The sequence below is a fragment of the Xylocopa sonorina genome, unplaced genomic scaffold (genome assembly GCF_050948175.1).
Source record: "Xylocopa sonorina isolate GNS202 unplaced genomic scaffold, iyXylSono1_principal scaffold0027, whole genome shotgun sequence".
Taxonomy (NCBI): Eukaryota; Metazoa; Arthropoda; class Insecta; order Hymenoptera; family Apidae; genus Xylocopa; species Xylocopa sonorina.
This window is the reverse complement of record NW_027490098.1, coordinates 2,288,180-2,358,689: the sequence shown is the minus strand read 5'-3', so window position 1 is coordinate 2,358,689 and position 70,510 is coordinate 2,288,180. Positions and strand designations below refer to the sequence as shown.

General features: G+C 57.3%; 1 non-coding gene and 9 pseudogenes across 1 annotated transcript; all 10 read left to right on the top strand.

The window, feature by feature from the left end:
- The first annotated feature begins 1,379 nt into the window (after positions 1-1,379).
- LOC143432115 (U2 spliceosomal RNA) lies at positions 1,380-1,586 on the top strand (annotated as a pseudogene).
- Positions 1,587-8,895: 7,309 nt separating this feature from the next.
- LOC143432121 (U2 spliceosomal RNA) lies at positions 8,896-9,071 on the top strand (annotated as a pseudogene).
- Positions 9,072-16,420: 7,349 nt separating this feature from the next.
- On the top strand, positions 16,421-16,598 carry LOC143432107 (U2 spliceosomal RNA; annotated as a pseudogene).
- Positions 16,599-23,610: 7,012 nt separating this feature from the next.
- Positions 23,611-23,788, top strand: LOC143432141 (U2 spliceosomal RNA; annotated as a pseudogene).
- A 7,012-nt stretch (positions 23,789-30,800) lies between these two features.
- Positions 30,801-30,978, top strand: LOC143432140 (U2 spliceosomal RNA; annotated as a pseudogene).
- A 7,131-nt stretch (positions 30,979-38,109) lies between these two features.
- LOC143432131 (U2 spliceosomal RNA) lies at positions 38,110-38,289 on the top strand (annotated as a pseudogene).
- A 7,305-nt stretch (positions 38,290-45,594) lies between these two features.
- On the top strand, positions 45,595-45,770 carry LOC143432123 (U2 spliceosomal RNA; annotated as a pseudogene).
- Positions 45,771-53,075: 7,305 nt separating this feature from the next.
- LOC143432122 (U2 spliceosomal RNA) lies at positions 53,076-53,251 on the top strand (annotated as a pseudogene).
- Positions 53,252-60,710: 7,459 nt separating this feature from the next.
- On the top strand, positions 60,711-60,896 carry LOC143432135 (U2 spliceosomal RNA). The gene has a single exon (XR_013102899.1). It is a non-coding gene; the product is annotated as a U2 spliceosomal RNA (small nuclear RNA).
- A 7,324-nt stretch (positions 60,897-68,220) lies between these two features.
- LOC143432129 (U2 spliceosomal RNA) lies at positions 68,221-68,397 on the top strand (annotated as a pseudogene).
- Positions 68,398-70,510: the final 2,113 nt, after the last annotated feature.

Genomic DNA, 70,510 nt, shown 5'->3' with positions numbered 1-70,510 from the left:
GAGGCAATTGAGGAGGCGAGGATGGGGAAGATACGCAAGTATCAACCCCTCGCCGAATCATTGCGGAGGCGCGGCTACCGAGTCCACGTAGATGCGTTCGTCGTCGGCGCCCTGGGCGCGTGGGACCCGGGGAACGAGTTTGTCCTGGACCTGCTGCGCGTCTCTCAGCGTTATGCAGCGCTGATGAGGCGTCTCATGATATCCGAGACAATAGCTTGGTCCAGGGATATTTACGTGGAGCACGTATCCGGGGTGCGTCAGTACCGGGCTCCACGGGGTACGTCCGAGGCGGGGTCGACATCGGCGGCGCTGAGCGGGAGCAGTGGAGGCGCCCGCGTCCCTGGGGTGGTGTCGCCTGCGGATCCTTAGTGCCTCCACATCTGCGGGCGGAGAGGACTAGCCGCGGGGGTCTGTAGTAAGCTCTCATTTGCTTTATCGTAAAGTATTTTATTTTAATTTATTTTATTTGTTTTGTTTGGCCTGTCTGGTCTGCGCTTCCATCGCCTCCACGCGAAATGAGAATTAAACTGATCCAGCCTAACTTATTTTACTCAACTTACCTTATTTTATGGTATCGGATTTAGTTTATTTTACCTCATTGGATTTTATCTCATTTTATTTTATTTTATTTACTGATTTACTTATTAACGTATTTTATTCTCCTGACTTACTCTATTCTTATTTTACCTACTCTATCGTGGATTGTTTCATCGTACCATAACGTATCCTTTCTCATTTCGCCTTTCAATGCCCTCTTCTTATTATTTTTATTATTGATATTAGTTCTATATTTCTTTATGCGCCCACCTGACTGTGCCATACTATATAGTACTTTAGTATTTTACTTGGTCTGACTGTATTATCTTGCCTATTCTATCGTACTATATTTATTTATTTGCCTATTCAATAGTTTCATTATTATTTTACTACAACTCGAGTACTAAGTGTTGCTTATATGGACCCCCTTGGTGGCTGCTGGGACCTCTCGGCCCTTCATGGATGACTACAGTAAGGCGTATATCCGCACATTGTCGCTCTCAATTCGCTGAGCCCATCGTGCTACGCGCCATATTATGTTAAAGATAATGTATTTGTTATACATAAATTATATACCTTTCTTTATGGTTTATACTTTATATTTATGTTATTATATTGATACTCTATCGAAAAGCTAATTGCTAAACCGTGCCTTGTGTCACGCTGTTATTGATATGTTATAATAATTTATTGAACGTTGCAAAGTTCACTCTACTGTAAATCTGTTATATTGACAATGGACGCTTTAGGGACTTGTCCCACAGCACTACCCTATGTAATATATTTCTACTTTATGATTGAATTTGTGCGGAAACAACACGAATGATCCTGTATACAAGTGTATACCCCTGGGGCTTCGGCCCCGGGGGAACATTAATTGCTAAAATAAACGTCTTATCTGTTCTTATCAGCTTAATATCTGATACACTCCTCATTAGGAGTCAGAATATTAACCTGATTTTTGGAAAAAGGCGGACCGCTGGGGCTTGCTCCACCTCCGCCGCGAGTCGACCCAGTATTGCAGTGCCTCTGGGACCGGCTCAATAAGAGTTTCCAAAGATCAGATATATTCTTTTAAACCAATAAACCCACACACTTGGTCTTTCCCATCAGTAGCTTAAGTATTTATTTAATCTGTGTTTTTCCGACTCGCTCACCGGAGTGTCGCGTTTTCATCCGCGTCGCGCGTGCTGTGTCCGTGAGTGGTGCAGTGTTCAGTGCGTTCGGCTTGCTGGTGGACTTCGGACTTGGTAAGTCTAGCACTTGGAATATCGGTGGAGGTCCCATTTCGCGTAGTTAGTTTAAAGTGCTCCCGAGGCGGTGGTGTTGAACGCATCGGGTAGACGTTAGACGTCCATACGTGACGTCCCTCCTCCTAGGTCGACCATTTCGACCTCCGAGGAGTTTGAATCCGAGTAGATTCGGTTTGTTCGACCTTATACCCGGTTATAAGTGTAAACTTTACACTTATAGCCGTTGGTTTTGAATTCGACCTCTCCGTGTTTTGGGTGTTAGACTTTGCACGTACGCCCGTAATTCGAGTTTTTTGCTCGATTTTACGGGTCGTCGCTGCGTAATAGCAGCTCTAGATTAATTAAATTCACCGATTTATTTGCTTTAATTAAGAGATCGGGGTACACGGAGGCCCTTTACACCCCGTGTAACTCGATACGTCGCGGTCCGGAGTTTTCCAGGCCGTGTGGAGTGTCGTGGAAAGTTAAACCGTCGCGGTTGCTGGTCACGTACGCGAAGCACGGTTCGTTCGTGCGGGGCTGTGTCCACCGGGCACAGCGGAATTGTTTTATATTATTTTATTTTATTTTATTTTATTCTATTAGATTCCGTTTCGCCGTTAATCCGTATTAAGATATTTATTTAATCGCGTTCGCGTTCGCGTTGTCCCTTGTCTTCTCTAGTGTATATACTTATTTATTATTGTCCCTTGTCTTACGTGTTCGTCTCGATCGACCGTTAACCGTCTGTGTTTGCTCCGGTGAGCGTATTGTTTTATTATTTTAACTCATAATTTTATTGAGACGAGCCGTGTGTTGCGTTGCGACACTATCGTAACGATGGCGGGTAATAGCAGCAAAAACGATAGTACAAATAGTAATAGTGAGCGCGTGGTGTTGCTGCATTACCCGTTCCCGGCAGAATTTCCTTGCCCGTTCTGCTACCTTGGCAGAACCGTGTGCAAAAAGGGAGCGTGTGTCTATCTGAGACACACGGATCTATTCAAACATTTAAAGATCCATCACCCCGGTGCGATCAAAAGGTGGGTGTGCGGTGAGTGCGGCTTCACCGACGAAAGTGCGTATGCACTGAAGCGTGTGAAGTCGCACCACCAAACAAAACACCCGTCCACCGGGGGTCCGTGTGTCTCCGTTAGACACAACTCCCTTGCAGGGAGTGCCGCCCGCGCAACGCCCGGCGACAGCGTTGCCGAGTCGCGACCCGTTGACGCGGTGGAGGCGTTCTCCACCGAGAACGAGGTCTCCTTTCCCCCCCTGGGTGCTTCCCCGGTGACCTGTGGGGGCACTACAACGTGTGCCTCCACCACAACAAAAACAATAACAACAACAACAACGACAACACCAATAACAACGGTAGTTAATAGAACAAATGTTTGTAGAGCATCGGGGACGGCTGCTTCCACTGCAGCCAAGACGACAACGAGAGGGGCCTCCTCCACATCGTCAACCAAAGGCACTACCACCACGCAACCCCGGCGAGGAACTCGTCCACCCACCGCCGGAAAAACGACAAGGACAGTGAGATCCACCACCACTACCACTACTACTACTACCACGGTGGGATCCAGCGCCGCGACGAGAAGCTCCGTCACCCTCGCGGCGCTATTCCAGCGAAGCCGGCGCTCCTCCGCGGACGAGGCGAGCCCCAACTCCACCAGGACCAGCAGCGGGTCGGGGCCCAAGGGGAGGATTTCAGGGGGCTCTACCACCACGCCCCCTGCCCCCGCAAGGGGGAAGAAGAGCCCGGCGGCGCCCGCAGCAGCTGGGAGGAAGAGGCGGGCGTCGACCGAGCCTCCCCAACCCGACCCGCCCCGACGCATCTTACCGGCGAGGAGGGTGACCCCCTCCACAACATTCGCGGAGGTCACCCGGGGCAGCCCGTCCGCCGTGGCTGGAGCGGCGGTGGTGTCAAGAAACACCAGAGCTACGTCTCTCCCGCCCGCGTTGCCCAGGATAACGCGGGCGGCAGCGAAGAGGATGGGGGGCGCGTCCACCACCTCCAGCGCCCCCCCAGCGACACCACCACTGCAGGGCCCACCACCCACGCCCTGCAGCGCTCCGGCCACACTTACCACCACGACGGTGACGACATCGGTCCGTGGCTCGCCGATAATGACGGTGGCCGTCTTAACACCTACGGCGGTCACCGTCGCGGCACGGACGCCGCCAGCCACGGGCCGCGCCTCCACCCCGCCAGCCAGGACGACTCGGGCGACGTCCCTCCCGCCCGGGTCGTCCGCGAAGAGGCCGATTCGGGGACGCCTGTCCCCTCCGGAGGTCAGAGGGGGCACCCAGACCACCGGGGTGTCCCTTCGGGTGGAGGCGCGTGGGGAGGGGACCGAGAAGAGGAGGTCCCTACCTTCGCCCAGGCCCCTCCCCACCATCCATGAGTCATCGTCGTCATCGTCGGACGACGAGAGAGCGCCGGCGGCCGTTCCCAAGGAGGGACCGGCCCGGACGAGACGGAGGCGCCGCTGCCTGGGAAGCAGCGGCAGCAGCAGCAGTAGTAGCAGTAGCAGCTCCAGCAGCAGCAATAACAACAGGAGCAACACGAGCGCCGCGAGGGGACGGTCTGGAGCAACACCAGGAGCGGCGAGAAGGCGGTGGGTGGACCGCACCATTACCTCCACCACGGATTCGTCGGGGGAAGAGGAGGCCCCAAGGCAGCCGTCCCCGCGGGTGGAGGGAACCGGTCCCTCCACTCGAAGGTCACCGAGGCTCCCCAGGGAGGAGGAGGGGGGCCTCAATTTAGACAATTTAATTCAAAATAATAGATTTTATTCATTGACCAACCGGGCTTCCAGTCCGGTCAATTTTAACAATTTGACTGACTCCCCCGGGCGAAACCGGGGGTGTACTTGTGTGTGCAGGTGTGGAGGCGCGCGGGACCCGCCCGCGTCATCATCCCGGGGCAGCGTCGTCGTGGAGGCTCCGGTGAGGACGGCCCCGTCGAGCATTCGGGAAAGCCACCCGGTGAGTGTGACACGTGGGTATCGTGCGGGTACCAGAGGCGGTCGTGCACCTGCAGCGACCGTGGGGCGGCGGCGCGGGACAGCGACATCGGGCCTCCCGGCTGCTTGCGAGCGGGTAGGCGGGGCGTCTCAGCCTCGGGCCCCGCGGCAATCTAGGGTGCCCCATCACCGAAGTGGAGGTCGCGACGCTGCGTCCGGCGCGCCACCAACCGGTAGACCCCGATCTAGGGGACGCCGGGAGGTGGACGTTGCCGCAAGGGCGCGGTTAGTGGCCTTCGCGGAGGGGGTGGGATCACCCGAGCAACTGGAGGCGCTCGCCACGAAGGTGGACGAGTACTTTCAGGGGCGGAGGGCCGCGGGACCCGGGGCTGGCGCACGGAGTGCCGCCTCCAACGGGGGGGCCGGTCGGCGCCGGCCGGTCGCGGGGAGTGAGGGGCGTCGGGGCGATGTGGCCAATTCGATGGTGAGCGATGGCCCTCCCAGCGTCCCGGATCGCGTAGGGGAGGCTACCCGAATCCAACGTCTTTTCAGGGCGGATCGGAAGCGCGCGGTGCGGGAGATTCTCGCCGGAGAATCTCCCCATTGCAGTGTGCCCCTGGAACGGGTCCAGGAGCACTTTACGAACGTTTATTCGCTCCGAGCCCGCCCTGGTAGCCTTCCCTCTCTCTATGGGGAGGACCCGACCACTGAGTCGAACGATGCCCTGGTTTCCCCCTTCACGGAAGCCGAGGTCAGCCGTCGGCTAAAGCGGATGAAGCTTGCTTCTTCCGCCGGACCCGACGGTCTGACCTATGGTGACCTACGGAGGGGGGACCCAGGAGCGGTCCTCCTTACGGCGGTATTCAACACCTGCCGCCGCATGGAGAAGATTCCGGGGCGCTGGAAGCAGTCCAACACCGTCCTCCTTTTCAAGAAGGGTGATCGCGAGGACCTATCGAATTGGAGGCCTATCGCCCTGGGTGATGTCACCCCCAAGCTCTTCGCGGCGGTCGTCGCCGATCGGCTCACTCGTTGGGCCGTAGTCAACAAGCGGCTCAGCCAAGCACAGAAGGGCTTCTTGCCCTTCGAAGGCTGTCTGGAGCACAACTTTGTGCTTCAGCAGGCCATGGCTGCCGCTCGTAAGCAGCGTAGGGAGGTGGTGGTGGCGTGGTTGGATCTGGCCAACGCTTTCGGTTCGGTTCCCCACGCCACCATCATCGATTCGCTGGCCGGCGCCGGCGCTCCCCGGCCGCTTATCAACATCGTCGCCAGCCTTTACGACGGCGTGGCGACGCGGGTCCGTACCGCTGAAGGGTACACGCCCTGGATCCCCATGAAGTCGGGGGTGAGGCAGGGCTGCCCACTTAGCCCGATCCTATTCGACCTTTCCATTGAGGCCATGGTTCGCGGGGCCGTGGACTCGGTGGAGGGTCTGAGTGTGAGAGGGCATAAGGTGACAGCCCTGGTGTACGCAGACGACGTGGCACTCGTCGCGTCATCCGTCGACGGAATGGGAAGGCTGTTGCAAGCAGCAGAGGGGACGGCTCGGCAGCTGGGGCTCTCCTTCAACCCCTCGAAGTGTGCAACCCTGCACATCAGAGGGGACGGGAGAGTCGCTAGCACCGAGTTCCGTCTAGTCGGGGGACTCGTTCCTGCCCTGTCGGAGGGGCAGAGTTACGAGCATCTGGGAGTGCCGACCGGGGTTCGGATCGACCAAACCCCGTATCCGACGATCCAAGCCTTATTAGTAGATCTTCGCGCGGTCGACGATTCCCTGCTCGCCCCCTGGCAAAAAATCGAGACCGTGGCGACATTCCTGTTGCCACGCCTCGATTTCGCGGTCAGGGGAGGCCACGTGCGAAGAACCGCTTTAGCCGATGCCGACAGGGTCATCAAACGCACGGTAAAGAGGTGGTTGCACCTCCCGCAGCGTGCCAGTGCGGAGCTGGTCTATATCCCCCCCGCTTGGGGTGGGTGCGGCCTTCTCCCGCTGGTGGATCTGGCCGACGTGGCGACCGTGTCGCACGCGTTCAGGTTATTGAATGCGAGCGATCCGGTCGTTGCGGACTTGGCCAGGTCAGCGCTGTGTGACGCCGTGCGGGAGAAGGCCGGTCGGACCCTTGGGAGCAGGGGCCTTGCCGACTATCTCTCCGGCTCTTTGTCGGGCGAGATGGCGAGGCCATCGGCGGGCCGGGCTTCGTTCTGGTCGCGAGTAAGGAACGTCGGGATTCGTTCTTGTGCGCGGCTTGGATTCAGTTGGAGATGGGACGAGGTTCGTGAAGAACTCTCGGTCGTTTGTCGCTCCCGGAATGGGCGTAGCGTTGTTGTGCCGCCTGCTGCCAAGGGCCAAGTCACGCGGAGGCTGAGGGCAGCAGTGGGAGAGTGCTACCTGGAAAGGCTTCTTCGGAAGCCCGACCAGGGGAAGGTTTTCGACGCGACCTCCCGTTGCGCGGTCAGTAACCACTTTCTGCGCACCGGGGGGTATGTCCGCTTCGCTGATTGGCGCTTCGTTCACCGGGCCCGCCTCGACGTGTTGCCGCTAAATGGAGCACGTCGGTGGGGGACCGGTGACAAGCGTTGCCGGCGTTGCGGGCATGAGTTCGAGGGCCTTCCCCACGTGCTCTCCCACTGCGGTCCTCACTCCGCTGCCCGGCAGCTGCGGCATGACGGCCTCGTTCATAGGCTCGTGGCGGCTGCCCGTCTGCCAGGGGAGATCCGGGTCAATAAGCGCGTCCCGGGAGTCGACGGCGAGCTGGCAGCCCTGCGTCCCGACATCGTCGTGGAGCACGGGCTGTCGAAAAACATCGTCGTGGTCGACGTGGCCGTGCCTTTCGAGAACACTCTCGAGGCAATTGAGGAGGCGAGGATGGGGAAGATACGCAAGTATCAACCCCTCGCCGAATCATTGCGGAGGCGCGGCTACCGAGTCCACGTAGATGCGTTCGTCGTCGGCGCCCTGGGCGCGTGGGACCCGGGGAATGAGTTTGTCCTGGACCTGCTGCGCGTCTCTCAGCGTTATGCAGCGCTGATGAGGCGTCTCATGATATCTGAGACAATAGCCTGGTCCAGAGATATCTACGTGGAGCATGTATCCGGGGTGCGTCAGTACCGGGCTCCACGGGGTACGTCCGAGGCGGGGTCGACATCGGCGGCGCTGAGCGGGAGCAGTGGAGGCGCCCGCGTCCCTGGGGTGGTGTCGCCCGCGGATCCTTAGGGCCTCCACATCTGCGGGTCGAGTGGCCTGCCGCTGAGTACATGGGTGGACATTGATTGCCTCCACTTTAAAATTAGAGGAAGGGTGAGACAAGGGTCGATTGGGTGATAACTGGAGTACCTGATTCTACTCAACTTTATCTTGTTTTATTCTATTATACTTATTCTACTTTAGTTATTCTATTCTGCTTTACTTGACTTTATTTTATTTTATTTTATCTTATTTTATCTTATTTTAGCTTATTTTATTGTATCTGACTTTATTCTATTTTACTTTAGTCTACTTCTTTCTATCGAGTTACTTACTCATTTTAATTTATTCAACTACTCTATACACCCATATACCTATTTATTGTCTACTTATGTATTTGTATATTTAGCTATTTATTTATCTATTTAACTACTTATTTATTTACCTGTCTACCCAGATACTTAGTTATTGTACTCAGCTTCAATATGCATATGATGGAATCCATGTCTGGTTGAGTGATGGAACTGACTCCTCAGTGGCTGGCACCTCTCGACGGGACTCGTTTGACTACAGTAAGGCGTGAATCCGCACACTGGCGTCGAAATTTCATCTAGTCCACTATGCTATGCATTACGCTTATATATTATAAGATTACTATGGCTGTTATGTATATATAAACCAGATTTTACCTTATTTTTTTACTTCTGTAGACTCTATGTTATTTTTATTTTATTGGAAAGTAATCTGTAATCTGCTAACACGTGGCCTATGACACGCTATCGTTTTGTATTAATTGCTGAATGATACTATGCGTACCTCATAGTGAGGTTATAGAATTAATGGACGCTGTGGGGATTTATCCCCTAGCCTGATTATAGAAAGATGATTTATAATTGAATTCGTGCGGAAATAATGCGAATCTATTGTATAAAACAAGTGTATACCCCTGGGGCCTCGGCCCCGGGGGAACATTAATTGCTAAATAAACGTCTTATCTGTTCTTATCAGCTTAATATCTGATACACTCCTCATTAGGAGTCAGAATATTAACCTGATTTTTGGAAAAAGGCGGACCGCTGGGGCTTGCTCCACCTCCGCCGCGAGTCGACCCAGTATTGCAGTGCCTCTGGGACCGGCTCAATAAGCCTTTTCCAAAGATCAGTTTCTTTTTATCTAGTCAAACACACACTTGATCTTCCCCATCAGTAGCTTTTAAGTATCATTTTACTTTGTGTCTTTCCGACTCGCTCACCGGAGTGTCGCGTTATCATCCGCGTCGCGCGTGCTGTGCTCGTGTGTGGTGCAGTGTTCAGTGCGTTCGGCTTAGCTGGTGGAACCCCGGACTTGGTAAGTCTAACACTTGGAATTTCGGTGGAGGTCCCTTCCGCGTAGTTAGTTTAAAGTGCTCCCGATGCGGTGGTGTTGAACGCATCGGGTAGACGTTAGACGTCCATACGTGACGTCCCTCCTCCTAGGTCGACCATTTCGACCTCCGAGGAGTTTGAATCCGAGTAGATTCGGTTTGTTCGTCCTTGTACCCGGTTATAAGTGTAAACTTTACACTTATAGCCGTTGGTTTTGAATTCGACCTCTCCGTGTTTTGGGTGCTAGACTGTTTGCACGTACGCCCGTAAATCGAATTTTTTGCTCGATTTTACGGGTCGTCGCTGCGTAATAGCAGCAATTAGTTTAATTAAATTCACCGTCTATTTGTTTAATTAAGAGATCGGGGTACACGGAGGCCCTTTACACCCCGTGTAACTCGATACTTCGCGTTTCCGGAGTTTTCCAGGCCGTGTGGAGTGTCGTGGAAAGTTAAACCGTCGCGGTTGCTAGTCACGTACGCGAAGCACGGTTCGTTCGTGCGGGGCTGTGTCCACCGGGCACAGCGGAATTGTTTTATATTATTTTATTCTATTTATTTTATTAGATTCCGCTTCGTCCGTTAATTCGTATTGTGTGATTTATTGATTTATTAATCGGGTTCGCGTTCGCGTTTGTCCGTTGTGTTCAACTGTATATAGTTTTATTTATTTAACTTTGTCCTTCGTCTTAAGTGTTCCGTTCGTTCCGAATTACCGTTAGTGTTTTGCTCCGGTGAGCGTATTGTTTTATTATCTCGACTATTTGTTTTATTAGACGAGCCGTGTGTTGCGTTGCGACACTATCTTCACGATGGCGGGTACAAGCAATAACAGTAATACTAGTGGAGGTGAATGCGTGGTGAAATTGCTGTACCCGTTCCCTGCCGAATTTCCCTGCCCCTTCTGCTTTGTAGGCAGAACGGTGTGCAGAAAGGGAGCGTGTGTCTATCTGAGACACACGGATTTATTCAAACATCTAAAATTACATCACCCCGGTGCGATTAAAAGGTGGGTGTGCGGTGAGTGCGGCTTCGCCGACGATAGCGCTTATGCGCTAAAGAAGGTGAAGGCGCACCACCAAACGAAACACCCGTCCACCGGGGGTCCGTGTGTCTCCGTTAGACACAACTCCCTTGCAGGGAGTGCCGCCCGCGCAACGCCCGGCGACAGCGTTGCCGAGTCGCGACCTCTTGACGTGACGGAGTTATCCGTCGAGAGCGAGGTCTCTTTCCCCCCCTTGGGTGTTTCCCCGGTGACCTGTGGGGGCGCAACGACGTGCGCCTCCACCAGACCACGAACCGTCACTGCTCGTTCCTCTGTTTCCAGAGCATCGGGGACGGCTGCCTCCACCGCAGCAACAACAACCACGACGACAACAACAACAACAACAACAACGACATCGTCGAGAGGGGCCTCCTCGATTACGTCAAAGAGGACAACAGCCAATACCACCACGCAACCCCGGCGAGGAACCCGTCCACCCACCGCCGGGACAACAAAAAGGACGACGAAATCCTCCACCACCCCAACAACAACAACAACAACAACCACGGTGGGCTCGAGTGCCGCTACCAGGAGCACCGTTACCCTCGCGGCGCTATTTCAACGTAGCCGGCGCTCCTCCGCGGGCGAGGCGAGCCCCAATACCACGAGGACCAGCAGCGGGTCGGGGGTCAAGGGGAGAAGTTCAGGGGGCACTTCCACCACGCCCCCTGCCCCCTCTAAGGGGAAGAAGAGGAGTCCGGCGGCGCCCGCAGCAGCTGGGAGGAAGAGGCGGGCGTCGACCGAGCCTCCCCAACCCGACCCGCCCCGACGCATCCTCCCATCGAGGAAGGTGACCCCCTCCACAACCTTCGCGGAGGTCACCCGGGGCAGCCCGTCCGCCGTGGCTGGAGCGGCGGTGGTGTCAAGAAACACCAGAGCTACGTCTCTCCCGCCCGCGTTGCCCAGGATAACGCGGGCGGCAGCGAAGAGGATGGGGGGCGCGTCCACCACCTCCAGCGCCCCCCCAGCGACACCACCACTGCAGGGCCCTCCACCAACGCCCTGCAGCGCTCCGGCCACGCTTACTACCACGACGATGACGACATCGGTCCGTGGCTCGCCTATAATGACGGTGGCCGTCGTGTCACCTGTGGCGGTCACCGTCGCGGCGCGGACGCCGCCAGCCACGGGCCGCGCCTCCACCCCGCCAGCCAGGACGACTCGGGCGACGTCCCTCCCGCCCGGGTCGTCCGCGAAGAGGCCCATTCGGGGACGCCTGTCCCCTCCGGGGGTCAGAGGGGGCACCCAGACCACCGGGGTGTCCCTTCGGGTGGAGGCGCGTGGGGAGGGGACCGAGAAGAGGAGGTCCCTACCTTCGCCCAGGCCCCTCCCCACCATCCATGAGTCATCGTCGTCATCGTCGGACGATGAGAGAGCGCCGGCGGCCGTCCCCAAGGAGGGACCGGCCCGGACAAGGCGGAGGCGCCGCTGCTTGGGGAGCAGCGGCAGCAGCAGCAGCAGTAGCAGTAGCAGCAGCAGCAGCAACAGGAACAGGAGCAATACGAGCGCCGCGAGGGGACGGTCTGGAACAACACCAGGAGCGGCGAGGAGAAGGCGGTGGGTGGACCGCACAATAACCACTACGGACACGTCGGGGGAAGAGGAGGCCCCAAGGCAGCCGTCCCCGCGGGTGGAGGGAACCGGTCCCTCCACTCGAAGGTCACCGAGGCTCCCCAGGGAGGGGGAAGGGGGCCTCAATCTAGATAATTTATTACTAGAAAATAGATTTTATTCGTTGACTGACCGGGCAACTAGTCCGGTCAATAATGACAATTGTACTGACTCCCCCGGGCGAAACCGGGGGTGTATTTGTGTGTGCAGGTGTGGAGGCGCGCGGGACCCGCCCGCGTCATCATCCCGGGGCAGCGTCGTCGTGGAGGCTCCGGTGAGGACGGCCCCGTCGAGCATTCGGGAAAGCCACCCGGTGAGTGTGACACGTGGGTATCGTGCGGGTACCAGAGGCGGTCGTGCACCTGCAGCGACCGTGGGGCGGCGGCGCGGGACAGCGACATCGGGCCTCCCGGCTGCTTGCGAGCGGGTAGGCGGGGCGTCTCAGCCTCGGGCCCCGCGGCAATCTAGGGTGCCCCATCACCGAAGTGGAGGTCGCGACGCTGCGTCCGGCGCGCCACCAACCGGTAGACCCCGATCTAGGGGACGCCGGGAGGTGGACGTTGCCGCAAGGGCGCGGTTAGTGGCCTTCGCGGAGGGGGTGGGATCACCCGAGCAACTGGAGGCGCTCGCCACGAAGGTGGACGAGTACTTTCAGGGGCGGAGGGCCGCGGGACCCGGGGCTGGCGCACGGAGTGCCGCCTCCAGCGGGGGGGCCGGTCGGCGCCGGCCAGTCGCGGGGAGTGAGGGGCGTCGGGGTGATGTGGCCAATTCGATGGTGAGCGATGGCCCTCCCAGCGTCCCGGATCGCGTAGGGGAGGCTACCCGAATCCAACGTCTCTTCAGGGCGGATCGGAAGCGCGCGGTGCGGGAGATTCTCGCCGGAGAATCTCCCCATTGCAGTGTGCCCCTGGAACGGGTCCAGGAGCACTTTACGAACGTTTACTCGCTCCGAGCCCGCCCTGGTAGCCTTCCCTCTCTCTATGGGGAGGACCCGACCACTGAGTCGAACGATGCCCTGGTTTCCCCCTTCACGGAAGCCGAGGTCAGCCGTCGGCTAAAGCGGATGAAGCTTGCTTCTTCCGCCGGACCCGACGGTCTGACCTATGGTGACCTACGGAGGGGGGACCCAGGAGCGGTCCTCCTTACGGCGGTATTCAACACCTGCCGCCGCATGGAGAAGATTCCGGGGCGCTGGAAGCAGTCCAACACCGTCCTCCTTTTCAAGAAGGGTGATCGCGAGGACCTATCGAATTGGAGGCCTATCGCCCTGGGTGATGTCACCCCCAAGCTCTTCGCGGCGGTCGTCGCCGATCGGCTCACTCGTTGGGCCGTAGTCAACAAGCGGCTCAGCCAAGCACAGAAGGGCTTCTTGCCCTTCGAAGGCTGTCTGGAGCACAACTTTGTGCTTCAGCAGGCCATGGCTGCCGCTCGTAAGCAGCGTAGGGAGGTGGTGGTGGCGTGGTTGGATCTGGCCAACGCTTTCGGTTCGGTTCCCCACGCCACCATCATCGATTCGCTGGCCGGTGCCGGCGCTCCCCGGCCGCTCATCAACATCGTCGCCAGCCTTTACGACGGCGTGGCGACGCGGGTCCGTACCGCTGAAGGGTACACGCCCTGGATCCCCATGAAGTCGGGGGTGAGGCAGGGCTGCCCACTTAGCCCGATCCTATTCGACCTTTCCATTGAGGCCATGGTTCGCGGGGCCGTGGACTCGGTGGAGGGTCTGAGTGTGAGAGGGCATAAGGTGACAGCCCTGGCGTACGCAGACGACGTGGCACTCGTCGCGTCATCCGTCGACGGAATGGGAAGGCTGTTGCAAGCAGCAGAGGGGACGGCTCGGCAGCTGGGGCTCTCCTTCAACCCCTCGAAGTGTGCAACCCTGCACATTAGAGGGGACGGGAGGGTCGCTAGCACCGAGTTCCGTCTAGTCGGGGGACTCGTGCCTGCCCTGTCGGAGGGGCAGGGTTACGAGCATCTGGGAGTGCCGACCGGGGTTCGGATCGACCAAACCCCGTATCCGACGATCCAAGCCTTACTAGTAGATCTTCGCGCGGTCGACGATTCCCTGCTCGCCCCCTGGCAAAAAATCGAGACCGTGGCGACATTCTTGTTGCCACGCCTCGATTTCGCGTTCAGGGGAGGCCACGTGCGAAGAACCGCTTTAGCCGATGCCGACAGGGTCATCAAACGCACGGTAAAGAGGTGGTTGCACCTCCCGCAGCGTGCCAGTGCGGAGCTGGTCTATATCCCCCCCGCTTGGGGTGGGTGCGGCCTTCTCCCGCTGGTGGATCTGGCTGACGTGGCGACCGTGTCGCACGCGTTCAGGTTATTGAATGCGAGCGATCCGGTCGTTGCGGACTTGGCCAGGTCAGCGCTGTGTGACGCCGTGCGGGAGAAGGCCGGTCGGACCCTTGGGAGCAGGGGCCTTGCCGACTATCTCTCCGGCTCTTTGTCGGGCGAGATGGCGAGGCCATCGGCGGGCCGGGCTTCGTTCTGGTCGCGAGTAAGGAACGTCGGGATTCGTTCATGTGCGCGGCTGGGATTCAGTTGGAGATGGGACGAGGTTCGTGAAGAACTCTCGGTCGTTTGTCGCTCCCGGAATGGGCGTAGCGTTGTTGTGCCGCCTGCTGCCAAGGGCCAAGTCACGCGGAGGCTGAGGGCAGCAGTGGGAGAGTGCTACCTGGAAAGGCTTCTTCGGAAGCCCGACCAGGGGAAGGTTTTCGACGCGACCTCCCGTTGCGCGGTCAGTAACCACTTTCTGCGCACCGGGGGGTTTGTCCGCTTCGCTGATTGGCGCTTCGTTCACCGGGCCCGCCTCGACGTGTTGCCGCTAAATGGAGCACGTCGGTGGGGGACCGGTGACAAGCGTTGCCGGCGTTGCGGGCATGAGTTCGAGGGCCTTCCCCACGTGCTCTCCCACTGCGGTCCTCACTCCGCTGCCCGGCAGCTGCGGCATGACAACCTCGTTCATAGGCTCGTGGCGGCTGCCCGTCTGCCAGGGGAGCTCCGGGTCAATAAGCGCGTCCCGGGAGTCGACGGCGAGCTGGCAGCCCTGCGTCCCGACATCGTCGTGGAGCACGGGCTGTCGAAAAACATCGTCGTGGTCGACGTGGCCGTGCCTTTCGAGAACACTCTCGAGGCAATTGAGGAGGCGAGGATGGCGAAGATACGTAAGTATCAGCCCCTCGCCGAATCATTGCGGAGGCGCGGCTACCGAGTCCACGTAGATGCGTTCGTCGTCGGCGCCCTGGGCGCGTGGGACCCGGGGAACGAGTTTGTCCTGGACCTGCTGCGCGTCTCTCAGCGTTATGCAGCGCTGATGAGGCGTCTCATGATATCTGAGACAATAGCCTGGTCCAGAGATATCTACGTGGAGCATGTATCCGGGGTGCGTCAGTACCGGGCTCCACGGGGTACGTCTGAGGCGGAGTCGACATCGGCGGCGCTGAGCGGGAGCAGTGGAGGCGCCCGCGTCCCTGGGGCGGTGTCGCCTGCGGATCCTTAGGGCCTCCACATCTGCGGGCGGAGAGGACTGGCCGCGAGGGTCTGGAGTAAGCTCGGGTTCATTTTAATTTACTATATTAATTTATTCTATTTTGTTCGGTTTTATTGTGATGGTTCGCGCTCTTATTGCCTCCACGCGAAATGGGAACTAAATTAACTTAACTTACCCTATTTATTTATCTATTTAACTTACCTTGTTCATTCTACTTTAGTTTATCTTATTTCATTGGACTCTATTATATTGTATTTTATTCTATCTATCTACTTATTTTACCTATCAGACTCTATTTTATTTTAGTTAGTTTACTCATTCTATGCTGTTTTATCTCATAATAATCTATTCTTTCTCATTTCGCCTTTCAATGCTTCCTTCTTATTTCTTATGCGCGTACCTTGCTCCACTGTACCAGGTACTATTTTATTCCATCTGACTCTATCACTCTATCTTATTTTACTGTATTTATTGTCTTATTTTATTCTATTACAACCTGAGCTCTAATTACTGTTTCTCGGGGCCTCTCGGCGGCGGCTAGTACCTCTTGACCCTACTCGAGTGACTGCAGTAAGGCGTATATCCGCACACTGATGCTCTGAATCCATTGAGTCCATCGTGCTACGCGTCATACTATGCTGAAGAGGATATATTATTTATACACTAATTATATATTTTTTTTTCCCTATATTCTATACTTTACATCTATGTTATTATATTGACATTTTATCGAAAAGTTGATTTGTTAAACCGTGCCTTGTGTCACGATGTTTGTTGATATATTGCGATAACTTATTGAACGATGCAATGTTCACCTAACTAAAAATCTGTTACATTCACATTGGACGCTTTAGGGACTTGTCCCACACAGCACTATCCTATGTAATATATATATATATTTTGTGATTGAATTTGTGCGGAAATAACACGAATTATCCTGTAAAACAAGTGTATACCCCTGGGGCTTCGGCCCCGGGGGAACATTAATTGTTAAATAAACGTCTTATCTGTTCTTATCAGCTTAATATCTGATACACTCCTCATTAGGAGTCAGAATATTAACCTGATTTTTGGAAAAAGGCGGACCGCTGGGGCTTGCTCCACCTCCGCCGCGAGTCGACCCAGTATTGCAGTGCCTCTGGGACCGGCTCAATAAGCCTTTTCCAAAGATCAGTTTCTTTTTATCTAGTCAAACACACACTTGATCTTCCCCATCAGTAGCTTTTAAGTATCATTTTACTTTGTGTCTTTCCGACTCGCTCACCGGAGTGTCGCGTTATCATCCGCGTCGCGCGTGCTGTGCTCGTGTGTGGTGCAGTGTTCAGTGCGTTCGGCTTAGCTGGTGGAACCCCGGACTTGGTAAGTCTAACACTTGGAATTTCGGTGGAGGTCCCTTCCGCGTAGTTAGTTTAAAGTGCTCCCGATGCGGTGGTGTTGAACGCATCGGGTAGACGTTAGACGTCCATACGTGACGTCCCTCCTCCTAGGTCGACCATTTCGACCTCCGAGGAGTTTGAATCCGAGTAGATTCGGTTTGTTCGTCCTTGTACCCGGTTATAAGTGTAAACTTTACACTTATAGCCGTTGGTTTTGAATTCGACCTCTCCGTGTTTTGGGTGCTAGACTGTTTGCACGTACGCCCGTAAATCGAATTTTTTGCTCGATTTTACGGGTCGTCGCTGCGTAATAGCAGCAATTAGTTTAATTAAATTCACCGTCTATTTGTTTAATTAAGAGATCGGGGTACACGGAGGCCCTTTACACCCCGTGTAACTCGATACTTCGCGTTTCCGGAGTTTTCCAGGCCGTGTGGAGTGTCGTGGAAAGTTAAACCGTCGCGGTTGCTAGTCACGTACGCGAAGCACGGTTCGTTCGTGCGGGGCTGTGTCCACCGGGCACAGCGGAATTGTTTTATATTATTTTATTCTATTTATTTTATTAGATTCCGCTTCGTCCGTTAATTCGTATTGTGTGATTTATTGATTTATTAATCGGGTTCGCGTTCGCGTTTGTCCGTTGTGTTCAACTGTATATAGTTTTATTTATTTAACTTTGTCCTTCGTCTTAAGTGTTCCGTTCGTTCCGAATTACCGTTAGTGTTTTGCTCCGGTGAGCGTATTGTTTTATTATCTCGACTATTTGTTTTATTAGACGAGCCGTGTGTTGCGTTGCGACACTATCTTCACGATGGCGGGTACAAGCAATAACAGTAATACTAGTGGAGGTGAATGCGTGGTGAAATTGCTGTACCCGTTCCCTGCCGAATTTCCCTGCCCCTTCTGCTTTGTAGGCAGAACGGTGTGCAGAAAGGGAGCGTGTGTCTATCTGAGACACACGGATTTATTCAAACATCTAAAATTACATCACCCCGGTGCGATTAAAAGGTGGGTGTGCGGTGAGTGCGGCTTCGCCGACGATAGCGCTTATGCGCTAAAGAAGGTGAAGGCGCACCACCAAACGAAACACCCGTCCACCGGGGGTCCGTGTGTCTCCGTTAGACACAACTCCCTTGCAGGGAGTGCCGCCCGCGCAACGCCCGGCGACAGCGTTGCCGAGTCGCGACCTCTTGACGTGACGGAGTTATCCGTCGAGAGCGAGGTCTCTTTCCCCCCCTTGGGTGTTTCCCCGGTGACCTGTGGGGGCGCAACGACGTGCGCCTCCACCAGACCACGAACCGTCACTGCTCGTTCCTCTGTTTCCAGAGCATCGGGGACGGCTGCCTCCACCGCAGCAACAACAACCACGACGACAACAACAACAACAACAACAACGACATCGTCGAGAGGGGCCTCCTCGATTACGTCAAAGAGGACAACAGCCAATACCACCACGCAACCCCGGCGAGGAACCCGTCCACCCACCGCCGGGACAACAAAAAGGACGACGAAATCCTCCACCACCCCAACAACAACAACAACAACAACCACGGTGGGCTCGAGTGCCGCTACCAGGAGCACCGTTACCCTCGCGGCGCTATTTCAACGTAGCCGGCGCTCCTCCGCGGGCGAGGCGAGCCCCAATACCACGAGGACCAGCAGCGGGTCGGGGGTCAAGGGGAGAAGTTCAGGGGGCACTTCCACCACGCCCCCTGCCCCCTCTAAGGGGAAGAAGAGGAGTCCGGCGGCGCCCGCAGCAGCTGGGAGGAAGAGGCGGGCGTCGACCGAGCCTCCCCAACCCGACCCGCCCCGACGCATCCTCCCATCGAGGAAGGTGACCCCCTCCACAACCTTCGCGGAGGTCACCCGGGGCAGCCCGTCCGCCGTGGCTGGAGCGGCGGTGGTGTCAAGAAACACCAGAGCTACGTCTCTCCCGCCCGCGTTGCCCAGGATAACGCGGGCGGCAGCGAAGAGGATGGGGGGCGCGTCCACCACCTCCAGCGCCCCCCCAGCGACACCACCACTGCAGGGCCCTCCACCAACGCCCTGCAGCGCTCCGGCCACGCTTACTACCACGACGATGACGACATCGGTCCGTGGCTCGCCTATAATGACGGTGGCCGTCGTGTCACCTGTGGCGGTCACCGTCGCGGCGCGGACGCCGCCAGCCACGGGCCGCGCCTCCACCCCGCCAGCCAGGACGACTCGGGCGACGTCCCTCCCGCCCGGGTCGTCCGCGAAGAGGCCCATTCGGGGACGCCTGTCCCCTCCGGGGGTCAGAGGGGGCACCCAGACCACCGGGGTGTCCCTTCGGGTGGAGGCGCGTGGGGAGGGGACCGAGAAGAGGAGGTCCCTACCTTCGCCCAGGCCCCTCCCCACCATCCATGAGTCATCGTCGTCATCGTCGGACGATGAGAGAGCGCCGGCGGCCGTCCCCAAGGAGGGACCGGCCCGGACAAGGCGGAGGCGCCGCTGCTTGGGGAGCAGCGGCAGCAGCAGCAGCAGTAGCAGTAGCAGCAGCAGCAGCAACAGGAACAGGAGCAATACGAGCGCCGCGAGGGGACGGTCTGGAACAACACCAGGAGCGGCGAGGAGAAGGCGGTGGGTGGACCGCACAATAACCACTACGGACACGTCGGGGGAAGAGGAGGCCCCAAGGCAGCCGTCCCCGCGGGTGGAGGGAACCGGTCCCTCCACTCGAAGGTCACCGAGGCTCCCCAGGGAGGGGGAAGGGGGCCTCAATCTAGATAATTTATTACTAGAAAATAGATTTTATTCGTTGACTGACCGGGCAACTAGTCCGGTCAATAATGACAATTGTACTGACTCCCCCGGGCGAAACCGGGGGTGTATTTGTGTGTGCAGGTGTGGAGGCGCGCGGGACCCGCCCGCGTCATCATCCCGGGGCAGCGTCGTCGTGGAGGCTCCGGTGAGGACGGCCCCGTCGAGCATTCGGGAAAGCCACCCGGTGAGTGTGACACGTGGGTATCGTGCGGGTACCAGAGGCGGTCGTGCACCTGCAGCGACCGTGGGGCGGCGGCGCGGGACAGCGACATCGGGCCTCCCGGCTGCTTGCGAGCGGGTAGGCGGGGCGTCTCAGCCTCGGGCCCCGCGGCAATCTAGGGTGCCCCATCACCGAAGTGGAGGTCGCGACGCTGCGTCCGGCGCGCCACCAACCGGTAGACCCCGATCTAGGGGACGCCGGGAGGTGGACGTTGCCGCAAGGGCGCGGTTAGTGGCCTTCGCGGAGGGGGTGGGATCACCCGAGCAACTGGAGGCGCTCGCCACGAAGGTGGACGAGTACTTTCAGGGGCGGAGGGCCGCGGGACCCGGGGCTGGCGCACGGAGTGCCGCCTCCAGCGGGGGGCCGCCTCCAGTCGCGGGAAGCTTGCTTCTTCCGCCGGACCCGACGGTCTGACCTATGGTGACCTACGGAGGGGGGACCCAGGAGCGGTCCTCCTTACGGCGGTATTCAACACCTGCCGCCGCATGGAGAAGATTCCGGGGCGCTGGAAGCAGTCCAACACCGTCCTCCTTTTCAAGAAGGGTGATCGCGAGGACCTATCGAATTGGAGGCCTATCGCCCTGGGTGATGTCACCCCCAAGCTCTTCGCGGCGGTCGTCGCCGATCGGCTCACTCGTTGGGCCGTAGTCAACAAGCGGCTCAGCCAAGCACAGAAGGGCTTCTTGCCCTTCGAAGGCTGTCTGGAGCACAACTTTGTGCTTCAGCAGGCCATGGCTGCCGCTCGTAAGCAGCGTAGGGAGGTGGTGGTGGCGTGGTTGGATCTGGCCAACGCTTTCGGTTCGGTTCCCCACGCCACCATCATCGATTCGCTGGCCGGTGCCGGCGCTCCCCGGCCGCTCATCAACATCGTCGCCAGCCTTTACGACGGCGTGGCGACGCGGGTCCGTACCGCTGAAGGGTACACGCCCTGGATCCCCATGAAGTCGGGGGTGAGGCAGGGCTGCCCACTTAGCCCGATCCTATTCGACCTTTCCATTGAGGCCATGGTTCGCGGGGCCGTGGACTCGGTGGAGGGTCTGAGTGTGAGAGGGCATAAGGTGACAGCCCTGGCGTACGCAGACGACGTGGCACTCGTCGCGTCATCCGTCGACGGAATGGGAAGGCTGTTGCAAGCAGCAGAGGGGACGGCTCGGCAGCTGGGGCTCTCCTTCAACCCCTCGAAGTGTGCAACCCTGCACATTAGAGGGGACGGGAGGGTCGCTAGCACCGAGTTCCGTCTAGTCGGGGGACTCGTGCCTGCCCTGTCGGAGGGGCAGGGTTACGAGCATCTGGGAGTGCCGACCGGGGTTCGGATCGACCAAACCCCGTATCCGACGATCCAAGCCTTACTAGTAGATCTTCGCGCGGTCGACGATTCCCTGCTCGCCCCCTGGCAAAAAATCGAGACCGTGGCGACATTCTTGTTGCCACGCCTCGATTTCGCGTTCAGGGGAGGCCACGTGCGAAGAACCGCTTTAGCCGATGCCGACAGGGTCATCAAACGCACGGTAAAGAGGTGGTTGCACCTCCCGCAGCGTGCCAGTGCGGAGCTGGTCTATATCCCCCCCGCTTGGGGTGGGTGCGGCCTTCTCCCGCTGGTGGATCTGGCTGACGTGGCGACCGTGTCGCACGCGTTCAGGTTATTGAATGCGAGCGATCCGGTCGTTGCGGACTTGGCCAGGTCAGCGCTGTGTGACGCCGTGCGGGAGAAGGCCGGTCGGACCCTTGGGAGCAGGGGCCTTGCCGACTATCTCTCCGGCTCTTTGTCGGGCGAGATGGCGAGGCCATCGGCGGGCCGGGCTTCGTTCTGGTCGCGAGTAAGGAACGTCGGGATTCGTTCATGTGCGCGGCTGGGATTCAGTTGGAGATGGGACGAGGTTCGTGAAGAACTCTCGGTCGTTTGTCGCTCCCGGAATGGGCGTAGCGTTGTTGTGCCGCCTGCTGCCAAGGGCCAAGTCACGCGGAGGCTGAGGGCAGCAGTGGGAGAGTGCTACCTGGAAAGGCTTCTTCGGAAGCCCGACCAGGGGAAGGTTTTCGACGCGACCTCCCGTTGCGCGGTCAGTAACCACTTTCTGCGCACCGGGGGGTTTGTCCGCTTCGCTGATTGGCGCTTCGTTCACCGGGCCCGCCTCGACGTGTTGCCGCTAAATGGAGCACGTCGGTGGGGGACCGGTGACAAGCGTTGCCGGCGTTGCGGGCATGAGTTCGAGGGCCTTCCCCACGTGCTCTCCCACTGCGGTCCTCACTCCGCTGCCCGGCAGCTGCGGCATGACAACCTCGTTCATAGGCTCGTGGCGGCTGCCCGTCTGCCAGGGGAGCTCCGGGTCAATAAGCGCGTCCCGGGAGTCGACGGCGAGCTGGCAGCCCTGCGTCCCGACATCGTCGTGGAGCACGGGCTGTCGAAAAACATCGTCGTGGTCGACGTGGCCGTGCCTTTCGAGAACACTCTCGAGGCAATTGAGGAGGCGAGGATGGCGAAGATACGTAAGTATCAGCCCCTCGCCGAATCATTGCGGAGGCGCGGCTACCGAGTCCACGTAGATGCGTTCGTCGTCGGCGCCCTGGGCGCGTGGGACCCGGGGAACGAGTTTGTCCTGGACCTGCTGCGCGTCTCTCAGCGTTATGCAGCGCTGATGAGGCGTCTCATGATATCTGAGACAATAGCCTGGTCCAGAGATATCTACGTGGAGCATGTATCCGGGGTGCGTCAGTACCGGGCTCCACGGGGTACGTCTGAGGCGGAGTCGACATCGGCGGCGCTGAGCGGGAGCAGTGGAGGCGCCCGCGTCCCTGGGGCGGTGTCGCCTGCGGATCCTTAGGGCCTCCACATCTGCGGGCGGAGAGGACTGGCCGCGAGGGTCTGGAGTAAGCTCGGGTTCATTTTAATTTACTATATTAATTTATTCTATTTTGTTCGGTTTTATTGTGATGGTTCGCGCTCTTATTGCCTCCACGCGAAATGGGAACTAAATTAACTTAACTTACCCTATTTATTTATCTATTTAACTTACCTTGTTCATTCTACTTTAGTTTATCTTATTTCATTGGACTCTATTATATTGTATTTTATTCTATCTATCTACTTATTTTACCTATCAGACTCTATTTTATTTTAGTTAGTTTACTCATTCTATGCTGTTTTATCTCATAATAATCTATTCTTTCTCATTTCGCCTTTCAATGCTTCCTTCTTATTTCTTATGCGCGTACCTTGCTCCACTGTACCAGGTACTATTTTATTCCATCTGACTCTATCACTCTATCTTATTTTACTGTATTTATTGTCTTATTTTATTCTATTACAACCTGAGCTCTAATTACTGTTTCTCGGGGCCTCTCGGCGGCGGCTAGTACCTCTTGACCCTACTCGAGTGACTGCAGTAAGGCGTATATCCGCACACTGATGCTCTGAATCCATTGAGTCCATCGTGCTACGCGTCATACTATGCTGAAGAGGATATATTATTTATACACTAATTATATATTTTTTTTTCCCTATATTCTATACTTTACATCTATGTTATTATATTGACATTTTATCGAAAAGTTGATTTGTTAAACCGTGCCTTGTGTCACGATGTTTGTTGATATATTGCGATAACTTATTGAACGATGCAATGTTCACCTAACTAAAAATCTGTTACATTCACATTGGACGCTTTAGGGACTTGTCCCACACAGCACTATCCTATGTAATATATATATATATTTTGTGATTGAATTTGTGCGGAAATAACACGAATTATCCTGTAAAACAAGTGTATACCCCTGGGGCTTCGGCCCCGGGGGAACATTAATTGTTAAATAAACGTCTTATCTGTTCTTATCAGCTTAATATCTGATACACTCCTCATTAGGAGTCAGAATATTAACCTGATTTTTGGAAAAAGGCGGACCGCTGGGGCTTGCTCCACCTCCGCCGCGAGTCGACCCAGTATTGCAGTGCCTCTGGGACCGGCTCAATAAGCCTTTTCCAAAGATCAGTTTCTTTTTATCTAGTCAAACACACACTTGATCTTCCCCATCAGTAGCTTTTAAGTATCATTTTACTTTGTGTCTTTCCGACTCGCTCACCGGAGTGTCGCGTTATCATCCGCGTCGCGCGTGCTGTGCTCGTGTGTGGTGCAGTGTTCAGTGCGTTCGGCTTAGCTGGTGGAACCCCGGACTTGGTAAGTCTAACACTTGGAATTTCGGTGGAGGTCCCTTCCGCGTAGTTAGTTTAAAGTGCTCCCGATGCGGTGGTGTTGAACGCATCGGGTAGACGTTAGACGTCCATACGTGACGTCCCTCCTCCTAGGTCGACCATTTCGACCTCCGAGGAGTTTGAATCCGAGTAGATTCGGTTTGTTCGTCCTTGTACCCGGTTATAAGTGTAAACTTTACACTTATAGCCGTTGGTTTTGAATTCGACCTCTCCGTGTTTTGGGTGCTAGACTGTTTGCACGTACGCCCGTAAATCGAATTTTTTGCTCGATTTTACGGGTCGTCGCTGCGTAATAGCAGCAATTAGTTTAATTAAATTCACCGTCTATTTGTTTAATTAAGAGATCGGGGTACACGGAGGCCCTTTACACCCCGTGTAACTCGATACTTCGCGTTTCCGGAGTTTTCCAGGCCGTGTGGAGTGTCGTGGAAAGTTAAACCGTCGCGGTTGCTAGTCACGTACGCGAAGCACGGTTCGTTCGTGCGGGGCTGTGTCCACCGGGCACAGCGGAATTGTTTTATATTATTTTATTCTATTTATTTTATTAGATTCCGCTTCGTCCGTTAATTCGTATTGTGTGATTTATTGATTTATTAATCGGGTTCGCGTTCGCGTTTGTCCGTTGTGTTCAACTGTATATAGTTTTATTTATTTAACTTTGTCCTTCGTCTTAAGTGTTCCGTTCGTTCCGAATTACCGTTAGTGTTTTGCTCCGGTGAGCGTATTGTTTTATTATCTCGACTATTTGTTTTATTAGACGAGCCGTGTGTTGCGTTGCGACACTATCTTCACGATGGCGGGTACAAGCAATAACAGTAATACTAGTGGAGGTGAATGCGTGGTGAAATTGCTGTACCCGTTCCCTGCCGAATTTCCCTGCCCCTTCTGCTTTGTAGGCAGAACGGTGTGCAGAAAGGGAGCGTGTGTCTATCTGAGACACACGGATTTATTCAAACATCTAAAATTACATCACCCCGGTGCGATTAAAAGGTGGGTGTGCGGTGAGTGCGGCTTCGCCGACGATAGCGCTTATGCGCTAAAGAAGGTGAAGGCGCACCACCAAACGAAACACCCGTCCACCGGGGGTCCGTGTGTCTCCGTTAGACACAACTCCCTTGCAGGGAGTGCCGCCCGCGCAACGCCCGGCGACAGCGTTGCCGAGTCGCGACCTCTTGACGTGACGGAGTTATCCGTCGAGAGCGAGGTCTCTTTCCCCCCCTTGGGTGTTTCCCCGGTGACCTGTGGGGGCGCAACGACGTGCGCCTCCACCAGACCACGAACCGTCACTGCTCGTTCCTCTGTTTCCAGAGCATCGGGGACGGCTGCCTCCACCGCAGCAACAACAACCACGACGACAACAACAACAACAACAACAACGACATCGTCGAGAGGGGCCTCCTCGATTACGTCAAAGAGGACAACAGCCAATACCACCACGCAACCCCGGCGAGGAACCCGTCCACCCACCGCCGGGACAACAAAAAGGACGACGAAATCCTCCACCACCCCAACAACAACAACAACAACAACCACGGTGGGCTCGAGTGCCGCTACCAGGAGCACCGTTACCCTCGCGGCGCTATTTCAACGTAGCCGGCGCTCCTCCGCGGGCGAGGCGAGCCCCAATACCACGAGGACCAGCAGCGGGTCGGGGGTCAAGGGGAGAAGTTCAGGGGGCACTTCCACCACGCCCCCTGCCCCCTCTAAGGGGAAGAAGAGGAGTCCGGCGGCGCCCGCAGCAGCTGGGAGGAAGAGGCGGGCGTCGACCGAGCCTCCCCAACCCGACCCGCCCCGACGCATCCTCCCATCGAGGAAGGTGACCCCCTCCACAACCTTCGCGGAGGTCACCCGGGGCAGCCCGTCCGCCGTGGCTGGAGCGGCGGTGGTGTCAAGAAACACCAGAGCTACGTCTCTCCCGCCCGCGTTGCCCAGGATAACGCGGGCGGCAGCGAAGAGGATGGGGGGCGCGTCCACCACCTCCAGCGCCCCCCCAGCGACACCACCACTGCAGGGCCCTCCACCAACGCCCTGCAGCGCTCCGGCCACGCTTACTACCACGACGATGACGACATCGGTCCGTGGCTCGCCTATAATGACGGTGGCCGTCGTGTCACCTGTGGCGGTCACCGTCGCGGCGCGGACGCCGCCAGCCACGGGCCGCGCCTCCACCCCGCCAGCCAGGACGACTCGGGCGACGTCCCTCCCGCCCGGGTCGTCCGCGAAGAGGCCCATTCGGGGACGCCTGTCCCCTCCGGGGGTCAGAGGGGGCACCCAGACCACCGGGGTGTCCCTTCGGGTGGAGGCGCGTGGGGAGGGGACCGAGAAGAGGAGGTCCCTACCTTCGCCCAGGCCCCTCCCCACCATCCATGAGTCATCGTCGTCATCGTCGGACGATGAGAGAGCGCCGGCGGCCGTCCCCAAGGAGGGACCGGCCCGGACAAGGCGGAGGCGCCGCTGCTTGGGGAGCAGCGGCAGCAGCAGCAGCAGTAGCAGTAGCAGCAGCAGCAGCAACAGGAACAGGAGCAATACGAGCGCCGCGAGGGGACGGTCTGGAACAACACCAGGAGCGGCGAGGAGAAGGCGGTGGGTGGACCGCACAATAACCACTACGGACACGTCGGGGGAAGAGGAGGCCCCAAGGCAGCCGTCCCCGCGGGTGGAGGGAACCGGTCCCTCCACTCGAAGGTCACCGAGGCTCCCCAGGGAGGGGGAAGGGGGCCTCAATCTAGATAATTTATTACTAGAAAATAGATTTTATTCGTTGACTGACCGGGCAACTAGTCCGGTCAATAATGACAATTGTACTGACTCCCCCGGGCGAAACCGGGGGTGTATTTGTGTGTGCAGGTGTGGAGGCGCGCGGGACCCGCCCGCGTCATCATCCCGGGGCAGCGTCGTCGTGGAGGCTCCGGTGAGGACGGCCCCGTCGAGCATTCGGGAAAGCCACCCGGTGAGTGTGACACGTGGGTATCGTGCGGGTACCAGAGGCGGTCGTGCACCTGCAGCGACCGTGGGGCGGCGGCGCGGGACAGCGACATCGGGCCTCCCGGCTGCTTGCGAGCGGGTAGGCGGGGCGTCTCAGCCTCGGGCCCCGCGGCAATCTAGGGTGCCCCATCACCGAAGTGGAGGTCGCGACGCTGCGTCCGGCGCGCCACCAACCGGTAGACCCCGATCTAGGGGACGCCGGGAGGTGGACGTTGCCGCAAGGGCGCGGTTAGTGGCCTTCGCGGAGGGGGTGGGATCACCCGAGCAACTGGAGGCGCTCGCCACGAAGGTGGACGAGTACTTTCAGGGGCGGAGGGCCGCGGGACCCGGGGCTGGCGCACGGAGTGCCGCCTCCAGCGGGGGGCCGCCTCCAGTCGCGGGAAGCTTGCTTCTTCCGCCGGACCCGACGGTCTGACCTATGGTGACCTACGGAGGGGGGACCCAGGAGCGGTCCTCCTTACGGCGGTATTCAACACCTGCCGCCGCATGGAGAAGATTCCGGGGCGCTGGAAGCAGTCCAACACCGTCCTCCTTTTCAAGAAGGGTGATCGCGAGGACCTATCGAATTGGAGGCCTATCGCCCTGGGTGATGTCACCCCCAAGCTCTTCGCGGCGGTCGTCGCCGATCGGCTCACTCGTTGGGCCGTAGTCAACAAGCGGCTCAGCCAAGCACAGAAGGGCTTCTTGCCCTTCGAAGGCTGTCTGGAGCACAACTTTGTGCTTCAGCAGGCCATGGCTGCCGCTCGTAAGCAGCGTAGGGAGGTGGTGGTGGCGTGGTTGGATCTGGCCAACGCTTTCGGTTCGGTTCCCCACGCCACCATCATCGATTCGCTGGCCGGTGCCGGCGCTCCCCGGCCGCTCATCAACATCGTCGCCAGCCTTTACGACGGCGTGGCGACGCGGGTCCGTACCGCTGAAGGGTACACGCCCTGGATCCCCATGAAGTCGGGGGTGAGGCAGGGCTGCCCACTTAGCCCGATCCTATTCGACCTTTCCATTGAGGCCATGGTTCGCGGGGCCGTGGACTCGGTGGAGGGTCTGAGTGTGAGAGGGCATAAGGTGACAGCCCTGGCGTACGCAGACGACGTGGCACTCGTCGCGTCATCCGTCGACGGAATGGGAAGGCTGTTGCAAGCAGCAGAGGGGACGGCTCGGCAGCTGGGGCTCTCCTTCAACCCCTCGAAGTGTGCAACCCTGCACATTAGAGGGGACGGGAGGGTCGCTAGCACCGAGTTCCGTCTAGTCGGGGGACTCGTGCCTGCCCTGTCGGAGGGGCAGGGTTACGAGCATCTGGGAGTGCCGACCGGGGTTCGGATCGACCAAACCCCGTATCCGACGATCCAAGCCTTACTAGTAGATCTTCGCGCGGTCGACGATTCCCTGCTCGCCCCCTGGCAAAAAATCGAGACCGTGGCGACATTCTTGTTGCCACGCCTCGATTTCGCGTTCAGGGGAGGCCACGTGCGAAGAACCGCTTTAGCCGATGCCGACAGGGTCATCAAACGCACGGTAAAGAGGTGGTTGCACCTCCCGCAGCGTGCCAGTGCGGAGCTGGTCTATATCCCCCCCGCTTGGGGTGGGTGCGGCCTTCTCCCGCTGGTGGATCTGGCTGACGTGGCGACCGTGTCGCACGCGTTCAGGTTATTGAATGCGAGCGATCCGGTCGTTGCGGACTTGGCCAGGTCAGCGCTGTGTGACGCCGTGCGGGAGAAGGCCGGTCGGACCCTTGGGAGCAGGGGCCTTGCCGACTATCTCTCCGGCTCTTTGTCGGGCGAGATGGCGAGGCCATCGGCGGGCCGGGCTTCGTTCTGGTCGCGAGTAAGGAACGTCGGGATTCGTTCATGTGCGCGGCTGGGATTCAGTTGGAGATGGGACGAGGTTCGTGAAGAACTCTCGGTCGTTTGTCGCTCCCGGAATGGGCGTAGCGTTGTTGTGCCGCCTGCTGCCAAGGGCCAAGTCACGCGGAGGCTGAGGGCAGCAGTGGGAGAGTGCTACCTGGAAAGGCTTCTTCGGAAGCCCGACCAGGGGAAGGTTTTCGACGCGACCTCCCGTTGCGCGGTCAGTAACCACTTTCTGCGCACCGGGGGGTTTGTCCGCTTCGCTGATTGGCGCTTCGTTCACCGGGCCCGCCTCGACGTGTTGCCGCTAAATGGAGCACGTCGGTGGGGGACCGGTGACAAGCGTTGCCGGCGTTGCGGGCATGAGTTCGAGGGCCTTCCCCACGTGCTCTCCCACTGCGGTCCTCACTCCGCTGCCCGGCAGCTGCGGCATGACAACCTCGTTCATAGGCTCGTGGCGGCTGCCCGTCTGCCAGGGGAGCTCCGGGTCAATAAGCGCGTCCCGGGAGTCGACGGCGAGCTGGCAGCCCTGCGTCCCGACATCGTCGTGGAGCACGGGCTGTCGAAAAACATCGTCGTGGTCGACGTGGCCGTGCCTTTCGAGAACACTCTCGAGGCAATTGAGGAGGCGAGGATGGCGAAGATACGTAAGTATCAGCCCCTCGCCGAATCATTGCGGAGGCGCGGCTACCGAGTCCACGTAGATGCGTTCGTCGTCGGCGCCCTGGGCGCGTGGGACCCGGGGAACGAGTTTGTCCTGGACCTGCTGCGCGTCTCTCAGCGTTATGCAGCGCTGATGAGGCGTCTCATGATATCTGAGACAATAGCCTGGTCCAGAGATATCTACGTGGAGCATGTATCCGGGGTGCGTCAGTACCGGGCTCCACGGGGTACGTCTGAGGCGGAGTCGACATCGGCGGCGCTGAGCGGGAGCAGTGGAGGCGCCCGCGTCCCTGGGGCGGTGTCGCCTGCGGATCCTTAGGGCCTCCACATCTGCGGGCGGAGAGGACTGGCCGCGAGGGTCTGGAGTAAGCTCGGGTTCATTTTAATTTACTATATTAATTTATTCTATTTTGTTCGGTTTTATTGTGATGGTTCGCGCTCTTATTGCCTCCACGCGAAATGGGAACTAAATTAACTTAACTTACCCTATTTATTTATCTATTTAACTTACCTTGTTCATTCTACTTTAGTTTATCTTATTTCATTGGACTCTATTATATTGTATTTTATTCTATCTATCTACTTATTTTACCTATCAGACTCTATTTTATTTTAGTTAGTTTACTCATTCTATGCTGTTTTATCTCATAATAATCTATTCTTTCTCATTTCGCCTTTCAATGCTTCCTTCTTATTTCTTATGCGCGTACCTTGCTCCACTGTACCAGGTACTATTTTATTCCATCTGACTCTATCACTCTATCTTATTTTACTGTATTTATTGTCTTATTTTATTCTATTACAACCTGAGCTCTAATTACTGTTTCTCGGGGCCTCTCGGCGGCGGCTAGTACCTCTTGACCCTACTCGAGTGACTGCAGTAAGGCGTATATCCGCACACTGATGCTCTGAATCCATTGAGTCCATCGTGCTACGCGTCATACTATGCTGAAGAGGATATATTATTTATACACTAATTATATATTTTTTTTTCCCTATATTCTATACTTTACATCTATGTTATTATATTGACATTTTATCGAAAAGTTGATTTGTTAAACCGTGCCTTGTGTCACGATGTTTGTTGATATATTGCGATAACTTATTGAACGATGCAATGTTCACCTAACTAAAAATCTGTTACATTCACATTGGACGCTTTAGGGACTTGTCCCACACAGCACTATCCTATGTAATATATATATATATTTTGTGATTGAATTTGTGCGGAAATAACACGAATTATCCTGTAAAACAAGTGTATACCCCTGGGGCTTCGGCCCCGGGGGAACATTAATTGTTAAATAAACGTCTTATCTGTTCTTATCAGCTTAATATCTGATACACTCCTCATTAGGAGTCAGAATATTAACCTGATTTTTGGAAAAAGGCGGACCGCTGGGGCTTGCTCCACCTCCGCCGCGAGTCGACCCAGTATTGCAGTGCCTCTGGGACCGGCTCAATAAGCCTTTTCCAAGAATCAGTTTTATTTATTTATCTAGTCAAACCCACACACTTTGATTTATCCATCAGTAGCTTAAGTATTCGTTTTAACCTGTGTTCGACTCGCTCACCGGAGTGTCGCGTCTTCATCCGCGTCGCGCGTGCTGTGCTCGTGTGTGGTGCAGTGTTCAGTGCGTTCGACTTAGCTGGTGGAACCCCGGACTTGGTAAGTCTAGCACTTGGAATATCGGTGGAGGTCCCTTCCGCGTAGTTAGTTTAAAGTGCTCCCGATGCGGTGGTGTTGAACGCATCGGGTAGACGTTAGACGTCCATACGTGACGTCCCTCCTCCTAGGTCGACCATTTCGACCTCCGAGGAGTTTGAATCCGAGTAGAATCGGTTTGTCTGACCTTATACCCGGTTATAAGTGTAAACTTTACACTTATAGCCGTTGGTTTTGAATTTGACCTCCCCGTGTTTTGGGTGTTAGACTGTTTGCACGTACGCCCGTAATTCGAGTTTTTTGCTCGATTTTACGGGTCGTCGCTGCGTAATAGCAGCATTTAGTTTGATTAAAATCACCGTTTATTTGTTTTAATTAAGAGATCGGGGTACACGGAGGCCCTTTACACCCCGTGTAACTCGATACTTCGCGTTTCCGGAGTTTTCCAGGCCGTGTGGAGTGTCGTGAAAAGTTAAACCGTCGCGGTTGCTAGTCACGTACGCGAAGCACGGTTCGTTCGTGCGGGGCTGTGTCCACCGGGCACAGCGGAATTGTTTTATATTATTTTATTTTAGTTTATTAGAGCCAGTTTCGTCGTTACTTTGTATTATCTGATTAATTTATTCGCGTTCGCGATCGCGTTGTCCCTTGTGATAATTGTATATACTTATTTATTCAACTTGTCCTTCGTCTTACGTGTTCGTCCCGTTCCGACCGTTACCGTTTGTGTTTGCTCCGGTGAGCGTTTTGTTTTATTATTTTGATTATTTATTTTATTTCGACGAGCCGAGTGTTTGCGTTGCGACACTATCGTAACGATGGCGGGTACAAGCAATAACAGTAATACAAGTAACAGTGAATGCGTGGTGAAATTGCTGTACCCGTTCCCTGCCGAATTTCCCTGCCCCTTCTGCTTTGTAGGCAGAACGGTGTGCAGAAAGGGAGCGTGTGTCTATCTGAGACACACGGATTTATTTAAACACCTCAAATTACATCACCCCGGTGCGATTAAAAGGTGGGTGTGCGCTGAGTGCGGCTTCGCCGACGATAGCGCTTATGCGCTAAAGAAGGTGAAGGCGCACCACCAGGTCCGCCATCCAGCCACCGGGGGTCCGTGTGTCTCCGTTAGACACAACTCCCTTGCAGGGAGTGCCGCCCGCGCAACGCCCGGCGATAGCGTTGCCGAGTCGCGACCTCTTGACGTGACGGAGTTATCCGTCGAGAGCGAGGTCTCTTTCCCCCCCCTGGGTGTGTCCCCGGTGACCTGTGGGGGCGCAACGACGTGCGCCTCCACCAGACCACGAACTGTCACTGCTCGTTCCTTTGTTTCCAGAGCATCGGGGACGGCTGCCTCCACTGCAGCAACAACAACCACGACGACAACAACAACAACAACAACAACGACATCGTCGAGAGGGGCCTCCTCGATTACGTCAAAGAGGACAACAGCCAATACCACCACGCAACCCCGGCGAGGAACCCGTCCACCCACCGCCGGGACAACAAAAAGGACGACGAAATCCTCCACCACCCCAACAACAACAACAACAACAACCACGGTGGGCTCGAGTGCCGCTACCAGGAGCACCGTTACCCTCGCGGCGCTATTTCAACGTAGCCGGCGCTCCTCCGCGGACGAGGCGAGCCCCAATACCACGAGGACCAGCAGCGGGTCGGGGGTCAAGGGGAGAAGTTCAGGGGGCACTTCCACCACGCCCCCTGCCCCCTCTAAGGGGAAGAAGAGGAGTCCGGCGGCGCCCGCAGCAGCTGGGAGGAAGAGGCGGGCGTCGACCGAGCCTCCCCAACCCGACCCGCCCAGACGCATTTTACCGTCAAGGAAAGTGACCCCAACCACCACCTTCGCGGAGGTCACAAGGGGCAGCCCGTCCGCCGTGGCCGGAGCGGCGGTGGTGTCGAGGAATACAAGAGCAACGTCTCTTCCGCCCGCGTTGCCCAGGATCACGCGGGCGGCAGCGAAGAGGATGGGGGGCGCGTCCACCACCTCCAGCGCCCCCCCAGCGACACCACCACTGCAGGGCCCTCCACCAACGCCCTGCAGCGCTCCGGCCACGCTTACCACCACGACGGTGACGACATCGGTCCGTGGCTCGCCTATAATGACGGTGGCCGTCGTGTCACCTGTGGCGGTCACCGTCGCGGCGCGGACGCCGCCAGCCACGGGCCGCGCCTCCACCCCGCCAGCCAGGACGACTCGGGCGACGTCCCTCCCGCCCGGGTCGTCCGTGAAGAGGCCGATTCGGGGACGCCTGTCCCCTCCGGGGGTCAGAGGGGGCACCCAGACCACCGGGGTGTCCCTTCGGGTGGAGGCGCGTGGGGAGGGGACCGAGAAGAGGAGGTCCCTACCTTCGCCCAGGCCCCTCCCCACCATTCATGAGTCATCGTCGTCATCGTCGGACGATGAGAGAGCGCCGGCGGCCGTGTCTGAGGAGGGACCGGCCAGGACAACGACGAGAAGGAGGCGCCGCTGCATCGGCAGCAGCGGCAGTGGCAGCAGCAGCAGTAGTAGCAGCAGCAGCAGCAGCAGGAATAGCCACACGAGCGCCGCGAGGGGACGGACTGGACCAACACCAGGAGCGGCGAGAAGGCGGTGGGTGGACCGCACAATAACCACCACGGATTCGTCGGGGGAAGAGGAGGCCCCAAGGCAGCCGTCCCCGCGGGTGGAGGCTCCGGTTACCTCCACCCGAAGGTCACCGAGGCTCCCCAGGGAAGAGGAAGGGGGCCTCAACTTAGATAATTTATTGTCAGAAAATAGATTTTATTCACTGACCGACCGGGCATCTAGTCCGGTCATTAATGACAATATTATTGACTCCCCCGGGCGTAACCGGGGGTGTATTTGTGTGTGCAGGTGTGGAGGCGCGCGGGACCCGCCCGCGTCATCATCCCGGGGCAGCGTCGTCGTGGAGGCTCCGGTGAGGATGGCCCCGTCGAGCATTCGGGAAAGCCACCCGGTGAGTGTGACACGTGGGTATCGTGCGGGTACCAGAGGCGGTCGTGCACCTGCAGCGACCGTGGGGCGGCGGCGCGGGACAGCGACATCGGGCCTCCCGGCTGCTTGCGAGCGGGTAGGCGGGGCGTCTCAGCCTCGGGCCCCGCGGCAATCTAGGGTGCCCCATCCCCGAGGTGGAGGTCGCGACGCTGCGTCCGGCGCGCCACCAACCGGTAGACCCCGATCTAGGGGACGCCGGGAGGTGGACGTTGCCGCAAGGGCGCGGTTAGTGGCCTTCGCGGAGGGGGTGGGATCACCCGAGCAACTGGAGGCGCTCGCCACGAAGGTGGACGAGTACTTTCAGGGGCGGAGGGCCGCGGGACCCGGGGCTGGCGCACGGAGTGCCGCCTCCAGCGGGGGGGCCGGTCGGCGCCGGCCGGTCGCGGGGAGTGAGGGGCGTCGGGGCGATGTGGCCAATTCGATGGTGAGCGATGGCCCTCCCAGCGTCCCGGATCGCGTAGGGGAGGCTACCCGAATCCAACGTCTTTTCAGGGCGGATCGGAAGCGCGCGGTGCGGGAGATTCTCGCCGGAGAATCTCCCCATTGCAGTGTGCCCCTGGAACGGGTCCAGGAGCACTTTACGAACGTTTACTCGCTCCGAGCCCGCCCTGGTAGCCTTCCCTCTCTCTATGGGGAGGACCCGACCACTGAGTCGAACGATGCCCTGGTTTCCCCCTTCACGGAAGCCGAGGTCAGCCGTCGGCTAAAGCGGATGAAGCTTGCTTCTTCCGCCGGACCCGACGGTCTGACCTATGGTGACCTACGGAGGGGGGACCCAGGAGCGGTCCTCCTTACGGCGGTATTCAACACCTGCCGCCGCATGGAGAAGATTCCGGGGCGCTGGAAGAAGTCCAACACCGTCCTCCTTTTCAAGAAGGGTGATCGCGAGGACCTATCGAATTGGAGGCCTATCGCCCTGGGTGATGTCACCCCCAAGCTCTTCGCGGCGGTCGTCGCCGATCGGCTCACTCGTTGGGCCGTAGTCAACAAGCGGCTCAGCCAAGCACAGAAGGGCTTCTTGCCCTTCGAAGGCTGTCTGGAGCACAACTTTGTGCTTCAGCAGGCCATGGCTGCCGCTCGTAAGCAGCGTAGAGAGGTGGTGGTGGCGTGGTTGGATCTGGCCAACGCTTTCGGTTCGGTTCCCCACGCCACCATCATCGATTCGCTGGCCGGCGCCGGCGCTCCCCGGCCGCTTATCAACATCGTCGCCAGCCTTTACGACGGCGTGGCGACGCGGGTCCGTACCGCTGAAGGGTACACGCCCTGGATCCCCATGAAGTCGGGGGTGAGGCAGGGCTGCCCACTTAGCCCGATCCTATTCGACCTTTCCATTGAGGCCATGGTTCGCGGGGCCGTGGACTCGGTGGAGGGTCTGAGTGTGAGAGGGCATAAGGTGACAGCCCTGGCGTACGCAGACGACGTGGCACTCGTCGCGTCATCCGTCGACGGAATGGGAAGGCTATTGCAAGCAGCAGAGGGGACGGCTCGGCAGCTGGGGCTCTCCTTCAACCCCTCGAAGTGTGCAACCCTGCACATCAGAGGGGACGGGAGGGTTTCTAGCACCGAGTTCCGTCTAGTCGGGGGACTCGTTCCTGCCCTGTCGGAGGGGCAGAGTTACGAGCATCTGGGAGTGCCGACCGGGGTTCGGATCGACCAAACCCCGTATCCGACGATCCAAGCCTTATTAGTAGATCTTCGCGCGGTCGACGATTCCCTGCTCGCCCCCTGGCAAAAAATCGAGACCGTGGCGACATTCCTGTTGCCACGCCTCGATTTCGCGTTCAGGGGAGGCCACGTGCGAAGAACCGCTTTAGCCGATGCCGACAGGGTCATCAAACGCACGGTAAAGAGGTGGTTGCACCTCCCGCAGCGTGCCAGTGCGGAGCTGGTCTATATCCCCCCCGCTTGGGGTGGGTGCGGCCTTCTCCCGCTGGTGGATCTGGCCGACGTGGCGACCGTGTCGCACGCGTTCAGGTTATTGAATGCGAGCGATCCGGTCGTTGCGGACTTGGCCAGGTCAGCGCTGTGTGACGCCGTGCGGGAGAAGGCCGGTCGGACCCTTGGGAGCAGGGGCCTTGCCGACTATCTCTCCGGCTCTTTGGCGGGCGAGATGGCGAGGCCATCGGCGGGCCGGGCTTCGTTCTGGTCGCGAGTAAGGAACGTCGGGATTCGTTCATGTGCGCGGCTGGGATTCAGTTGGAGATGGGACGAGGTTCGTGAAGAACTCTCGGTCGTTTGTCGCTCCCGGAATGGGCGTAGTGTTGTTGTGCCGCCTGCTGCCAAGGGCCAAGTCACGCGGAGGCTGAGGGCAGCAGTGGGAGAGTGCTACCTGGAAAGGCTTCTTCGGAAGCCCGACCAGGGGAAGGTTTTCGACGCGACCTCCCGTTGCGCGGTCAGTAACCACTTTCTGCGCACCGGGGGGTTTGTCCGCTTCGCTGATTGGCGCTTCGTTCACCGGGCCCGCCTCGACGTGTTGCCGCTAAATGGAGCACGTCGGTGGGGGACCGGTGACAAGCGTTGCCGGCGTTGCGGGCATGAGTTCGAGGGCCTTCCCCACGTGCTCTCCCACTGCGGTCCTCACTCCGCTGCCCGGCAGCTGCGGCATGACGGCCTCGTTCATAGGCTCGTGGCGGCTGCCCGTCTGCCAGGGGAGATCCGGGTCAATAAGCGCGTCCCGGGAGTCGACGGCGAGCTGGCAGCCCTGCGTCCCGACATCGTCGTGGAGCACGGGCTGTCGAAAAACATCGTCGTGGTCGACGTGGCCGTGCCTTTCGAGAACACTCTCGAGGCAATTGAGGAGGCGAGGATGGCGAAGATACGTAAGTATCAGCCCCTCGCCGAATCATTGCGGAGGCGCGGCTACCGAGTCCACGTAGATGCGTTCGTCGTCGGCGCCCTGGGCGCGTGGGACCCGGGAAACGAGTTTGTCCTGGACCTGCTGCGCGTCTCTCAGCGTTATGCAGCGCTGATGAGGCGTCTCATGATATCTGAGACAATAGCCTGGTCCAGAGATATCTACGTGGAGCATGTATCCGGGGTGCGTCAGTACCGGGCTCCACGGGGTACGTCTGAGGCGGGGTCGACATCGGCGGCGCTGAGCGGGAGCAGTGGAGGCGCCCGCGTCCCTGGGGTGGTGTCGCCCGCGGATCCTTAGGGCCTCCACACCTGGGCTGAGAGGACTGGCTGCCGGGAACCGGAGCGGTTAGTAAGGGCCTCCACATGATAAGAAAATTCTATGTTACTATACTCCACTCTACCTTACTCTACTTGATTTTATTTTATTTTATTCTATCTTATTTTATTTTATCTATTCACTTAATCATTGTTTTATCTGGTTTACTTTACTATATTTTAGCCTATGTTAACCTATCTTAATTTATCTATCTCAATATATATATATTTTTCATTTGCTCGTACTTTGATCCTTTTACTTTTGAATTTTCTTTACTTTGCTTTGACTGTATGGTAGATATTAACACCTTGATACCGCTTTGGGAGGCCTTGGGGTGGCTGGGACCTTTGGCCCCGACTCGTGTGACTACAGTGAAACGCCTAATCCGCACACTAGACTTCTGGGATACACACGTCAATGATACTTTGTTCGCTTGCTGTATAGCTACTACACTATTATAATAACACAAATACACATAGTATATTATATTTAACTACTATTATGACTGAATATGGTTATGTGCAATAGGTTATGCATCAGTCATTGCTAAATTAAAACCCAAACTCTTTCTTTATATTATATGCACACATCGATGTGAGGATAGTAGTTCATAACTGACGTTGTGTGGGGCTATTCCCCATCATTGTTACGTTATTATTATGTATACCAAATACTTAATTTGTGCGGTAAAAACACAAATTCATATTGTAAGACAATTGTATACCCCTGGGGCTTCGGCCTCAGGGGAACATTAGTTGAAAATAAAGAAGCGTTTATCTGTTCTTATCAGCTTAATATCTGATACACTCCTCATTAGGAGTCAGAATATTAACCTGATTTTTGGAAAAAGGCGGACCGCTGGGGCTTGCTCCACCTCCGCCGCGAGTCGACCCAGTATTGCAGTGCCTCTGGGACCGGCTCAATAAGAGTTCCAAAAATCAGTTTTCTGCACTCTATATCACTTGATCTTTCCCATCAGTAGCTTAAGTATTTATTTTATTTGTGTCTTTCCGACTCGCTCACCGGAGTGTCGCGTTATCATCCGCGTCGCGCGTGCTGTGCTCGTGTGTGGTGCAGTGTTCAGTGCGTTCGACTTAGCTGGTGGAACCCCGGACTTGGTAAGTCTAACACGTGAAATTTCGGTGGAGGTCCCATTTCGCGTAGTTAGTTTAAAGTGCTCCCGATGCGGTGGTGTTGAACGCATCGGGTAGACGTTAGACGTCCATACGTGACGTCCCTCCTCCTAGGTCGACCATTTCGACCTCCGAGGAGTTTGAATCCGAGTAGATTCGGTTTGTTCGTCCTTGTACCCGGTTATAAGTGTAAACTTTACACTTATAGCCGTTGGTTTTGAATTCGACCTCTCCGTGTTTTGGGTGTTAGACTGTTTGCACGTACGCCCGTAATTCGAGTTTTTTGCTCGATTTTACGGGTCGTCGCTGCGTAATAGCAGCAATTAGTTTAATTAAATTCACCGTCTATTTGTTTAATTAAGAGATCGGGGTACACGGAGGCCCTTTACACCCCGTGTAACTCGATACTTCGCGTTTCCGGAGTTTTCCAGGCCGTGTGGAGTGTCGTGGAAAGTTAAACCGTTTGCGGTTACTAGTCACGTACGCGAAGCACGGTTCGTTCGTGCGGGGCTGTGTCCACCGGGCACAGCGGAATTGTTTTATATTATTTTATTCTATTTATTTTATTAGATTCCGCTTCGTCCGTTAATTCGTATTGTGTGATTTATTGATTTATTAATCGGGTTCGCGTTCGCGTTTGTCCGTTGTGTTCAACTGTATATAGTTTTATTTATTTAACCTTGTCCTTTGTCTTAAGTGTTCCGTTCGTTCCGAATTACCGTTAGTGTTTTGCTCCGGTGAGCGTATTGTTTTATTATCTCGACTATTTGTTTTATTAGACGAGCCGTGTGTTGCGTTGCGACACTATCTTCACGATGGCGGGTAATAGCAGCAACAATTCTAGTAATTCTGAGTGCGTGGTGAAGCTGCTTTACCCGTTCCCGGCAGAATTTCCTTGCCCGTTCTGCTTTGTCGGCAGAACCGTGTGCAAAAAGGGAGCGTGTGTCTATCTGAGACACACGGATCTATTCAAACATTTAAAGATCCATCACCCCGGTGCGATCAAAAGGTGGGTGTGCGGTGAGTGCGGCTTCACCGACGAAAGTGCGTATGCACTGAAGCGTGTGAAGTCGCACCACCAAACAAAACACCCGTCCACCGGGGGTCCGTGTGTCTCCGTTAGACACAACTCCCTTGCAGGGAGTGCCGCCCGCGCAACGCCCGGCGACAGCGTTGCCGAGTCGCGACCTCTTGACGTGACGGAGTTATCCGTCGAGAGCGAGGTCTCTTTCCCCCCCTTGGGTGTGTCCCCGGTGACCTGTGGGGGCGCAACGACGTGCGCCTCCACCAGAGCCACAACAACGTCAACTACTGCTAAGGGTACCAATGTTTGCAGAGTATCGGGGACGGCTGCCACCACAGCAGCTACAGCAACAATAACAACAACAACAACAACAACGACAACAACCACAGCATCGAAAGGGGCCTCCTCCAGAACGTCAGCTAGAGGCACTACCACCACGCAACCCCGGCGAGGAACTCGTCCACCCACCGCCGGAACAGCAAGGACGTCGAGAACCTCCACCACCGCAACTATAACAACCACGACAACGAAGGTAGTGGGGAGTAGCGCCGCGACGAGAAGCTCCGTCACCCTCGCGGCGTTCTTACAACGAAGCCGGCGCTCCTCCGCGGACGAGGCGAGCCCCAACTCCACCAGGACCAGCAGCGGGTCGGGGCCCAAGGGGAGGATTTCAGGGGGCTCTACCACCACGCCCCCTGCCCCCGCAAAGGGGAAGAAGAGCCCGGCGGCGCCCGCAGCAGCTGGGAGGAAGAGGCGGGCGTCGACCGAGCCTCCCCAACCCGACCCGCCCCGACGCATCTTACCGGCGAGGAGGGTGACCCCCTCCACAACATTCGCGGAGGTCACCCGGGGCAGCCCGTCCGCCGTGGCTGGAGCGGCGGTGGTGTCAAGAAACACCAGAGCTACGTCTCTCCCGCCCGCGTTGCCCAGGATCACGCGGGCGGCAGCCAAGAGGATGGGGGGCGCGTCCACCACCTCCAGCGCCCCCCCAGCGACACCACCACTGCAGGGCCCTCCACCTACGCCCTGCAGCGCTCCGGCCACATTAACAACCACGACGATGACGACCACGGTCCGTGGCTCGCCAATTATGACGGTGGCCGTCGTGTCACCTGTGGCGGTCACTGTCGCGGCGCGGACGCCGCCAGCCACGGGCCGCGCCTCCACCCCGCCAGCCAGGACGACTCGGGCGACGTCCCTCCCGCCCGGGTCGTCCGCGAAGAGGCCCATTCGGGGACGCCTGTCCCCTCCGGGGGGCAGAGGGGACACCCAGACCACCGGGGTGTCCCTTCGGGTGGAGGCGCGTGGGGAGGGGACCGAGAAGAGGAGGTCCCTACCTTCGCCCAGGCCCCTCCCCACCATCCATGAGTCATCGTCGTCATCGTCGGACGATGAGAGAGCGCCGGCGGCCGTTCCTGAGGAGGGACCGGCCAGGACAACGAGGAGGCGCCGCTGCATCAGGAGCAGCGGCAGCAGCAGCAGCAGTAGCAGCAGCAGCAACAACAGCAGGAACAGCCATACGAGCGCCGCGAGGGGACGGACATCCACGACACCAGGAGCGGCGAGGAGAAGGCGGTGGGTGGACCGCACCATTACCTCCACCACGGATTCGTCGGGGGAAGAGGAGGCCCCAAGGCAGCCGTCCCCGCGGGTGGAGGGAACCGGTCCCTCCACTCGAAGGTCACCGAGGCTCCCCAGGGAGGGGGAAGGGGGCCTCAACCTAGATAATTTATTATCAGAAAATCGTTTTTATCCTTTGACTGACCGGGCAATTAGTCCGGTCATTAATGACAATTTTATTGACTCCCCCGGGCGAAACCGGGGGTGTGTTTGTGTGTGCAGGTGTGGAGGCGCGCGGGACCCGCCCGCGTCATCATCCCGGGGCAGCGTCGTCGTGGAGGCTCCGGTGAGGACGGCCCCGTCGAGCATTCGGGAAAGCCACCCGGTGAGTGTGACACGTGGGTATCGTGCGGGTACCAGAGGCGGTCGTGCACCTGCAGCGACCGTGGGGCGGCGGCGCGGGACAGCGACATCGGGCCTCCCGGCTGCTTGCGAGCGGGTAGGCGGGGCGTCTCAGCCTCGGGCCCCGCGGCAATCTAGGGTGCCCCATCCCCGAGGTGGAGGTCGCGACGCTGCGTCCGGCGCGCCACCAACCGGTAGACCCCGATCTAGGGGACGCCGGGAGGTGGACGTTGCCGCAAGGGCGCGGTTAGTGGCCTTCGCGGAGGGGGTGGGATCACTCGAGCAACTGGAGGCGCTCGCCACGAAGGTGGACGAGTACTTTCAGGGGCGGAGGGCCGCGGGACCCGGGGCTGGCGCACGGAGTGCCGCCTCCAGCGGGGGGGCCGGTCGGCGCCGGCCAGTCGCGGGGAGTGAGGGGCGTCGGGGTGATGTGGCCAATTCGATGGTGAGCGATGGCCCTCCCAGCGTCCCGGATCGCGTAGGGGAGGCTACCCGAATCCAACGTCTTTTCAGGGCGGATCGGAAGCGCGCGGTGCGGGAGATTCTCGCCGGAGAATCTCCCCATTGCAGTGTGCCCCTGGAACGGGTCCAGGAGCACTTTACGAACGTTTACTCGCTCCGAGCCCGCCCTGGTAGCCTTCCCTCTCTCTATGGGGAGGACCCGACCACTGAGTCGAACGATGCCCTGGTTTCCCCCTTCACGGAAGCCGAGGTCAGCCGTCGGTTAAAGCGGATGAAGCTTGCTTCTTCCGCCGGACCCGACGGTCTGACCTATGGTGACCTACGGAGGGGGGACCCAGGAGCGGTCCTCCTTACGGCGGTATTCAACACCTGCCGCCGCATGGAGAAGATTCCGGGGCGCTGGAAGCAGTCCAACACCGTCCTCCTTTTCAAGAAGGGTGATCGCGAGGACCTATCGAATTGGAGGCCTATCGCCCTGGGTGATGTCACCCCCAAGCTCTTCGCGGCGGTCGTCGCCGATCGGCTCACTCGTTGGGCCGTAGTCAACAAGCGGCTCAGCCAAGCACAGAAGGGCTTCTTGCCCTTCGAAGGCTGTCTGGAGCACAACTTTGTGCTTCAGCAGGCCATGGCTGCCGCTCGTAAGCAGCGTAGGGAGGTGGTGGTGGCGTGGTTGGATCTGGCCAACGCTTTCGGTTCGGTTCCCCACGCCACCATCATCGATTCGCTGGCCGGCGCCGGCGCTCCCCGGCCGCTTATCAACATCGTCGCCAGCCTTTACGACGGCGTGGCGACGCGGGTCCGTACCGCTGAAGGGTACACGCCCTGGATCCCCATGAAGTCGGGGGTGAGGCAGGGCTGCCCACTTAGCCCGATCCTATTCGACCTTTCCATTGAGGCCATGGTTCGCGGGGCCGTGGACTCGGTGGAGGGTCTGAGTGTGAGAGGGCATAAGGTGACAGCCCTGGCGTACGCAGACGACGTGGCACTCGTCGCGTCATCCGTCGACGGAATGGGAAGGCTATTGCAAGCAGCAGAGGGGACGGCTCGGCAGCTGGGGCTCTCCTTCAACCCCTCGAAGTGTGCAACCCTGCACATCAGAGGGGACGGGAGGGTTTCTAGCACCGAGTTCCGTCTAGTCGGGGGACTCGTTCCTGCCCTGTCGGAGGGGCAGAGTTACGAGCATCTGGGAGTGCCGACCGGGGTTCGGATCGACCAAACCCCGTATCCGACGATCCAAGCCTTATTAGTAGATCTTCGCGCGGTCGACGATTCCCTGCTCGCCCCCTGGCAAAAAATCGAGACCGTGGCGACATTCTTGTTGCCACGCCTCGATTTCGCGTTCAGGGGAGGCCACGTGCGAAGAACCGCTTTAGCCGATGCCGACAGGGTCATCAAACGCACGGTAAAGAGGTGGTTGCACCTCCCGCAGCGTGCCAGTGCGGAGCTGGTCTATATCCCCCCCGCTTGGGGTGGGTGCGGCCTTCTCCCGCTGGTGGATCTGGCCGACGTGGCGACCGTGTCGCACGCGTTCAGGTTATTGAACGCGAGCGATCCGGTCGTTGCGGACTTGGCCAGGTCAGCGCTGTGTGACGCCGTGCGGGAGAAGGCCGGTCGGACCCTTGGGAGCAGGGGCCTTGCCGACTATCTCTCCGGCTCTTTGTCGGGCGAGATGGCGAGGCCATCGGCGGGCCGGGCTTCGTTCTGGTCGCGAGTAAGGAACGTCGGGATTCGTTCTTGTGCGCGGCTTGGATTCAGTTGGAGGTGGGACGAGGTTCGTGAAGAACTCTCGGTCGTTTGTCGCTCCCGGAATGGGCGTAGCGTTGTTGTGCCGCCTGCTGCCAAGGGCCAAGTCACGCGGAGGCTGAGGGCAGCAGTGGGAGAGTGCTACCTGGAAAGGCTTCTTCGGAAGCCCGACCAGGGGAAGGTTTTCGACGCGACCTCCCGTTGCGCGGTCAGTAACCACTTTCTGCGCACCGGGGGGTTTGTCCGCTTCGCTGATTGGCGCTTCGTTCACCGGGCCCGCCTCGACGTGTTGCCGCTAAATGGAGCACGTCGGTGGGGGACCGGTGACAAGCGTTGCCGGCGTTGCGGGCATGAGTTCGAGGGCCTTCCCCACGTGCTCTCCCACTGCGGTCCTCACTCCGCTGCCCGGCAGCTGCGGCATGACAACCTCGTTCATAGGCTCGTGGCGGCTGCCCGTCTGCCAGGGGAGATCCGGGTCAATAAGCGCGTCCCGGGAGTCGACGGCGAGCTGGCAGCCCTGCGTCCCGACATCGTCGTGGAGCACGGGCTGTCGAAAAACATCGTCGTGGTCGACGTGGCCGTGCCTTTCGAGAACACTCTCGAGGCAATTGAGGAGGCGAGGATGGCGAAGATACGTAAGTATCAGCCCCTCGCCGAATCATTGCGGAGGCGCGGCTACCGAGTCCACGTAGATGCGTTCGTCGTCGGCGCCCTGGGCGCGTGGGACCCGGGAAACGAGTTTGTCCTGGACCTGCTGCGCGTCTCTCAGCGTTATGCAGCGCTGATGAGGCGTCTCATGATATCTGAGACAATAGCCTGGTCCAGAGATATCTACGTGGAGCATGTATCCGGGGTGCGTCAGTACCGGGCTCCACGGGGTACGTCTGAGGCGGAGTCGACATCGGCGGCGCTGAGCGGGAGCAGTGGAGGCGCCCGCGTCCCTGGGGTGGTGTCGCCCGCGGATCCTTAGGGCCTCCACATCTGCGGGTCGAGTGGCCTGCCGCTGAGTACATGGGTGGACATTGATTGCCTCCACTTTAAAATTAGAGGAAGGGTGAGACAAGGGTCGATTGGGTGATAACTGGAGTACCTGATTCTACTCAACTTTATCTTATTTTATTCTATTATACTTATTCTACTTTAGTTATTCTATTCTGCTTTACTTGACTTTATTTTATTTTATTTATCTTATTTTATCTTATTTTAGCTTATTTTATTGTATCTGACTTTATTCTATTTTACTTTAGTCTACTTCTTTCTATCGAGTTACTTACTCATTTTAATTTATTCAGCTACTCTATACACCCATATACCTATTTATTGTCTACTTATGTATTTGTATATTTAGCTATTTATTTATCTATTTAACTACTTATTTATTCACCTGTCTACCCAGATACTTAGTTATTGTACTCAGCTTCAATATGCATATGATGGAATCCATGTCTGGTTGAGTGATGGAACTGACTCCTCAGTGGCTGGCACCTCGCGACGGGACTCGTTTGACTACAGTAAGGCGTGAATCCGCACACTGGCGTCGAAATTTCATCTAGTCCACTATGCTATGCATTACGCTTATATATTATAAGACTACTATGGCTGTTATGTATATATAAACCAGATTTTACCTTATTTTTTTACTTCTGTAGACTCTATGTTATTTTTATTTTATTGGAAAGTAATCTGTAATCTGCTAACACGTGGCCTATGACACGCTATCGTTTTGTATCAATTGCTGAATGATACTATGCGTACCTCATAGTGAGGTTATAGAATTAATGGACGCTGTGGGGATTTATCCCCTAGCCTGATTATAGAAAGATGATTTATAATTGAATTCGTGCGGAAATAATGCGAATCTATTGTATAAAACAAGTGTATACCCCTGGGGCCTCGGCCCCGGGGGAACATTAATTGCTAAATAAACGTCTTATCTGTTCTTATCAGCTTAATATCTGATACACTCCTCATTAGGAGTCAGAATATTAACCTGATTTTTGGAAAAAGGCGGACCGCTGGGGCTTGCTCCACCTCCGCCGCGAGTCGACCCAGTATTGCAGTGCCTCTGGGACCGGCTCAATAAGAGTTCCAAAAATCAGTTTTCTGCACTCTATATCACTTGATCTTTCCCATCAGTAGCTTAAGTATTTATTTTATTTGTGTCTTTCCGACTCGCTCACCGGAGTGTCGCGTTATCATCCGCGTCGCGCGTGCTGTGCTCGTGTGTGGTGCAGTGTTCAGTGCGTTCGACTTAGCTGGTGGAACCCCGGACTTGGTAAGTCTAACACGTGAAATTTCGGTGGAGGTCCCATTTCGCGTAGTTAGTTTAAAGTGCTCCCGATGCGGTGGTGTTGAACGCATCGGGTAGACGTTAGACGTCCATACGTGACGTCCCTCCTCCTAGGTCGACCATTTCGACCTCCGAGGAGTTTGAATCCGAGTAGATTCGGTTTGTTCGTCCTTGTACCCGGTTATAAGTGTAAACTTTACACTTATAGCCGTTGGTTTTGAATTCGACCTCTCCGTGTTTTGGGTGTTAGACTGTTTGCACGTACGCCCGTAATTCGAGTTTTTTGCTCGATTTTACGGGTCGTCGCTGCGTAATAGCAGCAATTAGTTTAATTAAATTCACCGTCTATTTGTTTAATTAAGAGATCGGGGTACACGGAGGCCCTTTACACCCCGTGTAACTCGATACTTCGCGTTTCCGGAGTTTTCCAGGCCGTGTGGAGTGTCGTGGAAAGTTAAACCGTTTGCGGTTACTAGTCACGTACGCGAAGCACGGTTCGTTCGTGCGGGGCTGTGTCCACCGGGCACAGCGGAATTGTTTTATATTATTTTATTCTATTTATTTTATTAGATTCCGCTTCGTCCGTTAATTCGTATTGTGTGATTTATTGATTTATTAATCGGGTTCGCGTTCGCGTTTGTCCGTTGTGTTCAACTGTATATAGTTTTATTTATTTAACCTTGTCCTTTGTCTTAAGTGTTCCGTTCGTTCCGAATTACCGTTAGTGTTTTGCTCCGGTGAGCGTATTGTTTTATTATCTCGACTATTTGTTTTATTAGACGAGCCGTGTGTTGCGTTGCGACACTATCTTCACGATGGCGGGTAATAGCAGCAACAATTCTAGTAATTCTGAGTGCGTGGTGAAGCTGCTTTACCCGTTCCCGGCAGAATTTCCTTGCCCGTTCTGCTTTGTCGGCAGAACCGTGTGCAAAAAGGGAGCGTGTGTCTATCTGAGACACACGGATCTATTCAAACATTTAAAGATCCATCACCCCGGTGCGATCAAAAGGTGGGTGTGCGGTGAGTGCGGCTTCACCGACGAAAGTGCGTATGCACTGAAGCGTGTGAAGTCGCACCACCAAACAAAACACCCGTCCACCGGGGGTCCGTGTGTCTCCGTTAGACACAACTCCCTTGCAGGGAGTGCCGCCCGCGCAACGCCCGGCGACAGCGTTGCCGAGTCGCGACCTCTTGACGTGACGGAGTTATCCGTCGAGAGCGAGGTCTCTTTCCCCCCCTTGGGTGTGTCCCCGGTGACCTGTGGGGGCGCAACGACGTGCGCCTCCACCAGAGCCACAACAACGTCAACTACTGCTAAGGGTACCAATGTTTGCAGAGTATCGGGGACGGCTGCCACCACAGCAGCTACAGCAACAATAACAACAACAACAACAACAACGACAACAACCACAGCATCGAAAGGGGCCTCCTCCAGAACGTCAGCTAGAGGCACTACCACCACGCAACCCCGGCGAGGAACTCGTCCACCCACCGCCGGAACAGCAAGGACGTCGAGAACCTCCACCACCGCAACTATAACAACCACGACAACGAAGGTAGTGGGGAGTAGCGCCGCGACGAGAAGCTCCGTCACCCTCGCGGCGTTCTTACAACGAAGCCGGCGCTCCTCCGCGGACGAGGCGAGCCCCAACTCCACCAGGACCAGCAGCGGGTCGGGGCCCAAGGGGAGGATTTCAGGGGGCTCTACCACCACGCCCCCTGCCCCCGCAAAGGGGAAGAAGAGCCCGGCGGCGCCCGCAGCAGCTGGGAGGAAGAGGCGGGCGTCGACCGAGCCTCCCCAACCCGACCCGCCCCGACGCATCTTACCGGCGAGGAGGGTGACCCCCTCCACAACATTCGCGGAGGTCACCCGGGGCAGCCCGTCCGCCGTGGCTGGAGCGGCGGTGGTGTCAAGAAACACCAGAGCTACGTCTCTCCCGCCCGCGTTGCCCAGGATCACGCGGGCGGCAGCCAAGAGGATGGGGGGCGCGTCCACCACCTCCAGCGCCCCCCCAGCGACACCACCACTGCAGGGCCCTCCACCTACGCCCTGCAGCGCTCCGGCCACATTAACAACCACGACGATGACGACCACGGTCCGTGGCTCGCCAATTATGACGGTGGCCGTCGTGTCACCTGTGGCGGTCACTGTCGCGGCGCGGACGCCGCCAGCCACGGGCCGCGCCTCCACCCCGCCAGCCAGGACGACTCGGGCGACGTCCCTCCCGCCCGGGTCGTCCGCGAAGAGGCCCATTCGGGGACGCCTGTCCCCTCCGGGGGGCAGAGGGGACACCCAGACCACCGGGGTGTCCCTTCGGGTGGAGGCGCGTGGGGAGGGGACCGAGAAGAGGAGGTCCCTACCTTCGCCCAGGCCCCTCCCCACCATCCATGAGTCATCGTCGTCATCGTCGGACGATGAGAGAGCGCCGGCGGCCGTTCCTGAGGAGGGACCGGCCAGGACAACGAGGAGGCGCCGCTGCATCAGGAGCAGCGGCAGCAGCAGCAGCAGTAGCAGCAGCAGCAACAACAGCAGGAACAGCCATACGAGCGCCGCGAGGGGACGGACATCCACGACACCAGGAGCGGCGAGGAGAAGGCGGTGGGTGGACCGCACCATTACCTCCACCACGGATTCGTCGGGGGAAGAGGAGGCCCCAAGGCAGCCGTCCCCGCGGGTGGAGGGAACCGGTCCCTCCACTCGAAGGTCACCGAGGCTCCCCAGGGAGGGGGAAGGGGGCCTCAACCTAGATAATTTATTATCAGAAAATCGTTTTTATCCTTTGACTGACCGGGCAATTAGTCCGGTCATTAATGACAATTTTATTGACTCCCCCGGGCGAAACCGGGGGTGTGTTTGTGTGTGCAGGTGTGGAGGCGCGCGGGACCCGCCCGCGTCATCATCCCGGGGCAGCGTCGTCGTGGAGGCTCCGGTGAGGACGGCCCCGTCGAGCATTCGGGAAAGCCACCCGGTGAGTGTGACACGTGGGTATCGTGCGGGTACCAGAGGCGGTCGTGCACCTGCAGCGACCGTGGGGCGGCGGCGCGGGACAGCGACATCGGGCCTCCCGGCTGCTTGCGAGCGGGTAGGCGGGGCGTCTCAGCCTCGGGCCCCGCGGCAATCTAGGGTGCCCCATCCCCGAGGTGGAGGTCGCGACGCTGCGTCCGGCGCGCCACCAACCGGTAGACCCCGATCTAGGGGACGCCGGGAGGTGGACGTTGCCGCAAGGGCGCGGTTAGTGGCCTTCGCGGAGGGGGTGGGATCACTCGAGCAACTGGAGGCGCTCGCCACGAAGGTGGACGAGTACTTTCAGGGGCGGAGGGCCGCGGGACCCGGGGCTGGCGCACGGAGTGCCGCCTCCAGCGGGGGGGCCGGTCGGCGCCGGCCAGTCGCGGGGAGTGAGGGGCGTCGGGGTGATGTGGCCAATTCGATGGTGAGCGATGGCCCTCCCAGCGTCCCGGATCGCGTAGGGGAGGCTACCCGAATCCAACGTCTTTTCAGGGCGGATCGGAAGCGCGCGGTGCGGGAGATTCTCGCCGGAGAATCTCCCCATTGCAGTGTGCCCCTGGAACGGGTCCAGGAGCACTTTACGAACGTTTACTCGCTCCGAGCCCGCCCTGGTAGCCTTCCCTCTCTCTATGGGGAGGACCCGACCACTGAGTCGAACGATGCCCTGGTTTCCCCCTTCACGGAAGCCGAGGTCAGCCGTCGGTTAAAGCGGATGAAGCTTGCTTCTTCCGCCGGACCCGACGGTCTGACCTATGGTGACCTACGGAGGGGGGACCCAGGAGCGGTCCTCCTTACGGCGGTATTCAACACCTGCCGCCGCATGGAGAAGATTCCGGGGCGCTGGAAGCAGTCCAACACCGTCCTCCTTTTCAAGAAGGGTGATCGCGAGGACCTATCGAATTGGAGGCCTATCGCCCTGGGTGATGTCACCCCCAAGCTCTTCGCGGCGGTCGTCGCCGATCGGCTCACTCGTTGGGCCGTAGTCAACAAGCGGCTCAGCCAAGCACAGAAGGGCTTCTTGCCCTTCGAAGGCTGTCTGGAGCACAACTTTGTGCTTCAGCAGGCCATGGCTGCCGCTCGTAAGCAGCGTAGGGAGGTGGTGGTGGCGTGGTTGGATCTGGCCAACGCTTTCGGTTCGGTTCCCCACGCCACCATCATCGATTCGCTGGCCGGCGCCGGCGCTCCCCGGCCGCTTATCAACATCGTCGCCAGCCTTTACGACGGCGTGGCGACGCGGGTCCGTACCGCTGAAGGGTACACGCCCTGGATCCCCATGAAGTCGGGGGTGAGGCAGGGCTGCCCACTTAGCCCGATCCTATTCGACCTTTCCATTGAGGCCATGGTTCGCGGGGCCGTGGACTCGGTGGAGGGTCTGAGTGTGAGAGGGCATAAGGTGACAGCCCTGGCGTACGCAGACGACGTGGCACTCGTCGCGTCATCCGTCGACGGAATGGGAAGGCTATTGCAAGCAGCAGAGGGGACGGCTCGGCAGCTGGGGCTCTCCTTCAACCCCTCGAAGTGTGCAACCCTGCACATCAGAGGGGACGGGAGGGTTTCTAGCACCGAGTTCCGTCTAGTCGGGGGACTCGTTCCTGCCCTGTCGGAGGGGCAGAGTTACGAGCATCTGGGAGTGCCGACCGGGGTTCGGATCGACCAAACCCCGTATCCGACGATCCAAGCCTTATTAGTAGATCTTCGCGCGGTCGACGATTCCCTGCTCGCCCCCTGGCAAAAAATCGAGACCGTGGCGACATTCTTGTTGCCACGCCTCGATTTCGCGTTCAGGGGAGGCCACGTGCGAAGAACCGCTTTAGCCGATGCCGACAGGGTCATCAAACGCACGGTAAAGAGGTGGTTGCACCTCCCGCAGCGTGCCAGTGCGGAGCTGGTCTATATCCCCCCCGCTTGGGGTGGGTGCGGCCTTCTCCCGCTGGTGGATCTGGCCGACGTGGCGACCGTGTCGCACGCGTTCAGGTTATTGAACGCGAGCGATCCGGTCGTTGCGGACTTGGCCAGGTCAGCGCTGTGTGACGCCGTGCGGGAGAAGGCCGGTCGGACCCTTGGGAGCAGGGGCCTTGCCGACTATCTCTCCGGCTCTTTGTCGGGCGAGATGGCGAGGCCATCGGCGGGCCGGGCTTCGTTCTGGTCGCGAGTAAGGAACGTCGGGATTCGTTCTTGTGCGCGGCTTGGATTCAGTTGGAGGTGGGACGAGGTTCGTGAAGAACTCTCGGTCGTTTGTCGCTCCCGGAATGGGCGTAGCGTTGTTGTGCCGCCTGCTGCCAAGGGCCAAGTCACGCGGAGGCTGAGGGCAGCAGTGGGAGAGTGCTACCTGGAAAGGCTTCTTCGGAAGCCCGACCAGGGGAAGGTTTTCGACGCGACCTCCCGTTGCGCGGTCAGTAACCACTTTCTGCGCACCGGGGGGTTTGTCCGCTTCGCTGATTGGCGCTTCGTTCACCGGGCCCGCCTCGACGTGTTGCCGCTAAATGGAGCACGTCGGTGGGGGACCGGTGACAAGCGTTGCCGGCGTTGCGGGCATGAGTTCGAGGGCCTTCCCCACGTGCTCTCCCACTGCGGTCCTCACTCCGCTGCCCGGCAGCTGCGGCATGACAACCTCGTTCATAGGCTCGTGGCGGCTGCCCGTCTGCCAGGGGAGATCCGGGTCAATAAGCGCGTCCCGGGAGTCGACGGCGAGCTGGCAGCCCTGCGTCCCGACATCGTCGTGGAGCACGGGCTGTCGAAAAACATCGTCGTGGTCGACGTGGCCGTGCCTTTCGAGAACACTCTCGAGGCAATTGAGGAGGCGAGGATGGCGAAGATACGTAAGTATCAGCCCCTCGCCGAATCATTGCGGAGGCGCGGCTACCGAGTCCACGTAGATGCGTTCGTCGTCGGCGCCCTGGGCGCGTGGGACCCGGGAAACGAGTTTGTCCTGGACCTGCTGCGCGTCTCTCAGCGTTATGCAGCGCTGATGAGGCGTCTCATGATATCTGAGACAATAGCCTGGTCCAGAGATATCTACGTGGAGCATGTATCCGGGGTGCGTCAGTACCGGGCTCCACGGGGTACGTCTGAGGCGGAGTCGACATCGGCGGCGCTGAGCGGGAGCAGTGGAGGCGCCCGCGTCCCTGGGGTGGTGTCGCCCGCGGATCCTTAGGGCCTCCACATCTGCGGGTCGAGTGGCCTGCCGCTGAGTACATGGGTGGACATTGATTGCCTCCACTTTAAAATTAGAGGAAGGGTGAGACAAGGGTCGATTGGGTGATAACTGGAGTACCTGATTCTACTCAACTTTATCTTATTTTATTCTATTATACTTATTCTACTTTAGTTATTCTATTCTGCTTTACTTGACTTTATTTTATTTTATTTATCTTATTTTATCTTATTTTAGCTTATTTTATTGTATCTGACTTTATTCTATTTTACTTTAGTCTACTTCTTTCTATCGAGTTACTTACTCATTTTAATTTATTCAGCTACTCTATACACCCATATACCTATTTATTGTCTACTTATGTATTTGTATATTTAGCTATTTATTTATCTATTTAACTACTTATTTATTCACCTGTCTACCCAGATACTTAGTTATTGTACTCAGCTTCAATATGCATATGATGGAATCCATGTCTGGTTGAGTGATGGAACTGACTCCTCAGTGGCTGGCACCTCGCGACGGGACTCGTTTGACTACAGTAAGGCGTGAATCCGCACACTGGCGTCGAAATTTCATCTAGTCCACTATGCTATGCATTACGCTTATATATTATAAGACTACTATGGCTGTTATGTATATATAAACCAGATTTTACCTTATTTTTTTACTTCTGTAGACTCTATGTTATTTTTATTTTATTGGAAAGTAATCTGTAATCTGCTAACACGTGGCCTATGACACGCTATCGTTTTGTATCAATTGCTGAATGATACTATGCGTACCTCATAGTGAGGTTATAGAATTAATGGACGCTGTGGGGATTTATCCCCTAGCCTGATTATAGAAAGATGATTTATAATTGAATTCGTGCGGAAATAATGCGAATCTATTGTATAAAACAAGTGTATACCCCTGGGGCCTCGGCCCCGGGGGAACATTAATTGCTAAATAAACGTCTTATCTGTTCTTATCAGCTTAATATCTGATACACTCCTCATTAGGAGTCAGAATATTAACCTGATTTTTGGAAAAAGGCGGACCGCTGGGGCTTGCTCCACCTCCGCCGCGAGTCGACCCAGTATTGCAGTGCCTCTGGGACCGGCTCAATAAGAGTTCCAAAAATCAGTTTTCTGCACTCTATATCACTTGATCTTTCCCATCAGTAGCTTAAGTATTTATTTTATTTGTGTCTTTCCGACTCGCTCACCGGAGTGTCGCGTTATCATCCGCGTCGCGCGTGCTGTGCTCGTGTGTGGTGCAGTGTTCAGTGCGTTCGACTTAGCTGGTGGAACCCCGGACTTGGTAAGTCTAACACGTGAAATTTCGGTGGAGGTCCCATTTCGCGTAGTTAGTTTAAAGTGCTCCCGATGCGGTGGTGTTGAACGCATCGGGTAGACGTTAGACGTCCATACGTGACGTCCCTCCTCCTAGGTCGACCATTTCGACCTCCGAGGAGTTTGAATCCGAGTAGATTCGGTTTGTTCGTCCTTGTACCCGGTTATAAGTGTAAACTTTACACTTATAGCCGTTGGTTTTGAATTCGACCTCTCCGTGTTTTGGGTGTTAGACTGTTTGCACGTACGCCCGTAATTCGAGTTTTTTTTTTTGCTCGATTTTACGGGTCGTCGCTGCGAAATAGCAGCAATTAGTTTAATTAAATTCACCGTTTATTTGTTTTAATTAAGAGATCGGGGTACACGGAGGCCCTTTACACCCCGTGTAACTCGATACGTCGCGGTCCGGAGTTTTCCAGGCCGTGTGGAGTGTCGTGGAAAGTTAAACCGTTTGCGGTTGCTGGTCACGTACGCGAAGCACGGTTCGTTCGTGCGGGGCTGTGTCCACCGGGCACAGCGGAATTGTTTTATATTATTTTATTCTATTTATTTTATTAGATTCCGCTTCGTCCGTTAATTCGTGTTAATATATTAATTTATTCGCGTTCGCGTTCGGGATTGTCCGTTGTCTATTCTGTGTATATACTTATTTATTCAATTTGTCCTTTGTCTTACGTGTTCGTTCGCTCGACCGTTAACCGTTTGTGTTTGCTCCGGTGAGCGTTTTGTTTTATTATTTTGATTTATTTATTTTATTTCGACGAGCCGAGTGTTGCGTTGCGACACTATCTTCACGATGGCGGGTACAAGCAATAACAGTAATACTAGTGGAGGTGAATGCGTGGTGAAATTGCTGTACCCGTTCCCTGCCGAATTTCCCTGCCCCTTCTGCTTTGTAGGCAGAACGGTGTGCAGAAAGGGAGCGTGTGTCTATCTGAGACACACGGATTTATTCAAACATCTAAAATTACATCACCCCGGTGCTATCAAAAGATGGACCTGCGCTGAGTGCGGCTTCTCCGACGACAGCGCGTATGCGCTGAAGAAGGTGAAGGCGCACCACCAGGTCCGTCATCCAGCCACCGGGGGTCCGTGTGTCTCCGTTAGACACAACTCCCTTGCAGGGAGTGCCGCCCGCGCAACGCCCGGCGACAGCGTTGCCGAGTCGCGACCTCGTGACGTGGTGGATCTCTCCACCGAGAGTGAGGTCTCCTTTCCCCCCCTGGGTGTGTCCCCGGTGACCTGTGGGGGCGCAACGACGTGCGCCTCCACCAGACCGCGAACAGTTACTGCTCGTTTAAATGTTTCCAGAGCATCGGGGACGGCTGCCTCAACTGCAGCAACAACAACAACAACAACGACGACAACAACAACAGCAACAACTACAGCGTCGAAGGGGGCCTCCTCGAGCATGTCAAAGAGGACAACCGCTAATACCACCACGCAACCCCGGCGAGGAACTCGTCCACCCACCGCCGGGACAACAAGGACCACGAGAGCCTCCACCACCACAATCACAGCAACCACGACAACGACAGTGGTGGGGAGCAGCGCCGCGACACGGAGCTCCGTCACCCTCGCGGCGTTCCTTCAACGAAGCCGGCGCTCCTCCGCGGACGAGGCGAGCCCCAACTCCACCAGGACCAGCAGCGGGTCGGGGCCCAAGGGGAGGATTTCAGGGGGCTCTACCACCACGCCCCCTGCCCCCGCAAGGGGGAAGAAGAGCCCGGCGGCGCCCGCAGCAGCTGGGAGGAAGAGGCGGGCGTCGACCGAGCCTCCCCAACCCGACCCGCCCCGACGCATCCTCCCATCGAGGAGGGTGACCCCCTCCACAACCTTCGCGGAGGTCACCCGGGGCAGCCCGTCCGCCGTGGCTGGAGCGGCGGTGGTGTCTAGGAATACAAGAGCGACGTCTCTCCCGCCCGCATTACCAAGGATCACGCGGGCGGCAGCCAAGAGGATGGGGGGCGCGTCCACCACCTCCAGCGCCCCCCCAGCGACACCACCACTGCAGGGCCCACCACCCACGCCCTGCAGCGCTCCGGCCACACTTACCACCACGACGGTGACGACATCGGTCCGTGGCTCTCCAATTATGACGGTGGCCGTCATTACACCTACGGCGGTCACCGTCGCGGCGCGGACGCCGCCAGCCACGGGCCGCGCCTCCACCCCGCCAGCCAGGACGACTCGGGCGACGTCCCTCCCGCCCGGGTCGTCCGCGAAGAGGCCTATCAGGGGACGCCTGTCCCCTCCGGGGGGCAGAGGGGCCACCCAGACCACCGGGGTGTCCCTTCGGGTGGAGGCGCGTGGGGAGGGGACCGAGAAGAGGAGGTCCCTACCTTCGCCCAGGCCCCTCCCCACCATCCATGAGTCATCGTCGTCATCGTCGGACGATGAGAGAGCGCCGGCGGCCGTTCCTGAGGAGGGACCGGCCAGGACAACGAGGAGGCGCCGCTGCATCAGGAGCAGCGGCAGCAGCAGCAGCAGTAGCAGCAGCAGCAACAACAGCAGGAACAGCCATACGAGCGCCGCGAGGGGACGGACATCCACGACACCAGGAGCGGCGAGGAGAAGGCGGTGGGTGGACCGCACCATTACCTCCACCACGGATTCGTCGGGGGAAGAGGAGGCCCCAAGGCAGCCGTCCCCGCGGGTGGAGGGAACCGGTCCCTCCACTCGAAGGTCACCGAGGCTCCCCAGGGAGGGGGAAGGGGGCCTCAACCTAGATAATTTATTATCAGAAAATCGTTTTTATCCTTTGACTGACCGGGCAATTAGTCCGGTCATTAATGACAATTTTATTGACTCCCCCGGGCGAAACCGGGGGTGTGTTTGTGTGTGCAGGTGTGGAGGCGCGCGGGACCCGCCCGCGTCATCATCCCGGGGCAGCGTCGTCGTGGAGGCTCCGGTGAGGACGGCCCCGTCGAGCATTCGGGAAAGCCACCCGGTGAGTGCAACACGTGGGTATCGTGCGGGTACCAGAGGCGGTCGTGCACCTGCAGCGACCGTGGGGCGGCGGCGCGGGACAGCGACATCGGGCCTCCCGGCTGCTTGCGAGCGGGTAGGCGGGGCGTCTCAGCCTCGGGCCCCGCGGCAATCCAGGGTGCCCCATCCCCGAGGTGGAGGTCGCGACGCTGCGTCCGGCGCGCCACCAACCGGTAGACCCCGATCTAGGGGACGCCGGGAGGTGGACGTTGCCGCAAGGGCGCGGTTAGTGGCCTTCGCGGAGGGGGTGGGATCGCCCGAGCAACTGGAGGCGCTCGCCACGAAGGTGGACGAGTACTTTCAGGGGCGGAGGGCCGCGGGACCCGGGGCTGGCGCACGGAGTGCCGCCTCCAGCGGGGGGGCCGGTCGGCGCCGGCCAGTCGCGGGGAGTGAGGGGCGTCGGGGCGATGTGGCCAATTCAATGGTGAGCGATGGCCCTCCCAGCGTCCCGGATCGCGTAGGGGAGGCTACCCGAATCCAACGTCTTTTCAGGGCGGATCGGAAGCGCGCGGTGCGGGAGATTCTCGCCGGAGAATCTCCCCATTGCAGTGTGCCCCTGGAACGGGTCCAGGAGCACTTTACGAACGTTTACTCGCTCCGAGCCCGCCCTGGTAGCCTTCCCTCTCTCTATGGGGAGGACCCGACCACTGAGTCGAACGATGCCCTGGTTTCCCCCTTCACGGAAGCCGAGGTCAGCCGTCGGCTAAAGCGGATGAAGCTTGCTTCTTCCGCTGGACCCGACGGTCTGACCTATGGTGACCTACGGAGGGGGGACCCAGGAGCGGTCCTCCTTACGGCGGTATTCAACACCTGCCGCCGCATGGAGAAGATTCCGGGGCGCTGGAAGCAGTCCAACACCGTCCTCCTTTTCAAGAAGGGTGATCGCGAGGACCTATCGAATTGGAGGCCTATCGCCCTGGGTGATGTCACCCCCAAGCTCTTCGCGGCGGTCGTCGCCGATCGGCTCACTCGTTGGGCCGTAGTCAACAAGCGGCTCAGCCAAGCACAGAAGGGCTTCTTGCCCTTCGAAGGCTGTCTGGAGCACAACTTTGTGCTTCAGCAGGCCATGGCTGCCGCTCGTAAGCAGCGTAGGGAGGTGGTGGTGGCGTGGTTGGATCTGGCCAACGCTTTCGGATCGGTTCCCCACGCCACCATCATCGATTCGCTGGCCGGCGCCGGCGCTCCCCGGCCGCTTATCAACATCGTCGCCAGCCTTTACGACGGCGTGGCGACGCGGGTCCGTACCGCTGAAGGGTACACGCCCTGGATCCCCATGAAGTCGGGGGTGAGGCAGGGCTGCCCACTTAGCCCGATCCTATTCGACCTTTCCATTGAGGCCATGGTTCGCGGGGCCGTGGACTCGGTGGAGGGTCTGAGTGTGAGAGGGCATAAGGTGACAGCCCTGGCGTACGCAGACGACGTGGCACTCGTCGCGTCATCCGTCGACGGAATGGGAAGGCTATTGCAAGCAGCAGAGGGGACGGCTCGGCAGCTGGGGCTCTCCTTCAACCCCTCGAAGTGTGCAACCCTGCACATCAGAGGGGACGGGAGGGTTTCTAGCACCGAGTTCCGTCTAGTCGGGGGACTCGTTCCTGCCCTGTCGGAGGGGCAGAGTTACGAGCATCTGGGAGTGCCGACCGGGGTTCGGATCGACCAAACCCCGTATCCGACGATCCAAGCCTTGTTAGTAGATCTTCGCGCGGTCGACGATTCCCTGCTCGCCCCCTGGCAAAAAATCGAGACCGTGGCGACATTCTTGTTGCCACGCCTCGATTTCGCGTTCAGGGGAGGCCATGTGCGAAGAACCGCTTTAGCCGATGCCGACAGGGCCATCAAACGCACGGTAAAGAGGTGGTTGCACCTCCCGCAGCGTGCCAGTGCGGAGCTGGTCTATATCCCCCCCGCTTGGGGTGGGTGCGGCCTTCTCCCGCTGGTGGATCTGGCCGACGTGGCGACCGTGTCGCACGCGTTCAGGTTATTGAATGCGAGCGATCCGGTCGTTGCGGACTTGGCCAGGTCAGCGCTGTGTGACGCCGTGCGGGAGAAGGCCGGTCGGACCCTTGGGAGCAGGGGCCTTGCCGACTATCTCTCCGGCTCTTTGTCGGGCGAGATGGCGAGGCCATCGGCGGGCCGAGCTTCGTTCTGGTCGCGAGTAAGGAACGTCGGAATTCGTTCATGTGCGCGGCTGGGATTTAGTTGGAGATGGGACGAGGTCCGTGAAGAGCTCTCGGTTGTGTGTCGCTCCCGGAATGGGCGTAGCGTTGTTGTGCCGCCTGCTGCCAAGGGCCAAGTCACGCGGAGGCTGAGGGCAGCAGTGGGAGAGTGCTACCTGGAAAGGCTTCTTCGGAAGCCTGACCAGGGGAAGGTTTTCGACGCGACCTCCCGTTGCGCGGTCAGTAACCACTTTCTGCGCACCGGGGGGTTTGTCCGCTTCGCTGATTGGCGCTTCGTTCACCGGGCCCGCCTCGACGTGTTGCCGCTAAATGGAGCACGTCGGTGGGGGACCGGTGACAAGCGTTGCCGGCGTTGCGGGCATGAGTTCGAGGGCCTTCCCCACGTGCTCTCCCACTGCGGTCCTCACTCCGCTGCCCGGCAGCTGCGGCATGACGGCCTCGTTCATAGGCTCGTGGCGGCTGCCCGTCTGCCGGGGGAGATCCGGGTCAATAAGCGCGTCCCGGGAGTCGACGGCGAGCTGGCAGCCCTGCGTCCCGACATCGTCGTGGAGCACGGGCTGTCGAAAAACATCGTCGTGGTCGACGTGGCCGTGCCTTTCGAGAACACTCTCGAGGCAATTGAGGAGGCGAGGATGGCGAAGATACGTAAGTATCAGCCCCTCGCCGAATCATTGCGGAGGCGCGGCTACCGAGTCCACGTAGATGCGTTCGTCGTCGGCGCCCTGGGCGCGTGGGACCCGGGAAACGAGTTTGTCCTGGACCTGCTGCGCGTCTCTCAGCGTTATGCAGCGCTGATGAGGCGTCTCATGATATCTGAGACAATAGCCTGGTCCGGGGATATTTACGTGGAGCACGTATCCGGGGTGCGTCAGTACCGGGCTCCACGGGGTACGTCCGAGGCGGGGTCGACATCGGCGGCGCTGAGCGGGAGCAGTGGAGGCGCCCGCGTCCCTGGGGTGGTGTCGCCCGCGGATCCTTAGTGCCTCCACACCTGTGAGCTGAGAGGACTGGCCACGAGAGTCTGGAGCAAGTTTGGGTTCGATCGTGATTTTGATTTTGTTTTTCTTTTCTTTTCTTTGTTTGCGCGCTACGTAGCCTCCACTTGAAGTGGGAAGGGGGAAAAGTACATATTATTAGTACTTATATTTGGTTCGAGACAAAAGCAGATCTGGTTAACAAACGACCGTGGTTTCCAGAATCTGTGTTTTCTTATTTTATTCAGTAACTGACTTTAGCTCACCGTATTTTATCTTATTCTACTTTATCTTACCTTATTCTATTTTATCTATTTCACTCTATGATAGTGGACTTTATGGTATTTTAATTTTCGTAACGTATCGCAGTCTCTTTTATCATAACTTATTCGTATCCTTTCCCGCTTCAATCTATCTTAGCTACTTACTTTTATTCTCTTTCATACGTCGCGCGCCTAGCTTACTGAACCCTATCTTATGTTATTTTAATCTTAACTTATTTTATCTGTTTATTTATTATTTTATTTACTATTCTATTTATTTTAATTATCTATGTATCTATCTATTCATCTATTTATTTATCTATTTTAATTCATTTTACTCTATCTTAAGTTGAGCACTAACTAGTGATTCTCCGGACTTCTCGGCGGCGGCTGGTACCTCTTGGCTCATCATGAGTGACTACAGTAAGGCGTGTGTCCGCACACTGGCGTCTAAATCCATCTAGTCCATTGAGCTGTGCACTATGCTTATATAATATAATATAATATAATATGATATAATATTACTATGTTTGTTATGTGTATAAGACACATTTAATTTTATTCTATTCTTACTGTTCTTTATTCTACGCTATTATTATTCCATTGAAAAGCTAGTTGCTAATACGTGCCCTATGCCACGTCATTGTCTTAAATTAACTGGATGAACGACACTATGTTCGCCTCATAGTGAGGTTGTTGTAAAATTGATGGACGCTGTGGGGATTTATCCCCCAGCATGATTGTAGTTAGACGGTTTATAATTGAATTCGTGCGGAATCAATGCGAATCTATTGTATAAAACAAGTGTATACCCCTGGGGCCTCGGCCTCAGGGGAACATTTATTGTCAAATAAACGTCTTATCTGTTCTTATCTGTTCTTATCAGCTTAATATCTGATACACTCCTCATTAGGAGTCAGAATATTAACCTGATTTTTGGAAAAAGGCGGACCGCTGGGGCTTGCTCCACCTCCGCCGCGAGTCGACCCAGTATTGCAGTGCCTCTGGGACCGGCTCAATAAGAGTTCCAAAAATCAGTTTTCTGCACTCTATATCACTTGATCTTTCCCATCAGTAGCTTAAGTATTTATTTTATTTGTGTCTTTCCGACTCGCTCACCGGAGTGTCGCGTTATCATCCGCGTCGCGCGTGCTGTGCTCGTGTGTGGTGCAGTGTTCAGTGCGTTCGACTTAGCTGGTGGAACCCCGGACTTGGTAAGTCTAACACGTGAAATTTCGGTGGAGGTCCCATTTCGCGTAGTTAGTTTAAAGTGCTCCCGATGCGGTGGTGTTGAACGCATCGGGTAGACGTTAGACGTCCATACGTGACGTCCCTCCTCCTAGGTCGACCATTTCGACCTCCGAGGAGTTTGAATCCGAGTAGAATCGGTTTGTCTGACCTTATACCCGGTTATAAGTGTAAATTTTACACTTATAGCCGTTGGGTTTGAATTCGACCTCTCCGTGTTTTGGGTGTTAGACTGTTTGCACGTACGCCCGTAAATCGAATTTTTTGCTCGATTTTACGGGTCGTCGCTGCGTAATAGCAGCAATTAGGTTAATTAAATTCACCGTCTATTTGTTTAATTAAGAGATCGGGGTACACGGAGGCCCTTTACACCCCGTGTAACTCGATACGTCGCGGTCCGGAGTTTTCCAGGCCGTGTGGAGTGTCGTGGAAAGTTAAACCGTTTGCGGTTGCTGGTCACGTACGCGAAGCACGGTTCGTTCGTGCGGGGCTGTGTCCACCGGGCACAGCGGAATTGTTTTATATTATTTTATTTTATTTTATTTTATTCTATTAGATTCCGTTTCGCCGTTAATCCGTATTAAGATATTTATTTAATCGCGTTCGCGTTCGCGTTGTCCCTTGTCTTCTCTAGTGTATATACTTATTTATTATTGTCCCTTGTCTTACGTGTTCGTCTCGATCGACCGTTAACCGTTTGTGTTTGCTCCGGTGAGCGTTTTGGTTTTATTATTATAACTTATTTATTTTATTAGACGAGCCGAGTGTTTGCGTTGCGACACTATCGTAACGATGGCGGGTAATAGCAGCAAAAACGATAGTACAAATAGTAATAGTGAGCGCGTGGTGTTGCTGCATTACCCGTTCCCGGCAGAATTTCCTTGCCCGTTCTGCTACCTTGGCAGAACCGTGTGCAAAAAGGGAGCGTGTGTCTATCTGAGACACACGGATTTATTTAAACACTTAAAGATCCATCACCCCGGTGCGATCAAAAGGTGGGTGTGCGGTGAGTGCGGCTTCACCGACGAAAGTGCGTATGCACTGAAGCGTGTGAAGTCGCACCACCAAACAAAACACCCGTCCACCGGGGGTCCGTGTGTCTCCGTTAGACACAACTCCCTTGCAGGGAGTGCCGCCCGCGCAACGCCCGGCGACAGCGTTGCCGAGTCGCGACCCGTTGACGTGGTGGATCTCTCCACCGAGAGTGAGGTCTCCTTTCCCCCCCTGGGTGTTTCCCCGGTGACCTGTGGGGGCGCAACAACGTGCGCCTCCACCAGGCCGCGAACAGTTACTGCTCGTTTAAATGTTTCCAGAGCATCGGGGACGGCTGCCTCAACTGCAGCAACAACAACAACAACAACGACGACAACAACAACAACAACATCCACAGCGTCGAAGGGGGCCTCCTCGAGTACGTCAAAGAGGACAACCGCTAATACCACCACGCAACCCCGGCGAGGAACTCGTCCACCCACCGCCGGGATAACAAGGACTACAAGGAACTCCACCACCACAGCAATAACGACCACGACAACGACGGTGGTGGGGAGCAGCGCCGCGACGAGAAGCTCCGTCACCCTCGCGGCGTTCTTACAACGAAGCCGGCGCTCCTCCGCGGACGAGGCGAGCCCCAACTCCACCAGGACCAGCAGCGGGTCGGGGCCCAAGGGGAGGATTTCAGGGGGCTCTACCACCACGCCCCCTGCCCCCGCAAGGGGGAAGAAGAGCCCGGCGGCGCCCGCAGCAGCTGGGAGGAAGAGGCGGGCGTCGACCGAGCCTCCCCAACCCGACCCGCCCCGACGCATTCTACCGGCAAGGAGGGTGACCCCCACAACCACCTTCGCGGAGGTCACCCGGGGCAGCCCGTCCGCCGTGGCTGGAGCGGCGGTGGTGTCAAGGAGTACAAGAGCGACGTCTCTCCCGCCCGCGTTGCCCAGGATAACGCGGGCGGCAGCGAAGAGGATGGGGGGCGCGTCCACCACCTCCAGCGCCCCCCCAGCGACACCACCACTGCAGGGCCCTCCACCAACGCCCTGCAGCGCTCCGGCCACGCTTACTACCACGACGATGACGACATCGGTCCGTGGCTCGCCTATAATGACGGTGGCCGTCGTGTCACCTGTGGCGGTCACCGTCGCGGCGCGGACGCCGCCAGCCACGGGCCGCGCCTCCACCCCGCCAGCCAGGACGACTCGGGCGACGTCCCTCCCGCCCGGGTCGTCCGCGAAGAGGCCGATTCGGGGACGCCTGTCCCCTCCGGGGGGCAGAGGGGGCACCCAGACCACCGGGGTGTCCCTTCGGGTGGAGGCGCGTGGGGAGGGGACCGAGAAGAGGAGGTCCCTACCTTCGCCCAGGCCCCTCCCCACCATCCATGAGTCATCGTCGTCATCGTCGGACGATGAGAGAGCGCCGGCGGCCGTTCCTGAGGAGGGACCGGCCAGGACAACGAGGAGGCGCCGCTGCTTGGGGAGCAGCGGCAGCAGCAGCAGCAGTAGCAGTAGCAGCAGCAGCAGCAGGAACAGCCATACGAGCGCCGCGAGGGGGCGATCCACGGCTACACCAGGTGCGGCGAGGAGAAGGCGGTGGGTGGACCGCACAATAACCACCACGGATTCGTCGGGGGAAGAGGAGGCCCCAAGGCAGCCGTCCCCGCGGGTGGAGGGAACCGGTCCCTCCACTCGAAGGTCACCGAGGCTCCCCAGGGAGGAGGAGGGGGGCCTCAATTTAGATAATTTAATTCCAAATAATAGATTTTATTCGTTGACCGACCGGGCAACTAGTCCGGTCAATAATGACAATTTTATTGACTCCCCCGGGCGAAACCGGGGGTGTGTTTGTGTGTGCAGGTGTGGAGGCGCGCGGGACCCGCCCGCGTCATCATCCCGGGGCAGCGTCGTCGTGGAGGCTCCGGTGAGGATGGCCCCGTCGAGCATTCGGGAAAGCCACCCGGTGAGTGCAACACGTGGATGTCGTGCGGGTACCAGAGGCGGTCGTGCACCTGCAGCGACCGTGGGGCGGCGGCGCGGGACAGCGACATCGGGCCTCCCGGCTGCTTGCGAGCGGGTAGGCGGGGCGTCTCAGCCTCGGGCCCCGCGGCAATCTAGGGTGCCCCATCGCCGAAGTGGAGGTCGCGACGCTGCGTCCGGCGCGCCACCAACCGGTAGACCCCGATCTAGGGGACGCCGGGAGGTGGACGTTGCCGCAAGGGCGCGGTTAGTGGCCTTCGCGGAGGGGGTGGGAACACCCGAGCAACTGGAGGCGCTCGCCACGAAGGTGGACGAGTACTTTCAGGGGCGGAGGGCCGCGGGACCCGGGGCTGGCGCACGGAGTGCCGCCTCCAACGGGGGGGCCGGTCGGCGCCGGCCGGTCGCGGAGAGTGAGGGGCGTCGGGGCGATGTGGCCAATTCGATGGTGAGCGATGGCCCTCCCAGCGTCCCGGATCGCGTAGGGGAGGCTACCCGAATCCAACGTCTTTTCAGGGCGGATCGGAAGCGCGCGGTGCGGGAGATTCTCGCCGGAGAATCTCCCCATTGCAGTGTGCCCCTGGAACGGGTCCAGGAGCACTTTACGAACGTTTATTCGCTCCGAGCCCGCCCTGGTAGCCTTCCCTCTCTCTATGGGGAGGACCCGACCACTGAGTCGAACGATGCCCTGGTTTCCCCCTTCACGGAAGCCGAGGTCAGCCGTCGGTTAAAGCGGATGAAGCTTGCTTCTTCCGCCGGACCCGACGGTCTGACCTATGGTGACCTACGGAGGGGGGACCCAGGAGCGGTCCTCCTTACGGCGGTATTCAACACCTGCCGCCGCATGGAGAAGATTCCGGGGCGCTGGAAGAAGTCCAACACCGTCCTCCTTTTCAAGAAGGGTGATCGCGAGGACCTATCGAATTGGAGGCCTATCGCCCTGGGTGATGTCACCCCCAAGCTCTTCGCGGCGGTCGTCGCCGATCGGCTCACTCGTTGGGCCGTAGTCAACAAGCGGCTCAGCCAAGCACAGAAGGGCTTCTTGCCCTTCGAAGGCTGTCTGGAGCACAACTTTGTGCTTCAGCAGGCCATGGCTGCCGCTCGTAAGCAGCGTAGGGAGGTGGTGGTGGCGTGGTTGGATCTGGCCAACGCTTTCGGTTCGGTTCCCCACGCCACCATCATCGATTCGCTGGCCGGCGCCGGCGCTCCCCGGCCGCTTATCAACATCGTCGCCAGCCTTTACGACGGCGTGGCGACGCGGGTCCGTACCGCTGAAGGGTACACGCCCTGGATCCCCATGAAGTCGGGGGTGAGGCAGGGCTGCCCACTTAGCCCGATCCTATTCGACCTTTCCATTGAGGCCATGGTTCGCGGGGCCGTGGACTCGGTGGAGGGTCTGAGTGTGAGAGGGCATAAGGTGACAGCCCTGGCGTACGCAGACGACGTGGCACTCGTCGCGTCATCCGTCGACGGAATGGGAAGGCTGTTGCAAGCAGCAGAGGGGACGGCTCGGCAGCTGGGGCTCTCCTTCAACCCCTCGAAGTGTGCAACCCTGCACATCAGAGGGGACGGGAGAGTCGCTAGCACCGAGTTCCGTCTAGTCGGGGGACTCGTTCCTGCCCTGTCGGAGGGGCAGAGTTACGAGCATCTGGGAGTGCCGACCGGGGTTCGGATCGACCAAACCCCGTATCCGACGATCCAAGCCTTGTTAGTAGATCTTCGCGCGGTCGACGATTCCCTGCTCGCCCCCTGGCAAAAAATCGAGACCGTGGCGACATTCCTGTTGCCACGCCTCGATTTCGCGTTCAGGGGAGGCCACGTGCGAAGAACCGCTTTAGCCGATGCCGACAGGGTCATCAAACGCACGGTAAAGAGGTGGTTGCACCTCCCGCAGCGTGCCAGTGCGGAGCTGGTCTATATCCCCCCCGCTTGGGGTGGGTGCGGCCTTCTCCCGCTGGTGGATCTGGCCGACGTGGCGGCCGTGTCGCACGCGTTCAGGTTATTGAATGCGAGCGATCCGGTCGTCGCGGACTTGGCCAGGTCAGCGCTGTGTGACGCCGTGCGGGAGAAGGCCGGTCGGACCCTTGGGAGCAGGGGCCTTGCCGACTATCTCTCCGGCTCTTTGTCGGGCGAGATGGCGAGGCCATCGGCGGGCCGAGCTTCGTTCTGGTCGCGAGTAAGGAACGTCGGAATTCGTTCATGTGCGCGGCTTGGATTTAGTTGGAGATGGGACGAGGTCCGTGAAGAGCTCTCGGTTGTGTGCCGCTCCCGGAATGGGCGTAGCGTTGTTGTGCCGCCTGCTGCCAAGGGCCAAGTCACGCGGAGGCTGAGGGCAGCAGTGGGAGAGTGCTACCTGGAAAGGCTTCTTCGGAAGCCTGACCAGGGGAAGGTTTTCGACGCGACCTCCCGTTGCGCGGTCAGTAACCACTTTCTGCGCACCGGGGGGTATGTCCGCTTCGCTGATTGGCGCTTCGTTCACCGGGCCCGCCTCGACGTGTTGCCGCTAAATGGAGCACGTCGGTGGGGGACCGGTGACAAGCGTTGCCGGCGTTGCGGGCATGAGTTCGAGGGCCTTCCCCACGTGCTCTCCCACTGCGGTCCTCACTCCGCTGCCCGGCAGCTGCGGCATGACGGCCTCGTTCATAGGCTCGTGGCGGCTGCCCGTCTGCCAGGGGGGATCCGGGTCAATAAGCGCGTCCCGGGAGTCGACGGCGAGCTGGCAGCCCTGCGTCCCGACATCGTCGTGGAGCACGGGCTGTCGAAAAACATCGTCGTGGTCGACGTGGCCGTGCCTTTCGAGAACACTCTCGAGGCAATTGAGGAGGCGAGGATGGCGAAGATACGTAAGTATCAGCCCCTCGCCGAATCATTGCGGAGGCGCGGCTACCGAGTCCACGTAGATGCGTTCGTCGTCGGCGCCCTGGGCGCGTGGGACCCGGGAAACGAGTTTGTCCTGGACCTGCTGCGCGTCTCTCAGCGTTATGCAGCGCTGATGAGGCGTCTCATGATATCTGAGACAATAGCCTGGTCCAGAGATATCTACGTGGAGCATGTATCCGGGGTGCGTCAGTACCGGGCTCCACGGGGTACGTCTGAGGCGGAGTCGACATCGGCGGCGCTGAGCGGGAGCAGTGGAGGCGCCCGCGTCCCTGGGGTGGTGCCGCCTGCGGATCCTTAGTGCCTCCACACCTGGGTTGGGAGAGTGTGTCGATATGGTCTGGAGTGAGCTTTCTTTTCTTTTCCTTTCTTTGCTTTACTTTCTTTATTTTCTTTATTTTCTTTTTCTTATTCCTTTTCTTTTTCTATATACATAGCCTCCACACTAAGAGATTAATGGCGCCTAGACACAGTCGGTGAAGGACTTTATTAATTAATTTATAATTTGTACTGTATGATATTCTTTTATATTTTACTGTATCCTATTTTACCTTATCTGACTGTTATCTTATTCTGTTTTACTGTTTGGACATTTATCGTAAATTTTAACCACTAACTTATACTATCGCATTTTACTGCAGTAGCCTATTTTATGTTCACTCTTCTTTGTTCTACGCGCCTGTGGGTGTCAATTAAATTATGATTGCACTATTTTACTATTTTACACTATTATTTTACTCATTTAGTGCGGATCATTCTTCTAATTTAGACAATGCATTAATTAATTAAACTATTTATTTCTGCCTAATTTATTCTTGCTGCTCTGGACCGATTGATGGCGCCTAATACCTCCCAACCGGACTCGTATGACTAGGATGAGGCGTATATCCGCACATTGATGCTCTTCTCTAGGCTTTCAAGTGCTGCGTGATACATGGTGTGCCAAATTCTTATAAATGTTATATATATAAAATATGCTTTATACTTTGTATATACTATCTTATTATATTGTTACTTTGTTGTTAAATTAATTTACCGATCCGTGCCTCATGTAACACGGTTGTTACTATATGTACTCAATTTATTGAATGTTATAATTCTCACCTCATTGTAATAGGGGTACGCTCGTTATGGACGCGGTAAAAACTTTTTCCCGCAAGCCTTATATTATAAATGATATATAACTAAATTCGTGCGGAAGCGATGCGAATTATTCTGTAAAATAAGTGTATACCCCTGGGGCTTCGGCCCCGGGGGAACATTAATTACTAAAATAAACGTCTTATCTGTTCTTATCAGCTTAATATCTGATACACTCCTCATTAGGAGTCAGAATATTAACCTGATTTTTGGAAAAAGGCGGACCGCTGGGGCTTGCTCCACCTCCGCCACGAGTCGACCCAGTATTGCAGTGCCTCTGGGACCGGCTCAATAAGAGTTCCAAAAATCAGTTTTTATCTAGTCAAAAACCATACACTTGATCTTCCCCATCAGTAGCTTTTAAGTATCATTTTACTTTGTGTCTTTCCGACTCGCTCACCGGAGTGTCGCGTTATCATCCGCGTCGCGCGTGCTGTGCTCGTGTGTGGTGCAGTGTTCAGTGCGTTCGGCTTGCTGGTGGACTCTGGACTTGGTAAGTCTAACACTTGGAATTTCGGTGGAGGTCCCTTCTCGCGTGATTAGTTTAAAGTGCTCCCGATGCGGTGGTGTTGAACGCATCGGGTAGACGATAGACGTCCATACGTGACGTCCCTCCTCCTAGGTCGACCATTTCGACCTCCGAGGAGTTTGAATCCGAGTAGATTCGGTTTGTCTGACCTTATACCCGGTTATAAGTGTAAACTTTACACTTATAGCCGTTGGTTTTGAATTCGACCTCTCCGTATTTTGGGTGTTAGACTGTTTGCACGTACGCCCGTAAATCGAATTTTTTGCTCGATTTTACGGGTCGTCGCTGCGTAATAGCAGCTTTAGATTAATTAAAGTCACCGTTTTATTTGTTTTAATTAAGAGATCGGGGTACACGGAGGCCCTTTACACCCCGTGTAACTCGATACGTCGCGGTCCGGAGTTTTCCAGGCCGTGTGGAGTGTCGTGGAAAGTTAAACCGTTTGCGGTTACTAGTCACGTACGCGAAGCACGGTTCGTTCGTGCGGGGCTGTGACCACCGGGCACAGCGGAATTGTTTTATATTATTTTATTCTATTTATTTTATTAGATTCCGCTTCGTCCGTTAATTCGTGTTAATATATTAATTTATTCGCGTTCGCGTTCGGGATTGTCCGTTGTCTATTCTGTGTATATACTTATTTATTCAATTTGTCCTTTGTCTTACGTGTTCGTTCGCTCGACCGTTAACCGTTTGTGTTTGCTCCGGTGAGCGTTTTGTTTTATTATCTCGATTATTTGTTTTATTAGACGAGCCGTGTGTTGCGTTGCGACACTATCTTCACGATGGCGGGTAATAGCAGCAACAATTCTAGTAATACTGAATGCGTGGTGAAGCTGCTTTACCCGTTCCCGGCAGAATTTCCTTGCCCGTTCTGCTTTGTCGGCAGAACTGCGTGCAAAAAGGGAGCGTGTGTCTATCTGAGACACACGGATTTATTCAAACACCTGAAATTACATCACCCCGGTGCGATTAAAAGGTGGACCTGCGCTGAGTGCGGCTTCGCCGACGATAGCGCTTATGCGCTAAAGAAGGTGAAGGCGCACCACCAGGTCCGCCATCCAGCCACCGGGGGTCCGTGTGTCTCCGTTAGACACAACTCCCTTGCAGGGAGTGCCGCCCGCGCAACGCCCGGCGATAGCGTTGCCGAGTCGCGACCTCTTGACGTGACGGAGTTATCCGTCGAGAGCGAGGTCTCTTTCCCCCCCCTGGGTGTGTCCCCGGTGACCTGTGGGGGCGCAACGACGTGCGCCTCCACCAGACCACGAACTGTCACTGCTCGTTCCTCTGTTTCCAGAGCATCGGGGACGGCTGCCTCCACTGCAGCAACAACAACCACGACGACAACAACAACAACAACAACAACGACATCGTCGAGAGGGGCCTCCTCGATTACGTCAAAGAGGACAACAGCCAATACCACCACGCAACCCCGGCGAGGAACCCGTCCACCCACCGCCGGGACAACAAAAAGGACGACGAAATCCTCCACCACCCCAACAACAACAACAACAACAACCACGGTGGGCTCGAGTGCCGCTACCAGGAGCACCGTTACCCTCGCGGCGCTATTTCAACGTAGCCGGCGCTCCTCCGCGGACGAGGCGAGCCCCAATACCACGAGGACCAGCAGCGGGTCGGGGGTCAAGGGGAGAAGTTCAGGGGGCACTTCCACCACGCCCCCTGCCCCCTCTAAGGGGAAGAAGAGGAGTCCGGCGGCGCCCGCAGCAGCTGGGAGGAAGAGGCGGGCGTCGACCGAGCCTCCCCAACCCGACCCGCCCCGACGCATCCTCCCATCGAGGAAGGTGACCCCCTCCACAACCTTCGCGGAGGTCACCCGGGGCAGCCCGTCCGCCGTGGCTGGAGCGGCGGTGGTGTCAA